This window comes from Dioscorea cayenensis, chromosome 9 (genome assembly GCF_009730915.1).
Source record: "Dioscorea cayenensis subsp. rotundata cultivar TDr96_F1 chromosome 9, TDr96_F1_v2_PseudoChromosome.rev07_lg8_w22 25.fasta, whole genome shotgun sequence".
Taxonomy (NCBI): domain Eukaryota; kingdom Viridiplantae; phylum Streptophyta; class Magnoliopsida; order Dioscoreales; family Dioscoreaceae; genus Dioscorea; species Dioscorea cayenensis.
The window spans coordinates 23,067,773-23,131,032 of NC_052479.1; the positions used below are offsets into that span (position 1 = coordinate 23,067,773).

The 63,260-nt window shown below is 41.4% G+C and overlaps 1 protein-coding gene and 1 non-coding gene across 2 annotated transcripts; one reads left to right on the plus strand and one right to left on the minus strand.

Annotated features, from left to right (window-relative positions):
* Positions 1–39,575: 39,575 nt before the first annotated feature.
* Positions 39,576–40,748, minus strand: LOC120268590. The gene has a single exon (XM_039275919.1). It carries the CDS (start codon positions 40,746–40,748, stop codon positions 39,576–39,578), a length of 1,173 nt encoding a protein of 390 aa, XP_039131853.1.
* LOC120269660 lies at positions 40,546–40,652 on the plus strand. The gene has a single exon (XR_005539303.1). It is a non-coding gene; the product is annotated as a small nucleolar RNA R71 (small nucleolar RNA).
* Positions 40,749–63,260: the final 22,512 nt, after the last annotated feature.

A 63,260-nucleotide genomic window follows, 5' to 3' on the forward strand; every position in this document is an offset into this window, starting at 1 on the left:
AGCTATAATCAGGGATTGCAATATGCTAGATTGTGTCTCCAATACTGACGGTCTGGCGTAATTAGAAAGTGTTGTCTGTTGTTCACTCTTTTCAGCCATGTTGTCAGACCCTTCGACTTCTACTTCAGCTAGATTCGATGGTTTTGCAGAGGTTCTTTTCCCCTTCTTCTAAGTGTACGTTCACGTTCGGGATCAACTTCAATTAATATCAAAGGGTTCCATCGGATCATAACCTTGGAGCAGCACTAAAATAAAGAAAACAAAACTAGAATGATGATAGAATAAGAAGATATGAAATAGAATGAATGAAAAGCTAAGATAGCAAAGTGCAAAGTATCTCTAAATGCTTACTCCTCGATAACGGCACCAAAAACTTGACAACACCTGACACATCCGAATATGCGTGTGAACCGCAAGTGCACGGTTGTCGAAGTAATAAAATACCCAGTGAGTCAGGTAGTCGAATCCTCAGGGAACAGGGCTACTAGTACTATCTTCTTCTATACTATTGACAAGGTCTCCTTGCGTATATCCCGCAAGTGCACGGGTTTGTCGAGGTAATAATCCCGGATGAGCGGGTATCGAATCCACACAGAGTAGGGAATAAAAATACTTAATCCGCTTCTTAGCTATGTGAAAGATCAGCAATGATAAGTGTGAAAATGATTCAATTCTCAAAAGTAAAAACAACAAGTAAGAGAGCACGAGTAAAGGAGGAGGTAAGGCAATCGATAAAGATGGGGTACTCGGATAATGCTCCGCCTAGGACAATCATTTCAATTACAAGAACCCTCTATTATGCTTCCTAATCAATGCAATGGTGAGTCGTGGAAATCCTTAAATACATAGTCCCAAATTTAAGGTCAAATATGCCTAACTCTATACATGTCCCGGAGGAGAGATTAGATAACCTCTCAACCTCGCACTCGAATAGAGTTGCAATGAGCTCTAGGGATTCCAAGTGATAAATCTCTTCCTAATTATAGAACTAACCCTTTGGTCCAGGTGGAAGGTCCCTAACCATGATTAAGCCCTAGATACTAAGATCACCTCAACAGTTCATTCCGTTGCACGTGCAACTAAGCCCCAGCGTAGGGTCATCCCTTAGACCATTCACTCTATTATGGCCGCAAAGAACTCGACTCACCCTCTCAACCCTCTCCAACCAAGCTTTGTCTAACGCTCGTGGTGTGTCACTCACTCACAAGGTTACCAACAAGAACTCTCAACCCTAGTGTCACTCTAGGGGAAATGTTCAAACAATCAAGCATTCAAGGTTGGAACTCACAACAAACATCAATTAATTGAAAGCATAATAAACAGATTCAATGAAACAAATACATCCTAGGGTTCACAAATACCCAAGTACCCACTAGGGGTTTAGCTCTCCATGGAGCTAAGTACAATCAAAGAAATAGAATGTAAAAGCAATGAATCCATAGAGAAACCCACTCGATAGTTGTGTCGATGGTCTTGTGGAAAGTCCTCTACTCGTCGTCCAAGGATTCCCTTGTCTGGTATAGGATACGCCTCGACGGAAGCTCCCTTACCAACCTTCTTCCTAAGGAATGATGATGTAGGAGCCGTAGAACCTCTCCAAAACCTTAGTGAATACCTCTCAAAACCCTAGCCAAAACCTTCTCTCAAGTTGTGGAAAAAATGGAAAAAAGAATGCTGAAATCGGGGCTAAATCGACTTTAAATAGGGCTGGAATCGGGCGACCACACGGGCCTGTGGATTTTACACACGCCCATGAGGAATTTCCACACGGGCGTTTATAATTTCCACACACCTATGTGGATTCTCTGAATTCCTGTTTTCTCGGCCGACTGTGAATAGTAACATAATTGGATCGCTTTGCATCGAGGTAACATAAACGGGCACACATTTATGCCGTGGATCGCTTTGCTTCTTCAATGACGGATAGGTTGATGGAGATCTTGTTCTAGGTGCATAAGTTGGAATGCTTGAGTGTGACTGCCCTTGTGCCCCTCCAAATGGTTGTGCTAACTCAAATACGGGGAGGTTGGCACACACTCTAGCATCTCGCACCCGACTCATATCTTCGCATTTTAACTTTAGCAAGATTTCCTCCAAAATTGGTGCATTGTGATCCACATTGGCTTCTTTTCTTCATAATTGGTTTCACAACCCAACCTGCATAAAAGTAACATAAAAACACACATATTAGTGTAAAAACCCCAGAAAAGTAATACTCAACATAAGGAAAGAACGCTTCACATTCATATCGCAAAAGCACTTATCAGCTATCTAGCCTAATAATAATGGGATAGAGTGGTGATCTTATGTGCGAAGAGATAAATACCGGAGACGAATATGCAAAGGTAAAATAGATGAAGATCTCAATCAATAAAGGTGAGGTACCCGGGTAATGCTCCTCCTAGGATCTAACATGAAGTTCAAGATTCGCTAAATGCTTCTAAGCCGAGTCTAATAAGTCGAGGTAATCCAAGAACAACCGGCCCATGCCTCTAAGCCACCGGTACTAGTCCCCTACAAGGCCCCGGTGGAGAAATCACTCAATCTCAACACCTCACACCCCATATGACCGTAATACGCTCTAGGGACACCTAAGAGTGAAACTGATTCCTAAAGATAGATCCAACCCTAATTCCCGACGAAGGATCCCTAACCCCCTGCAAGGTCCCGGCAGAGAAATCTCTCAATCTCACGCCTCACACTAAATATGGTTGCATAGAGTCTAGGGAATATAGAGATAGGAAACACTCAATCGGAAGGGAAAGGGGATGCTCCACTATCTCATGACTCACCCTCTCAACCCTCTTTAACCTTGAAGTTCTAATTCTAATGGAGACCTCTTTCTCTCATCAAAGTAAGAAATCATGCATGTACAATCAACCACAAGGATCAATAAAACATCCAAGAAATGGGAACACAAGATTAAAACTCAAATCAACTCAGATTAACTAGAAACGTAAAGCAAATCAATACAAAAATATAGATCCTAGGGTTCACATGCCCAAGTACCTACTAGGGTTTAGCCCTCCATGTGGCAAGTTACAAGACAATGATTAATACAATGAAAAGCAACAAAAACCATAGAGAAAACCCCTTGAATTCGTGATGATTGGCCTTGGTGGGTAGTTCAACGTCTTGAAGGATTCCTCTTCGAAGCTAGGTCACCGGTGCCTTCCCAAGTGCTATGATGATAAAGAAAACTATCAAAGTTGGTGAAGAACATCCTCCAAATCAGCAAAACCACCTCTCCAAACCCTAGCCATCTCACCCGTCAAGAGCCACACAAAAGATGTCAAAGAATAAGGCAAACGGCCTATTTATAACGCAAAACAGCACCTGTCACGTGCCTCACGCGCCCATATGGATTTTCCATGCGCTGCAGGAATTTCAATGACTGTGCGTGAACAATAATTTTGCTACAGCACTACTACATTGGTTTGATACAGTGTTTGCTACAGTACTTTTCACAAAACGTGGTCCAAACACTCATCTCTTGATGCCACATGTCCGGGCACACGTCCATGTGGTAGGCTATAAGACTTTTCTTCATCTACACATCTTTGAAAGATCTTGCAATCTTCACAAAGAGAGGAAACATGAAGATGTGGCTACCTTTGTGCCCTTACAACTAGTGAATTGACTTGAATCCTCTTGGAAGTTGGCACACATCTTCACGTTAATGAACTCCTCTCATGTCTTGGTCCTTGAATTGAATAAGAACTCCCAACATTGTGTCTTTATAGCTTATCTTTGCTTCCTTTTTACTATTCAAGGCATTCACAACCTATATGCATTAAAGAACACCAAATACACAATATGAGACATAAACCATGGTAAAAATGATGCTGAATGCATGTAAAACATATATAAAAATATGCCTACTCAAGCACTTATCAAACTCCCCCACACTTAATCCTTTGCTTGTCCTCAAGCAAAATTAAACATTAAACTCATGGAAAGAAAAGAGAAGTGCTTGGCCTTAGGTTCACCAAAAGAGTACAAGAATAAAATTCTAAAGTCATGGAGAGAGTCAAACATTAGACAAAACAATCAATCCTCTAACAAACAATCCAATAAAAAATGAAAGTGATAAAATCCGAATGCGTGTGTGTGTGTGTGAAAAACTCAACTCATGTCAACACTATGTCCACTACTAAGTTCTTATTAACATGGGACTTATTTATAAACACAAAGAATAGGTAGTAGCTTCACACAACCTCTAAGGTAGCCCTTTCCCAAGATGCCTCCTGAGTGGCTTTCACACATTCCATGAGATAGCTCTTTCTCTCATTAGGGCATAAAAAGTATTTGACTTATGAGAGTAGCTACATACATCATGGGTGGTAGGTTTTTCCACCCCCTATGTGCAAACAACAAACAATTTCCAATTCTTTTTTTTTTTCAAATTTTTCTGATTTTTTTTGATTTTCCTATGATTTGTTTTTAAAATAAAAACTAGCACACTAAAGTCCCAAACACAATGAACTAGAGTCTTCATAGGTCTAATGAGTAAGAAAAGTGCACAGAGCAATCGGATAAAAATATTCAATAAAATTGGATGTAAACTAGAGCATGATAAAATCCAATGTTTACAACCTCCAAAAACTAAGAATTAAACTCTCAACACTAAGGTGAACTTTCATTGGCAACAAGAGCATGCTCATGAAAACACAAGTAAAAGTCATATAAAAGGTGAACCCTCCCCCACACTTAAGATGTACATTGCCCTCAATGTACACATGTAAACACAATAAAAATAGCATCAATAGAAGCATAATATGTGCCGGAATGCAATTAAAAATAATACAACCCTGAACTCCTCATTAACATGTCGTGAAAGTCTATCTCAAGGGCGGGTTGTAACGGTTGAGAAGCTCATACGACCATGGAATAACGCACATGATCGTGTCTATGACTAAAACACCATCAACATAACTCTCAAGGCCATCTGCACATAGACAAGGGGTTCAGTGAAGCTCAACAAAATAGAAAAGATATACAAGTTCTTATAAGTAAACACATGAAGTACAAACTCGCACAAACAAAACAAAACACAAAGTTAACTATAGTCTAAAAGATAAAATTAAGAAAAACTAAAAATGAAAATAAAAGTAAAGAAAACTAAGGAATCATGAGTGGGACGCCTCAAGCATCGACGTTGTCTTCTGGTGTTGCCGGTGTGCCAAAAGAATGTTCTCATCCAAGGTTAACCGTATGAAATTAAAGCATTTCAAAATAAGTTTTTTTCAGTCCTTTAGTGCCACACCTGCAAATAAAGCTTCAAAAGAAGTCAGTTAAGCATGAATTTGATGAGTACAAGGTTCCACGCGGGCATGGAGGGCAAGCCAAGCGCTTTTTTATCCTTATTGGGTATTCTTCCAGCCCACGCGGGCATGTGGACAAGCCACGAGCCCATGTGGCCGCATTCTAGGCTCAGCCAGGGCGCCACCCGGGCGCGTGGCTCTTAGCCGCGCGGTTGGCCAGCCCACGTGGGCACGTGGGCCCACCACTTGGCTGCATGGGTGCGGGGCCTCGCGGGTCGGCTAGCCCATGCGGGCGCGCGGGTTGACCACGCTGCCCACATAGGCGTATTTGCCGCGCTGCTGGCCAGCCCACGCGGCCACGTGGTCAAGCCATGCGACCGCGTAGGTGCCCAACCATGGCAAAAAAGCCATGGTTGGGCTCCAACGCTTCCAAAAATTTGCCATCCATGCATTCTAGACTGTTTCTACAAGATTTGCCATGAAAAACAACACTTATAAACCAATATAATTCCATGGATTGCAAAATAAGGGCATGGAAAAGATAGGAGAAGATGAAGTTTACCGGAGCAAATCGGTGAAGGAAACTTAACGCATATGCCGGCAGAACACGTCAAAACCTCAAAGAGTTGAAGAAAATTAGTTTTTGTGCTCAAAAGTTCAGATTCTTGAACATGGAGAAGTGGAAGATGAAGGGTTTTAGTGATGATGATAATGAATAGTGGCCCTCACTTTCTTATAAGCCACATAGGGGGTGTGGAAATTCCAAACCCCCGCGTGGGTATTGTACACGGTGACGTGGAAATTCCACGCGACCGCGTGACTACAAAATTTCTGCAGACAGTCCACGCAAGGCTCCAAACTTCAAATTAACACTAATTCTTTAACTATAAACATGAATTACACCCTAAACCATGCCACATACATGAAAATCAATTTAAATCACCAAAAACTTTTCCATAAAAGCTCCAACACCAACAAAAATTCATCAAAGCACCCACTCATGAATTTATTACTGATAGAAATGAAAATCTAAACTAGAAAACATTTAAAAAAGCTTGGGTTGCCTCCCAAGAAGCGCTTGTTTTACGTCACTAAGCTTGATGTACCTCTTCCTTACCTTATGGAGGCTGATAAGTGCTTGTGCGATATGAATGCGAAGAGTTCTTTCCTTATGTTGAGTATTACTTTTCTCAGGTTTTTACACTAATATGTGTGTTTTTATGTTACTTTCATGCAGGTTGGGTTGTGAAACCAATTATGAAGGAAAGAAGCCAATGTGGATCACAATGCACCGATTTTGGAGGAAATCTTGCTAAAGTTCAAAAGCAAAGATATGAGTCGGGTGCGAGATGCTAGAGTGTGTGCCAACCTCTTTGTATTTGAGTTAGCACAACCATTTGGAGGGGCACAAGGGCAGTCATAATCAAGCATTCCGACTTATGCATATAGAACAAGATCTCCACCAACTTTTCCATCATTGAAGAAGCAAAGCGATCCATGACATGAACGTGTGCCCGTTTGCATTGCCTCAATGAAAGTATGGATTTGGGAAGTATTTAAGGTCGAATGCTGTAGCAGAGCACTGTAGAAGCACTGTTCACAGCTGGCACAGAAAACTGCAGAACATAGAATCCACACGGGCGTGTGGAAATTGCACACGCCCGTGTGAAAAATCGAAAGGGGCGTGTGGATCCCCGATTCCAGCCCTATTTTAAAGCCAATTCAGACCCGATTTCAGAATTCTTTTCTCCATCTTTTTGCCAACTTGAGAGAGGGTTTCGGCTAGGGTTTTGAGAGGTATTGGCTAGGGTTTTGGAGAGGTTCTACGGCGCCGACATCATCATCTCTTTGGACGAAGGTTTGTAGGGGAGCTTCCGTCGAGGCGTATCCTATACCGGACAAGGGGATCTTTGGACGACGAGTAGAGGAATTTCCACAAGACCATCGACACGACTATCGAGGGATTTTCTATGGATTCATTGCTTTTACATTCTATTTCTTTGATTGTACTTAGCTCCATGGAGAGCTAAACCCCTAGTGGGTACTTTGGTATTTGTGAACCCTAGGATGTATTCATTTCTTTGAATCCCTTTATTATGCTTTCAATTAATTGATGTTTATTGTGAGTTCCAAGCTTGAATCATTAATTGTGTGAATACTCCCCTAGAGTGACATTAGGGTTGAGAGTTCTTGTTGGTAACCTTGTGAGTGAGTGACACACCACGAGTGTTAGACAAAGCTAGGTTGGAGAGGGTTGAGAGGGTGAGTCGAGAGGTATAGGAGCATCCCCTTTCCCCTCAGATGTGTTAGATTCTACCTCCGTTCCTCGAGTTCTTTGCGGCCACAATAGAGTGAATGGTCTAAGGGATGACCTTCCACTGGGGCTTAGTTGCGGGTGCAACGGAGTGAAGTGCAGAAGTGATCTTAGTATTTAGGGCTTAATTGTGGTTACAGACCTTCCACCTGGACCAAAGGGTTAGGTCTACAATTAGGAAGAGATTTATCACTTGGAATCACTAGAACTTATTGAAATTCTATGCGAGTGCGAGGTTGAGAGGTTATTCAATCTCTCCTCCGGGACATGTATAGAGTTAGGCATAGTTGACCTTAGATTTGGGACTATGTAATTAAAGATTTCCACGACTCACTTGCATTGATTAGGAAGCATAATAGAGGGTTCTTGCACTTGAAATGATTGTCCTAGGCGGGGCAATATCCGGGTACCCATCTTTATCGATTGCCTTACCTCATCCTTTACTTGTGCTCTCTTACTTGTTGTTTTTACTTTTGAGAATTGAATCATTGTCACACATATCACTATTCACCTTTCACATAGCTAAGAAGCGAATTAAGTGTTTTTATTCCCTACTCCCTGTAGATACGATACCCGCTCATCCGGGATTATTACTTCGATAAACCCGTGCACTTGCGGGATATACGCAAGGGACCTTGTCAGAGGCTTGAAAAGAGTGTGTTCCTTCCGACTATGCATTGCATAGCTACTTCCTTTAAACCAAAAATCAACTTGTCGGGATGAAGTATTTGTTGGAGAGTCCAACCATCTTACTTTTGGACTCCAAGGAAACAATTTGGGTTGGGAATTATCCAAGCTTGGCACAGGTGGGTCATTGGATGGCTTCAATCTCCTACCCACATCTTCTTCCCTTCCGAAAGTCTCTTTCTTGCATTGTAAGAGTTGATCAATCCCAAAGAGAAATGCTTGTTCCATTACCTTGGGGTTTGCTTTTTCAACTTGGAAGGAACATGACACTAGCAAATACCCTTGAAAATTTTCTTGCCCACAAGCACAATCTTCATTCATGCAATCCAAATTCTCAAAATGGTATTCATCTTCTATCTTCTCATTTTTCTGCACCAATGTACTCAATTTGCCCAATTTATTCAATGTTGCTCATGGCCTCATTATGTCCCAGAGACACTTGCCTTGCTTGTTCAAATTCTTCTTTTTCCTTAGCAAGCACGTCCCAGATCTCTCCTAATTGATACTCAATATTTTTTATGGAGACCTCGTGACAACTTAATGTGGGCTCAATATTTTGGAAATAGGCATCGGTTGCTTCAATAAATCTCAGTAACACTCTTTCCAACCGAAGTAAATCTTCTTCAAGCTTCTCATCCACTTGAAATTCTTCTTGAGGTGCTTCCCTTTGTTGTCCATCAATATCCCACAATAGATTTGGGTAGTTCCTTTGATTTGGAAGATAGTTGATGCGATATGGATTGTGTTGTTGATGAACATTGACAAATTGATCAAGTTTTCTGGTGAGAGTTTCAACCTGAAAATATAAATCTATAACTGGGTTAATCATCATTCAAGTTCCATGCAAGAAAAAGTAAGTAAGGCGAAATAAAACAAAATCAAATGGTGGAAGAAGATAGAGTGAAATAGATGAAAACAAAATAAAAATCGTTGAGAATGATGGAAGAAATAGAAAGTGTGGAATAGAAAAACAAAATGAAAAATGGATAAATGGCTAGAGCAACAAAGTCCTAGCATTCCTAGTATCCTATTCCCAGGCAACGGCGCCAAAAACTTTACACGTCTGAATATGCGTGTGAACCGCAAGTGCATGGGTGTCGAAGTAATAAAATACCCGGTGAGTCAGGTAGTCGAATCCACACGGAACAGGGCTACTAGTACTATCTTCTTCTCTGCTATCTAGCCTAATAATAATGGGATAATGTGGTGATCTAATGTGTGAAGAGATAAATACCAGAGACGAATATGCAAAGGTAAAATAGAGGAAGATCTCAATCAATAAAGGTGAGGTACCCAGGCAATGCTCCCACTAGGATCTAACATGAAGTTCAAGATTCACTAAATGCTTCTAAGCCATGTCTAATAAGTCGAGATAATCCAAGAACAACCGGCCCTTGCCTCCAAACCACCGGTACTAGTCCCCTACAAGGTCCCGGTGGAGAAATCACTCAATCTTAACACCTCACACCCCATATGACCGCAATACGCTCTAGGGACACCTAAGAGTGAAACCGATTCCTAAAGATAGATCCAACCCTAATTCGCAGCAAAGGTTCCCTAACCACCTACAAGGTCCTGGCGAAGAAATCTCTCAATCTCACGCCTCACACCAAATATGGTTGCATAGAGTCTAGGCAATATGGAGACAGGAAACACTCAATCGGAAGGGAAAAGGGAGGCTCCACTATCTCATGACTCACCCTCTCAACCCTCTTTAACCTTGAAGTTCTAATTCTAATGGAGACCTCTCTCTCATCAAAGTAAGAAATCATGCATATACAATCAACCACAAGGATCAATAAAACATGCAAGCAATGGGAACACAAGATTAAAACTCAAATCAACTCGGATTAACTAGAAACATAAAGCAAATCAATACAAAAGAATAGATACTAGGGTTCACATCCCAAGTACCTACTATGGTTTAGCCCTCCATGGGTCAAGTTACAAGATATTGATTAATAGAATGAAAAGCAACAAAAACCATAGAGAAAACCGCCTTGAATTCGTGATGATTGGCCTTAGTGGGTAGTTCAACGTCTTGAAGTATTCCTCTCCAAAGTTAGGTCACTGGTGGCTTCCCAAGTGCTATGATGACGAAGGAAACTATCAAAGTTGGTGAAGAACACCCTCCAAATCAGCAAAGACCTCTTCTACAAACTCTAGCCGTTTCACCCCTCAAGAGTCGCACAAAAGATGTCAAAGAATAGGGCAAATGGCCTATTTATTGCCTAAAACCGCGCTTGTCATGTGCCCCCATGCGCCCATGTGGATTTTTCACGCGCCCGCGTGGGCTGCAGGAATTTCCACACGGGCGCGTGGACAGTAATTTTGATACATTAGTACTACAGTGAAATTACTACATTGTTTTGCTATAGTAGTTTGCTACAATACTTGTCACAAAAACGTTGACCAAACACTCTTCTCTTGAGGTCACATGTTCGGGCACACATCCATGTGGTAGGCTATAAGACTTTTTTTCATCGACGCATCTTTGAAAAGTCTTGCAATCTTCACAAAGAGAATGAACATGAAGATGTGGCTGCCTTTGTGCCCTTCCAACTAGTGAATTGACTTGAATCCTCTTGGAAGTCGGCACACATCTCCACGTTAATGAACTCCTCTCATGCCTTGGTCCTTGAATTGAACAAGAACTCCCAACATTATGTCTTTATAGCTTATCTTTGCTTCCTTTTTACTCTTCAAGGCATTCACAACCTATATGCATAAAGGAACACCAAATACACAATATGAGACATAAACCATGGTAAAAATGATGCTGAATGCATGTAAAACATATATAAAAATATGCCTACTCAAGCACTTATCAACACCCCTTGCGTCTGACATGCAAGTGCACCGGTTTGTCGAGTAATAAATTGCCAAGTGAGTGGGGTATCGTATCCACAGGGAGTAGGGAATAAAAATACTTAAGTTGCTACTTAACCAAGTGAAGATGAATAATGATTGTGTTGATAAAGTGTGATGTAAACAAGAATAAAAGAACAAGAAAGAAAAGCACAAATAAGTGAGAGGAAAGGCAATCAATATAAAGAGGGGTACTAGGATACTATTCTGCCTAGGATAATCGTTTCAAGTGCAAAACCAACTATTATGCTTCCTAACTAATGCATTAATGAGTCGTGGAGATCCTATAATACACGGTCCCAAATCTAAGGTCAACCGTGACTAACTCTATATGATACCCCGACGTAGAAATCGAACAGTCTCAACACCTCACACTATATAAAGTTGCATGGCGTTCTAGGGATTCCAAGTGATAAACTCTATTCCTATGTGTAGACCTAACCCTTTGGTCCAGGTGAAAGGCCCCTCTTCATAATTATGCCCCAGATACTAGAGTTCACTTCAATGCTTCACTCTGTCGTTCGTGCAAGTAAGCCTAAGTGGAGTTCATCCTCTAACACTTCACTCTATTGTGACAGCAAAGAACTCGAGGAAATGAAGGTAGGATAAATCATACCAGAGGGGAAGGGGACGTTCCACTAACTCACGACTCACCCTCTCAACCCTTTCCAATCTAGCTTTGTCTAACCTTCATGGTGTGTCACTCACTCACAAGGATTACCAAGGTGAACTGTCAACCCTAGTGTTACTCTAAGGGATTATTCAAATAATCAAGCATTCAAGATTGGAACTCAATTAAAACATCAATTAAGGAAAGCATAATAAAAGGTTTAATGAAACAAATACATCCAAGGTTTCACCAATCCAAGTACCCACTAGGGGTTTAGCTCTAGATGGAGCAAGATACAATCAATCGTAAAATCAGAAGTAAAAATAAATAGTCCATAGGAAAAGCCCCTCGATAGTCATGTCGATGGTCTTGTGGAGTGGCTGCGTCTTCTTCAAAGGTTTCTTGTCTAGCCTAGGGCACACTTTGCCGGATCAGTGCCAACGAAAGCTCCCCCAATTGCTATCTTCTATGAGAATTTTGATGTCAAAGGCATAGAACCCCTCCAAAAGCCTTACCAATATCTCTCTAAACCCTAGTCACAAGTGTCTCCAAAGTTGGAAAAAAGATGAAAAGAAGTACCAAATTACTATAGCTTTAAGTTCATGACCGGGTGAAAGTGTTATTTCCAGATAATCCACATGGCCGTGTGGAAATTCCCCACACCCATGTGGATGCCCGATTCCAGCCCTTTCAAAGCCTCCCGAAATCCATGTTTTTCATCGATATAACATAAACGGGCACACGTTTACGCCGTAGATCGCATCGCTTCTTCAATAAATGGCCTCATTGGGGAAGATCTTGCTATCAATGCATAAATCGGGATACTCGAATGTGACTGCCTCTGTGCCCCTCCACATCATTGTACTCACTTGAAATACCTAGAGGTTGGCATACATTCTCGTATCTTGAGTCCCGACTTGTGTCTTCGCGTTTGTTCCTTCCCAAGATTTCATCAAATAGTGCATTCACGTTCTACATTGGCTTCTTTTCTCAATATTTAGCTTCGCAACCCTACTTGTGCAAAAGAACACAAATACGCATGTATTAGCGCTTAAACATAATAAAAGTAATGCTCATCAAAAGGAAAGAACACTTCGTATTCTTATCACTTAAGCACTTATCAACGACCCCTGATTATAGATCCAAACTTTGAGCTGAAGCCAGCATTCATCCAAATGAAACAGAAGTCAGCGTAATTCAATGGTTTAGCCGATGAGGATCCAAATGACCATATTGAAAACTTTTAGAAGTTTGTGACATGCTAAAGATTAATGGTGTTACGGATGATGCTATAAGATTGAGGGCTTTTATATTCTCTCTAAAAGGAAGAGCAAAGTAGTGGTTGCATTCTTTACCAGAAGCATCCATCATGACATGGAATGAAATGGTCAAAGCTTTTCTTGCAATGTGCTTACCTTTGGGGAAATCGGTGAAGCTTCATAATGAAATATCATCATTTGTTTCAGATGGAGCTTGAATACTTGTTTGAGACATGGAAGTGTGATAAACGCCTAAATGAACGTATTTTATATGTATTGATCTTGTATTATTTGTGTATATCTTAAGGATTTGATGTCCCGTATAAGTATAAATTTGTTATTTTGGTGCTGCAGATCTTAAATGAGCCGAATGAACCTTGAAAATGCAAATTGGATGAATTCGACACCAAAAACGGCATTTTTGGGCTTTCAGGCTGTAGCAAGCACTGTAGCGATACTGTAGCAGGGGTCACTATTCATGCTGCGGGCATTCGACTGTGAGCTGCACGGGCTCCATGCGCTCGCATGGGTGCCGGTGAGGTTTGCTGGAATTTCACAATCCTCGCTACTGTAGCATAAACACTACAGCATAAGGACTATAGAAAAATCGTTGTAGCTAAGTACTGTAGCACCGACATATTTTCTGGGCGAAATGGCAGTGAGCTTCACGGGCTCCATGCAGCCTCATGGAGCCCGTATGGACCTGATGGGATATATGATTGATCGCCCGCAAGTGTACGGGATCGCCAAGTAATACCCTGTGAGTGACACAGGGGTCGTAGTATTCCACTGGGCCAAGGAAGTATTATTACTCACCCTTCATCTATTATCTAGCCTACAATTCTTGGTATGAAGAACAAATAAAATAAAATAAAATAAACTAACTAATCTATGGCCGGGTAACTAGCACAGATGTAAATAAACAAGGGAGTATCAAGCATGAGAAGGTCGTGTTTGGATAAGGAATCCACCTAGGGTTGTCATTAAGTCCTGAACTAAGATGAGTTAAAGATGCATTGATGATAATTGAGACGAAGAGACCTCGTGAGTAGATTAGCCCCAATCTCTCGGTGACTAACCCCTGATCCCATACGAATGTCAATCGGAATCTCTTCCGGATTAACACACCTATGATCGCATTATGTTCTTGGAGTTCTCTAATAGGAGTAAACCTACTATCCTTCGGCTTAAACCTAGCAATGGAGGGCTACCAACACCCGATCTCTCGGCGTGTAGGCACAAGCATCCCCTTTCAATCTCTCCTAGATCTAGTACACGTGAGTAGGTCACATCTATGCATATAACTCATAGTAGAATTACGGATCTCTCCATACATGTAATTCTAGACATGAAAGCATGAAAGATTGAATCTCAAACAACCATCAAACTCAATTAAGAATAACATTCCAAGTTTATACACAAGATTAGCCCTAGGGTTCATCCAAATCCAAACACAACAATAAGTTAATCCCTCATGACAAGGGATACTTATACAACATACAAGGAAAAGAAAGACAATAAAGAAGCAAGAAAACTCCCTCTACGATCTTGATCTCCTTGAATCGATGAAGCTTCGAATGATGATGCAATGGTGGTCTAGATCTTCAATCCAACTCCTTCTCCTATGCTCCTCTCCCTCTTGGTGATGATGTGTGCTCGTTTCCCACAAGGATCGTCACCGGAAGATGGCCGGAAGGCCTCAAGAGTATGTGGTGGCGGCGGCCCAAGAGGCCAAGAAGAAGTCTAGCCAAAAGTCCCCCATCTTTCTCCAAAAATCCCTCTATATACCACTCATCATACCCCCTTGATGGCCTCCATCCCGAGTGCTATACCACTCCCTTTGGCCCCCATCATGAGTGCTATACCAAGTGCTATACCACTCCCTATGGCCTCCATCCTGAGTGCTATACCACTCGCTATGGAGCTCAACATTGACACTATTTGGGGTAGGCAAACTCCATCAAGTAAATATCTTCCATTATAGCTACAGTGATCATCCCGGGCTCTATACCGGGCAGCATTGAGGCCGTATGCCATGATCCAAATCCTGACTTGGAACTCTCCAGGTGCTACAGTAACATCTACAGTAATTGCGATACAGTGTTGGTGCTACAGTATTTTGCTACAGTGAATACCCCCTACAGTACCGCACCCTAGTTTTCTTCTCTTTTTCACCCGAATCATATCCTCGTGTCATCCATGGTGTTCCCGTGCCCTGCAAAGCAAATAATACACGATTAACCACAAAACGGGCATCAATTCTAATGGAAATACATGCTAGAGGTAACAAATACATACACTCAAATACGTACATTTAGACACTTATCAATATATTTTGGACTGATCTCTTAGGGCAAAAGGTGAGAGGTTTTTAAAGAAGGCTTTTGAGGGAGTTCTTGGAGCTGACTTCTACCAGTTCAGAGGAGGAAAGATCACACATTTTGGAGAAGGGGAATCAAAGGGAGAAGCTTGATTTGGCTAGATCTTCATCGATCTCTTCTTTGGGAGCTTGTAGACGACAAGGGAAGCCGCCCCGATCACGGCGTCCTTGGAAGCTTTCAACCTCACTTGGCTTGTCATCTCACTTCTATTGTTTGAGGAAGTTTTCTCATGCCATTTGTAGTTGTTTTCATGGACCTATTATTTGTATTTGTTTGCATGGACGAGTAGACCCCAAGGTCACCGGATGCCGGTGAACCTTGGGGTGAACTTGTGTATTTGGATGATCTAGTTTTGTTTATTGCAATTGTTGTGTGTTTGTGATTCATTCTTGGTGCATTTGATGTGTTGCTTACATAAGAACTCTGTAAACCAACTCCTAGGTTGTACTTGGTAGCGTGACCATCGCCCTTGTACTAGACACACCAAGTTTGGAAGGGATTCATGTATGAATATGCCGTGACCATCGGGTATTATGTACCCCTCCAACATTAGGGCTAGACCAAGTAGTGTTCCTTCTCTAATTAGGGATTTACCCCTTTATTAATGCAATCGTATGAGGATTTGATCGGAAGAAATTCTGTATCAATACTTATACCGGATTAGGGGTCAATTGCCGTGACCATCGGGTTGATCTAATTTAGGTAATCTCTAGGTCCAAACCCTCAATTGCATGACACTCTTAGCATCCTTTACACCTTTAGTAGCCCCTAGGGAATCCGCATCCGTGACCATTTCTTTCCCCTGATTTTATACCCTTGCATTATTTTAGACTCCACTTGTAGTTCTTTCATTTTAATTAATAGATTAGAGAAACCCTTCGAATCTTTCGGCTAGACAATACGCAAAGAGGAAGTAAGGGTAGATCCTTGGGCCCAGGGAATATGACCCTCTTGTGCTCGCACGAGAGGTATTACTTGACGACTCCGTGCACTTGCGGATCTCGCATCAGAGCGATTTAAGGACCTCTTGCAGAAGTGCGCACAACATGCTTTCCTTGAATGGATGATCATTAAGACTTTTACAACGGGTTGGATCTAAGTATGAGAGAACTTCTAGATGGTACCGTAGGAGGTACAATAGGGAACAAGAACCCTGAAGAAGCCCGACAGTTGGTAGAGGAAATGGCCATGAACAGCTACCAATGGAATGCAAGGGAAAAGAAAAAAATGGCCGGACTCCATGAAATTGATGCTGTTACATCCTTAGCATCCCAAGTAGAGGCATTGAGCAAGAAATTAGATACATTGACTTCTCCGAAGGTGGCCGTGATCATGAGTTGTGATGGTTGTGGGGTTCACATATGCCGTCTGATTATCTTATTTCAATTGCTACTTCAGTCCCGACTAAACAAGTAGACTTTGTGGGCAATTTGGGAAGGGTACAAGGTAATCTTTATAGCAAACACCTACAGCCAAGGGTGGAGGAACCACCCTCAATTTCTCATCAAATAACCAAGGGCAGCAAAAGGCAATAGCACCACTCGGGTTTTCAACAACAATAAGCCCCGAACATGGAGAATAGATTTTCAGGCTTGGAAACCCGGATGGCCAACTTAAAGATAGCCTTGACTAGATTTGTGCAATCATCGAATACATAGTTCCAATCTATCGAGGCTACACTTCGCAACCACACAGCTTCATTGCACAATTTAAAAAATCAAGTGGGGCAAATTATGAAGTCTCTATCGGGGAGACCACAAGGAAGGCTACCAAGTAATTTGAGAGAACATGTGAAGGCGATCACTTTGAGATGTGGTCATCAGATTGAGGGTAGGTTTCCAAGTGAGAAGACCAATGTTGAAGCAGCCGAGGTCGTGGAGGTTCAGGAGAGGCTAACAAAGAGAAGGAGGTGGCACACCCACCTTACAGCCAAGAATCCTGTATCTTTCAAAATTGAAGAACGACCAAAATGATGAACAATACAAAAAGTTATTGGGTCTATTCAAGCAATTGCGCATCAACATTCCTTTTATGGAGGTGTTGTTTTAAATGCCTCGATATGCTAAGTTCTTGAAAGATCTTTTGACTAACAAGAGGAAGTTGGATGAGAGTGCATCGGTAATTTTAGATGCCTTTCATTCAGCAGTGTCGAAAAGAATATGCCGAACAAGAAAAAAGACCCTGGAAGCTTTGTGATTCCATACAACATTGGCAATTTGGGTGAAGAGATGGCATTCGTGGATTCAAAGGCTAGTATTAACGTCATGCCATACTCGTTCTTTTAGAAGCTAGGCTTGGGAGAGCCTAGGCCCACTCGGATGACATTGCAATTGACGGGCCGAATAGGGAGACATCCGAGGGGCATCATTGAAGACATAGGTGGACAAGTACATATTTCCTATAGACTTTGTAGTGTTGAATGTTGATGAGGATACAGATGTGCTTTTTTGATACTTGGGAGGTCATTCTTGCACATTTCTAAGGCACTTATCAACATGGACGGTGGGGAGTTGACACTGAGGGTTGGAGATGACAAGCTCACATACCGCCTTACCGAAGCCATGGGACATTCTATCGAATTTCATGATACTCTTTATTTTCTTGACACTACCGATGAACTAATCGATGAATATGTGTAGGAAAATGTTGAATCCGGACCCGTACGACCGGTTGCTAGACTAAGAAATAGAGAACAAAGAAGTGATGATGCTTGGTCTAGAGGAGAAGATACCATCTACTCTGGGGATCATGAAGAAGATGCTATGGAAGATGAAGCTAGCGAGGAGACGCCACAAGAAATGGCCCAAGGCTATTGGGGAAGCACAAGAATGGAACAAGGGTGATGAACCCTTAAGTGGTAACAAGCTCGTCAACTATCCCTCTACCTTAAAAAGGTTATGTTCATCATGCTTCCAAGTCATGGGTAAGAGGGGAGCCTTCATCTATGAATCCCCATGAAGTAAGACAAGGTACATCAAGCTAAGTAATGTTAAACAAGCGCTTCTTGGGTAGAAAACCCATGTTTTTACTATTTTTCTAGTTTTTAGTTTAGTGTTTGCATGAATAAGGCTTTAAGTGTTGGTGTCTTGATTTTTAGATGCTATTGCTGTGATTTTCTCACACACATTTTGGTGTTATCATGTGCTTAAATGTTTTATGGCGAAGTCATTGGTCATTTGATTGAGTTTTTGGTGTTTTTCCATCGTATATTTTGTATGATAAGGCAGGCTCTGAGTGTGTCTATAAGTTTAGGAATTTTTTGTAGAGCCTGCAAAGTTTTCTAAAGCATCTAGAGGAAAAGCACAGCTGTGAGGATGACTCTGTGCAGAGACTTAGAGAATTTTCCCGAGAAGACACAGGGGCATGGACTCACCCCTGTGGATGACTCTGTGCCAAACACACGACCGTAGGTAATTTCCACACGCCCGTGTGGATCTCTGCAGAAGAGCTCTCTTCCATCCCGAGAATACACAGGGGCGTGTGAGTGCCCTTGTGAGCTGGTCTAGTGAAGGTCCATGCCCGTGTGGAATTTCCGTAGGCGTGCGTCTGTCCCTGTGGGTCGGGCACACGGGTGTGGGTAATTTCCACACGCTTGTGTGGTTGTGCAGAATTCCTAGAGATGCGGGTTTTTCTTAAAATCTCCTCACGTTTCTTTTTCATTATACTCCAAATCTCTCGAGAACACTTTTTATCATTCTCCCGACCTCTCACCGCTGATTTATATTGATTTTTACTTGATTTTTCGGACGATTTTGAAGTTTGTATCTTTATCTCATCGGTAAGCCTTTAATCCCTCTTTTATTCTCCATTTCTTATTCTAAATGTATTAAAACTGGTGGTTATGCTTTGGATTTCCTCTAGAAGGGTAATTACATGCTTAGAAATAGTTTAGGAACATCTTGGAGCTGTATACTTAAACTCTTGGTGTGCAGCCATGCGAGTTTTCACCCCCCATGAATCCACACGGCCATGGGGAATTTTCACACGACCATGTGGATTTTTGCAATATTAATTTGTGAGTTTCTTTGATCATTTCTTCTTTAATTCTTGCAGTTATGACACCCTGATTTAAGAAGCAAGCTAACAAGCGACCACGTGAGCCATCCCCTGAGCTGGAGGATATGGGATTCGCTATTCCTGAGCACTAGGTCCGATTTGAGAGGTTATCAAAAATTAGGTTTGGACAGTCTCAGTTTTGGATTTGGATGCACTAAGAGAGATATAGTGAGGCAGTGAACTAGCCGCTGAGATGGAGGAGGTGTTGGCCGTAGGAAGCTGGAGGAGACTATTATCAATTTCGAGAGCCAGCTATCCACATATTGACACTCGAGGTTCTAGCATCCTTTTAGTTTAACCAGTCATATTCTAGATTTGATAGTGTTGACACCGTATAGTTTCGAGCATTTGGATATTATTACTGTATGAGGGTTACACAGTTTTCGATCATGATAGGATTGTATAACAAGGCTTTCACTGACACAAAGGAGTACGGGCTTCTACCTGACTGATTATCCTGGTAGCATAAGTCCTCATAGCACATATAGGATGTTGTGTCGACAGGGTCAATATGAGCCATGAGTGTCTAAGGCTGCGTGCCTGACCCAGCCGAGCTATAGATATATACACGCAGTACTCAGTAGATCAGTGAGTGGTTGAGGTGAGAGCACTGGTGTGTTGATTCGGCAGGATCTACTTTACTTATTCTCGATGGTCCGGAGAGTGCCAATTCATCTAGGACATATCGTGGCCGATTATATTCGTCATTAGGGCCAGTATGCTAGAGTTGGTGTTCTTTTTTCAGGCCCCTACATCACCAGACTTATCATGGGGATGGGATTATTAGATGTTATCAGGAAGGCCGAGAAGGCCATTATACTGACTCCACTTGCCATAGATACTATGAGATTGATGGGGATGGTCTGGAGATGCAGTCAAGGACCGTATATTATAATCATGCCTCCTTCTGAAACAACCGAGGTTAAGGACGACACCGGAGAGGATTCACAGCCAGTGCTGGAGCCACAGACAGAGCAAGCACGGGAAGAGGCCCCTCCTATACCGCAGGAGCCCCCACTAGTTCAGGTATTTTCTCCGCCTCGAGCCCATAATCGATTTGAGAGGCTTGAGAGCGCTGTAGGGGTGTTACAGACAGCCTTAGCTTAGGTTCGCGCTACACATGGCGTGAACCACATGGAGGTGATGGTGCGTTTTAATATTTTATAGCAGTTACTCAAGTGCGACGCGTCTTTACCCTTCATCATAACGAGGACATTGACGCTTTATGCATCTTTGCTTTACTTTGTTTTTATATTTTTCATCTTTCAGTTTTAGTACTATCTTTTGGACTTGTATACTCAGAAAAGATCTTCCTTCTGAGTTTATCTTTTATTTTTATCTTGAGTTTTTTTATTGCTCAATCTTTTATATACTCGAGTTACTTTTGTTTATTGAGCTTCACTGAACGCCCCTTGTGTATGTTTGCAGATGATCTTATCAGTATGAGAATTGAGAACAAGTCATGGACACGGCTAATATGGGCAGTGTGTGTGCTTCACAACCCGTTTGGAACTTCATTCCTAAGGATTTAGCTCCATCAAACGCAACACTAGGAGTTAGAGGCGTATTGTTTCAATTGCCCACTCCCACATATTTGCTTGATTGCTATACTTTCTCTTGTGCTTGCTTGTGTACATTGAGGGCAATGTACATCTTAAGTGTGGGGGGGAGTTCACTTTGCACATGTCTTTTACAAAAGTTTTGATTGACATACATGCTCACGTAGCCAATGGTGGTTCACTTTAGTTCCAATGTTTGAATTCTTGAGTTTAATAGAAATTTTAACATTGAATATTCTCAGGCTCTAGTTTTTACTTGAATTTCTATGAATTTTTGCCCGATTAATATTTGTGCACCACTTACTTATGAAACTCTTTTGGAAACTCAAGTTCGATGTTTAAGGGACTAATTAGTTTTGTTTCTTGTTCTATTTTGCTATGAAAAAAATGGAAAACAAAAAGAAAGAAAAAGAATAAATTGTTTAGTTGTGCATTGGGGGTGGAAAGAGCTACCACCTATGAAGTATGAAGCTACTCTCATAAGTCGGATGCTAGTTATGACCTAATCAGAGAAAGAGCTATCTCATGGGATGAGTGAATGCGACCGTAGCACCCTCTTTGGAAAGGGCTACCTTAGAGGATGTGTGAAGCTATTGTCCTCCGTTTGTTTTGCTCTGCTTGTAGATAAATGAGTCCCTTGTACTGAGAACTTTGAGGAGTATACTTTTGTGTTTACTTGAATGAGTTTACACACACTTGTAGGATGTCGGGTTTGTTGTCCCTTTTGATTCAAGTTTTTAGCTAGAGCATTGATTTTTTGTATTTAGTGTTGAAAGTTCCCTTTCTTGTAGAATGCTCTCCTTGTATGCTTTGGTGAATCTAAGTCCAAGTACTTTCAATTTTTCCTTCTTCTACGCTTTAATACTTTTTTTTTTGCCTGAGGACAAGCAAAAGCTTAAGTGTGGGGGAGTTTGATGAGTGCTTGTGTATTAAGAATATGAAGTATTCTTTCCTTATGATGAGCATTACTTTTATCAGCTTTAAGCGCTAATACATGTGTATTTGTGTTCTTTTGTGCATGTAGGGTTATGAAGCTAAGTATTAAGAAAAGAAGCCAAAAGTAGATCGTGAACATACTATTTGGTGGAATCTTGGAAGGAACAAACGCGAAGACACAAGTATGGCTCTAAGATACGTGAATGTGTGCCAACCTCCATGTATTCAAGGCATTACAATGAGTTGGAGTGGCATGAAGGCAGTCACATTTGTGTATCCTGACTTGTGCATTGATAGCAAGATTGATAAATGCTTGAGTAGACATATTTTTATATATGTTTTGCATGCATTGAGCATCATTTTTACTATGGTTTATGTTTCATATTGTGTATTTGGTGTTCTTTTATGCATATAGGTTGTGAATGCCTTGAAGAGTAAAAAGGAAGCAAAGATGGGCTATAAAGACATAATGTTGGGAGTTCTTGTTCAATTCAAGGACCAAGACACGAGAGGAGTTTATAAACGTGGAGATGTGTGCCAACTTCCAAGAAGATTCAAGTCAATTCACTAGTTGGAAGGGCACAAAGGCAGCCACATCTTCATGTTTATTCTCTTTGTGAAGATTGCAAGACCTCTCAAAGATACATCGATGAAGAAAAGTTTTATAGCCTACCACATGGACGTGTGCCCGGACATGTGGCCTCAAGAGAAGAGTGATTGGACCGCGTTTTGTGAAAAGTATTGTAGCAAAATTATTGCAGTAGTACTGTATCAAAATTACTGTTCACGCGCCCGCGTGGAAATTCCACGCGCCCGCATGAAAATTTCTGCAGCCCACGCGGCCGCGTGGAAAATCCACACGGGCGCATGAGGGCACGTGGCAGGCGCGATCTAAGGCCTATAAATAGCCATTTTGCCCTATTCTTTCTCATCTTTTGTGTGGTTCTTGAGAGGTGCGACGGCTAGGGTTTGAAGAGGAGGTCTTTGCGGCTTTGGAGGTGCTTCGTCACCAATTTTGATCAATATCTCCTCCGTCATAGCATCAAGGAAGCCACCGGTGAACCTAGCTTCGGAGTGGGTCTTTCAAGACGTCGAAGCTCTCCATCAAGGCCATCGGTTCATATATAAGGGGTTTATTTCTATGGTTTTAATGTACTTTCATTAATTGATGGTGTTTTTGTATGTTGCTCCATGGAGAGCTAAAACTCTAGAGGGTATTTGGGCTTGTGAACTCTAGGATTCTCATCTTTTGTGGATTTGCTTAGTGTTTCTATTTAATCCGAGTTTGATTAAGTTTTAATCTTGTATTCTCATTGCTTGCTTGTTTAATTAATCCTTGTGGTTGATTGGATTTGCATGATTTGTTACTTTGATGTGAGAGAGGTCTCCATTAGAGTTAGAACTTCAAGATTAAAGAGGGTTGAAAGGGTGAGTCATGAGATAGTGGACTGTCCCCTCTCCCTTCCGATTGAGTGTATTCTATCTCCGTTGCTTAAGCTCTATGCAACCATATTTGGTGTGAGGCGTGAGATTGAGAGATTTCTCCGCCGGGTCCTTGTAGGGGGTTAGGATCCTTCACCGGGAATTAGGGTTGGATCAATCTTTAGGAATCGGATACAACTCTTGGAATCCCTAGAGTGCTTTGCAGTCATGTGTGGTGTAAGGTGTTGAGATTGAGCTATTTCTCCACCGGGACCTCGTAGGGGACTAGTATCGGTGATTGAGAGGTCGGATCCGATTATTTTTGGATTTCCACGACTTAACTTACTCATCATAGAAACACTTTTCTTATTCGGTACCTAATACCTGAATCCTAGGGGGAGCATTGCACGAATACCCCACTTTTACTGATTGAGATCTCCATCCATTTTACCTTTGCATATTTGTCTCCGGTATTCATTTCTTCGCAGATTAGATCACCACACCTTTCCATTTATCATTAGGTTAGAAAGCAGAGAAGAAGTTAGTACTAGTAGCCTTGTTCCCTTGTGGATTCGACTACCCACTCACCGGGGTAATTATTACTTCGACACCCGTGCACTTGCGGTTTACACGCATATTCGAACACATGTCAAAGATCTTCACCAATGAGGCCTTTGATTGAAGAAAAGTTATGATCTATAACACGAACGTGTGCCCATTTGGTGGAGTACTGTAGTAGGTTACCGTAGCAATACGTTGTAGCAGTTATTATTCACAACCGACCAAAAAACTGGTTTCTAGAGCATCCACACGAGCATGTGGAAATCACCACGCCCATGTGGGAATCCCACAAGCCCATGAGGAGAATCCAAAGGGGCATGTGGATGCCCGATTCCCACCCTATTTAAGCCGTGATTCAGCCTGATTTTTGGAGGATCTTTTCACCCTCTGTCCAACTTTTCTCCATCTTGTAAGAGGCCGTCGGCTAGGGTTTTGAGAGACTTTAGGCAAGTCTTTAGAGTGGTCATATGGATTCAACACCACGCTTCTCTTGGAAGAAAGTTGTTGGGGGTAGCTTTTATCAGCACCGATTCGGTGAGATGTGCCCTAGGCCGTATGCCCCAGTGCATTCTCACTAGATGGGGCAGACGACCTCAATGAGGAGCTCGTTGAGGCCGTATACCCTAGGTTTTTTTCTCTGTGTGGGACAGACGACTTCAATGAGCTCCTCATTGAGGCCGTATGCCCTTGAAATCATGTTTTAAAACTTCAATTACTTCTCCAAACACATGGCCATGGCTACAAAGTGTTCCAAAAACATCTCCAACATGAAATAATTGTTTAAAATTTTGATCTAATGCATGAAATGATAGCTAGAACAGGTGTTTCTCATTGATGAACACAAGTAAACAACCACATAGACGATGATAATATTATAAAAATCTATTAGAGCATGGACTTATTCAAATTCAAAACTTTCATGAAAAGACGAAAAGAACACTAACATGCTAATCATGAACACAAAGAACATAAAAACATGAATTAAAACCCCGAATGCTTGGGTTGCCTCCCAAGAAGTGCTTGTTTAACATCATGAGCTTGACGTACCTTGTTACTTACCTCACGGGGGTTCAAATAATTTCAGATTACCCCTGGTCATCTTCGAATTGTTGTTGTTAAAATATAGCTTCGACCTCTATCCATTCACCTTAAAAGTGCCCCACGAAGTCAATCCCCACACGTAAAAAACTTCACAAGCTTGATTCCAATTCTGGGGCATCTCATCTCGGCGAGACATGTTACCTATCCTCTAAATCTATTACATGATTGTATGAAACTTCTGGGTGTCTAGAAATAATGACGGCCAATAGAAATTTGAATCAAGAATCATCTTTGTTGTTTCGATTTACATTGTAATGGCCGCCAGTCGATCCTAAATGCCATTGTTTCAAAGATACTTAGACCCTCCATCTGCGATACACATCTCCGAATAACCTGGTCTAAACAAATTCTAAAAAGGTAGGGGTCTTCCCATAGGTTGTGCTTAAGGTCCGGAAAAAATTTCTTCCATTGTTGATGAGTGAACCATTTGGGGATGACACCCCAATTAAGTAGTTTGCAAAGTTAGCAAACCAAGGTGGCTCGATCTCTTTCACTACCTGAATATTATACAAGTGCTCTTCAGGAAACGAATCATTGATATCTTTCTCTCTCAAAGTTTCGAGATTAGGATTCTCAAAACAGGATAAATGATCTGCTACAAGATTCTCCGCCCCTCTCTTGTCCTTGATTTCAAGATCAAACTCCTGAAGTACGAGTTCCCATCTAATCAAACATTGTTTGGTATCCAACTTACTAAGTAGGTAATGAAAAGCTGAATGATTAGTGTAAACCACCACCTTGGGAAGAACTAGATAAGATCGGAATTTATCAAATGCAAAGACCATTGCAAGCAACTTCTTTTCTGTTGTGGTGTAATTCTCCTGAGCTTCCGTCAATTTTTTACTTACAAAATATATGGGATGAAAGTGTTTGTCTCCTCGCTGCCCAAGGACTACACCTATTGCAAAATCACTTGCATCACACATCAGTTCAAATGGGGAATCCCAATATGGAGCTATCATTATGGGTGCTTGAGTAAGCTTTTCCTTGAGTGTAATAAAAGTTTTCATACAATCATCATCAAACTTGAATGAGACATCTTTTCCAACAGTTTCATTAAAGGTTTAGCAATTTTGGTGAAGTCCATCACGAATCTTCGGTAAAAACCGGCACGCCTAAGAAAACTCCTGATGGCTTTCACTAAAGTTGGGGGAGGTAATTTCTCTATAATCAAAATTTTTGCTTTGTTTCCTCGATTTCCTCTTTGGAAATTTGGTGACCCAGGACTATCCCTTCTTGAACCATGAAATGGCATTTCTCCCAACTTAGTACGAGATTTGTTTCGTTACACCAAGTAAGAACACATTGTAGATTTTTGAAGCATAGCTCAAATGAGTCACCAAACACAAAAAAATCATCCATGAACACTTCCATAAAGTCTTCCACCATATCTTCAAAAATTGCCATCATGCATCTCTGAAGAGTGGCAAGAGCATTACATAGGCCGAAAGGCATTCGGCGATATGCAAATGTTTTCATAAGGACATGTGACTATGGTTTTCTCTGGGTCTTCTAGTGCAATAGGAATGTGGAAATAACTAGAAAATCCATCCATAAAGTAGTAGTATGAATGCCCTGTGAGCTTCTCAAGCATTTGATTAATAAATGGTAGCGAGAAGTGATCCTTTTGAGTAGCATCATTTAATTTTCTGAAGTCCATGCATACACGCTATCCCATAATTGTTCGAGTAGGAATTAACTCATTCTTCTCATAGGTGATTACAGTCATCCACCACTTTTTAGGTACTACTTGCACTGGGCTTACACATTCACTATCAGAAATTGGATAGATAATCCTGCATCAAGAAGTTTGATGTCTTCAGCTTTTATTACTTCCTTCATGTTTGGATTTAGTCTTGTTTGTGGTAAACTTGATGGTTTATGATTCTCTTCCATCAAAATTTTGTGAGTGCACAATGAAGGATTTATCCCCATGATATTAGCTATCTTCCAGGCAATTGCTTTCTTGTGCTTTTTCAAGACATTCACCAAATCTCTCTTTTGTTCGACTATAATGTTTGAGGCATTGATGGCAGGAAGCTAAGTTCCTTCCCAAATAAATGCATATTCGAGATGTTCAGGTAACTTTTCAATTCTAATTCAGGTACTTCCTCCGATGAAGGTCTCAGATTTTTATTCAGTAGCAAATCACTTTGTTTAGGTTGCTCTTCTTCTACAGATACTGAGCTTTCATAAGAACTATCATAGATCCCATACACAGATTGCATAATAACCTCAGTTTCTTTCCCTGATCTCTTCTAGGTTCACCTACCGGAATCGACTGAGATGCTGGCTGATAAGTGCTTGTGTGTTAAGAATGCGAAGTGTTCTTTTCCTTACAATGAGCATTACTTTTATCAGTTTTAAGTGCTAATACATGTTTAAGCGCTAATACAATAGCTTCCAAGGTTGTGAAGTTATGTTTTAAGAAAAGAAGCCAAAGTAGATCGCGAATGCACTATTTGATGAAATCTTGGAACGAACAAACGTGAAGACACAAGTTGAGCTCAAAGATACGTGAATCTGTGCCAACCTCCATATATTAAAGCAATTACAATAATTTGGAGGGGCACAAGGGCAGTCACATTTGCATATCCCGACTTCTACATTGATAGCAAGATCTTCATAAATAAACTCGTTTATTGCAGAAGCGACACTATCTACGGCATAAACGTGTGCCCGTTTATGCTGCCTTGATGAAAAGTGGATTCGAGAGTGTTTTTGGAGGAGCACTGTACCAGGTAATGTAGCAAATCAATGTACCAAATCACTATAGCTATTACTGTTCACAGCCCGCTGAAAATCAGAAATTCAGAGAATCCACATGGGCGTATGGAACATCCAAAGGGCAGTGTGGATGCCCGATTCCAGCCCTTTAAAAGCTGTGATTCAACCCCGATTTCTGGATCTTTTCCCCTATCTTTTCTTCCACCTTTCCCCATCTTTGGAGGTGCCTGCTGCTAGGGTTTGGAGAGGCTTTAACAAGGCTTTTGGAGAAGTTTGATGGCCTTCGACATTGCGTTTCCTTTGGAAGAGAGCTATTGGGGGAGCTTTCGTCAGCACTGATCCGGTGAGGTGTGCCCTAGGTTTGATGAGGGGTCCTTTGAAGAAGATGCGGCCGATTCACAAGAGCTTCGACACGAACACAAGGGGGTTTTCATTCATAGATTTCATCTCTATGCTTTTGATTTCATTATCTATTTTATTTTGCTCCATGGAGAGCTAAACCCCTAGTGAGTACTTGGATATTTCTGAACCCTAAGATGTATTCGTTTCATTGAACCTTTTTATTATGCTTTCAATTAATTGATGTTTTAATTGAGTTTCAATCTTGTATGCTTGATTGAGTGAATACTCCCTTAGAGTGATAATAGGGTTGAGAGTTCTTGTTGGTAACCCTTGTGAGTGAGTGACACACCACGAGAGTTAGACAAAGCTAGATTGGAGAGGATTGAGAGGGTGAGTCGAGAGGTAGCGGAGCGTCCCCTTTACCCTCTATTGTGATTTATTCTACCTTCATTTCCTCGAGCTCTTTGTTGTCATAGTAGAGTGAATGGGCTAAGGGATGACCTTCCACTGGGGCTTAGTTGTAGAGGCAACGGAGTGAAGCGTTGATGTGATTTTAGCACCTAGGACTTAATTGTGGCTAGGGACCTTTTACCTGGACCAAAGTGTCAGGTCTACTTCTAGGAAGAGAATTTATCACCTGGAATCCCTAGGACTCATTACGTTTCTATACGAGTGCGAGGTTGAGAGGTTATTCAATTTCTCCTCTGGGACATGTATAGAGTTAGGCATGGTTGACCTTAGATTTGGGACCATGTATTAAAGAATCTCCATGACTCATTAATGCATTAGTGAGAAAGCATAATAGAGTATTTTGCACTTGAAACGATTGTCCTAGGCTTAACAATATCCGGGTACCCCATTTATCGTAGATTGCCTCCCCTATCTTTTACTTGCTCCTCCTTTATCTTTTCTTATTTTCATTTGCATTGAGTTTGTTTTCACATCACTATCAACATACTTTTATTCTAGTTAAATAGTAATCTTGGTGGTTCTAAGAACTATTCCCTGTGGATTTGACTATCCTCTCACCTGGGTATTATTACTTCGACACCCGTGCACTTCCGGTTTACACGCATATTTGGTCGTGTCACTTGCGGTTTTTCTATGTCCAGTGCAGTAAAATCAGTCAGGATACCAACCTCTTCTTTTGATAGAACTTTACTAGAATTCATGAAGCCTATGAGCATTGCCTTCGAGATATTATTTTCATCTATTGTAACTGAGCCTTCCCATTGTCTAAATATGGAAGCAGAATTGTCATATATGTGGAATAAGTGTTGTCTGTGTGGTAACTAATCATTCTAGATATCAGCCATAATTTGTTCACCCCCTTGTGTAGAGTCCAAACTTGCCATGATGAATCCTCTCCAACCTCCTTTTATCCTCGATGTATGGTTATTTCAATTTCACTGTCAGGTTAGACTAGGTTTGATGGATTTGCTCGTGTCATGCACAGTACCTTGTAAAGTCAATAAAGATATAAAAAGTTAAGCTAAAAAAGAAATAAAAGAAATGAAAAATGGTTATAGCAACAAGTTAGAAGTTTCCTAGAATTCCTTAATGTCCCCGGCAATGGCGCCAAAAACTTGATTGCTCATCCACAAGTGTATGGGATTGCCATGTAATACCCTGTGATTGACACAGGGGTTGTATTCCACAGGGCTAAAGAGCTTCTATTACTCCTCCATCACCTATTATCTAACCATACAATTTAAGCATCTTTTACTACTCTAACAAGTGCAATAGTATAAACAACTTGCAAGAATAAATAGTACAGTCAACACAGGAAATCACAAGAGCAACAATGAGATATAGAGGCCTAGGGAATGAGGATCCCCTTGAGGGGTCATCATGATATATGGATGCACAGTAAAAGTAAGGTAGGAGTGATTTATACCAAAGGATCTCAAGATTAGTCCAATCCTAGTTTCTCAGTGATTGAATCCAAATCCCATACGAATGTCAATAGAGTTCTCTCTCAAATCACATTCCTACGATCACATTAGGTGTAGGGAAATCCGGCTATAAGGACACACTTACCCTAAGTCTATCCTTAAGATTCGGAGGGGCTACTAACATCTAATTTCTTAGCATGTCAATCCAAGAATACCCCTTTAAGCTCATTAATGATCTAGTACATGCGAGTAGGTCACATCTACATGTACAACTCAACAAACAACCAAGGATCTCTATGTTTTATAGTTCTAGACATGAAGAACAATGAGCAAGAAATAAATCAACCCAATGCATTTCAAATTAAAGTATAGCATCCAAAATACAAGATGAATCCCCCAAGGTTCACCTACATCCGAGTGGCCTTGGGGTCTAGTGTGGCATCATACAAACAAGTATAACAAACTCAATAAAAACCAATAAACAAATGCATACATGGCACTCCTTGGTCTGAATTATGATAAAGAATAGCAATGCCGGCCGAATAATGCTTCCTCTAGCCCAATGAATGCCGAATGGTCCTCCTCCCTTGATGATAAAGCTCTCCCCTTAAATTTCAAGCCCTTGATCACCTCCAAGCCTCAAGCAAAGCTCATTAAAGATGTCTTCGTTCTCCTCTTTCTTCCTCCCAATTGTTGGCTGCCCAAAAAGTCTCAAGAGAACACTCCAAATGCTTCCTTATACCTTAAGCATACCCCCCAGTGGAGGTCGTATGAGGCTAAAAAAATGAGACTCCAAACTCCCAAAAGCGATCTGTACTGAGTCAATGAGGGGATGAGGGGGTCTATACCGGGTCAATGACGGGGTCTATGATGGCCTCATTTAGGCAGTATGAATCAAGCAAAACCACATCTTCCCTTCCTATAGTGTTCATCCCGGGGTTAATCCTGGGCAACATTGAGGCCGTATAGCTAGGATCAATTCCTGCCTCGAAAATCATCCAGGTGCTACAATAGTTTCTACAGTGATCTTGCTACAACACTCCATGTACAGTAATATGCTACATTAAATACACTATAGTACCGTGACCTGGTTTTCTTCTTTTTTTATGCCCAAATCATATCTCTGTATCTTCCATGGCACTTTCATGCCCTATTAACCAAATAATAAGCCATTAAGCATAAAACGGGCATCAATCCTTATAAAAGTACATGCCAGCAATAACAAATACATATAATAAAATAAATACATTTAGACACTTATCAGTAAACCCTAGGATGTTAATGTTTCTTTGACCTATTAGTATGCCTTCCTTAATTGATGTTTTTAATTGAGTTTCAATCTTGAATGCTTGTTGAATGATTTCTCCCTTAGAGTGACACTAGGGTTGGGAGTTCATCTTGGTAACCTTTGTGGATGGGTGACAAGCCACGAGGGTTAGACAAAGGTAGATTGGAGAGGGTTGAGAGGGTGAGTTAAGAGGTAGCAGTGCGTCCCCTTTCCCCTCCAGTGTCATTTATCCTACCTCCATGTTCATAGAGTTTTTTTGCTTTCACAATAGAGTGAAGTGCTAAGAAAGGAACTCCGCTGGGGCTTAGTTGCGAGAGCAACAGAGTGGAGCATTGAAGTAATCCTTAGTATTTGGGGCTTAATTGTGAGTAGGGGTCTTTCGCCTTTACCAAAGGGTTAGATCTATATATAGGAATAGGGTCTATTGCTTGGAATCCCTAGAGCTTCTTGCAATTTTACACAATGTGAGGTGTTGAGACTAAGCGATTTCTCCACGGGGCATAGTGTAGAGTTAGTCACGGTTGACCTTATGTTTCGGACCATGTATTTTAGGATCTCCATGACTCATTAAGCATCAGTGAGGAGATATAATAGTTATTCTTGCACTTGAAACAATAGTCCTAGGGGGAGCATTATCCGAGTTCCCCATTTTTTATAGATTGCCTTTCCTCTCATTTTATCATGCCTCTCTTTCTTATTTCTTTTAATTCTTTTCACATTAATTTTATTCACACTATTATTGATTCATCTTCATCATAGTTGATAAGTGCTTGTGCGATATGAATGCGAAGCGTTCTTTCCTTATGTTGAGCATTGCTTTTCTCGTGTTTTTACACTAATATGTGTGTTTTTATGTTACTTTTATGCAGGTAGGGTTGTGAAACCAATTATGAAGGAAAAAAGCCAATGTGGATGACAATGTACCGATTTTGGAGGAAATCTTGCTAAAGTTCAAACGCGAAGATATAAGTCGGGTGCGAGATGCTAGAGTGTGTGCCAACCTCCCCGTATTTGAGTTTGCACAACCATTTGGAGGGGCACAAGGGCAGTTACACTCAAGCACTCCGACTTATGCACATAGAACAAGATTTCCATCAACTTATCCATCATTCCATCAACCATTTGGAGGGGCACAAGATTTCCCCGTAGGCTACTGTAGACAATCATTGTAGCAGTTACTGTTCACAGAAGGCTGAAAATGACAGTTTCAGAGAATCCGCACGGGCGTGTGGAAATTACCCACGCCCGTGTGGAAATTCCATAGGGGCGCCCACAGGGGCGTGTGGATTCCTGATTCCAGCCTTATTTAAAGCCGATTCAGCCCCGATTTCAGATTCTTTTTCCATCTTTTCCCCAACTCGAGAGAGGGTTTTGGCTAGGGTTTTAAGAGGTATTGGCTAGGGTTTTGGATAGGTTCTACGGCTCTGACATCGCCATTCCTTTGGAAGAAGGTTGGTAGGGGAGCTTCCGTCGAGGCATATCCTATACCGGACAAGGGAATCCTTGGACGACGAGTAGAGGACTTTCCACAAGACCATCGACATGACTATTGAGGGGGTTTCTCTATGGATTCATTGTTTTTACATTCTATATCTGTATTTAGCTCCATGGAGAGCTAAACCCCTAGTGGGTACTTGGGTATTTGCGAACCCTAGGATCTATTTGTTTCATTGAATCTCTTTATTATGCTTTCAATTAATTGATGTTTGTTGTGAGTTCCAACCTTGAATACTTGATTGTATGAACATTTCCTCTAGAGTGATACTAGGGTTGAGAGTTCTTGTTGGTAACCTTGTGAGTGAGTGACACACCACGAGCGTTAGACAAAGCTAGATTGGAGAGGGTTGAGAGGGCGAGTCGAGAGGTACAGGAGCGTCCCCTTTCCCCTCCGACGTGATAGATTCTACCTCCGTTCCTCGAGTCCTTTGTGTCCATAATAGAGTGAATGGTCTAAGGGATGACCCTTTGCTGGGGCTTAGTTGCGCGTGCAACGGAGTGAAGCGTTGAGGTGATCTTAGTATCTAGGGCTTAATCATTGTTAGTGACCTTTCACCTCGACCAAAGGGTTAGGTCTATAATTAGGAAGAGATTTATCACTTGGAATCCCTAGAGCTCATTGCAACTCTATTCGTGTGCGAGGTTGAGAGGTTATCTAATCTCTCATCCGGGACATTATAGAGTTAGGCATAGTTGCCCTTAGATTTGGGACTATGTATTTAAGGATTTCCATGACTCACCATTGCATTGATTAGGAAGCATAATAGAGGGTTCTTGCACTTGAACGATTGTCCTAGGCGGAGCATTATCCGAGTACCCCATATTTATCGATTTCCTTACCTCCTCCTTTACTCGTGCTCTCTTACTTGTTGTTTTTACTTTTGAGAATTGAATCATTGTCACACTTATCACTACTGATCTTTCACATAGCTAAGAAGTGGATCAAGTGTTTTTATTCCCTATTCCCTGTGGATTCGATACCCGCTCATCCAGGATTATTACTTCGACAAACCTGTGCACTTGGGGGATATACGCAAGGGGATCTTGTCAATAGTTAAATAGCAATCTTTATATTTTTTATAACAATTCCCTATAGATACGATACCCGACTCACCTGGAATTTATTACTTTGACAAACCCGTGCACTTGCGGGTCACACACAAGGGTCATTGTCATGAATAATATCAATGCAAATAGAAATAAAGTAAAGAAGAAAGAGACAAAATAGAATAATAGGATAGGCAATCGATGGCAAATAGGGTACCCAGACCTTGCTCACACTAGGACTATTGTTTCAAGTGCATGACCAATCATTATGTCTCCTAACTGATGTTTAATGAGTCATGGAAATCTTAAGACACATGATTCCAAACTTAAGGTGAACCATGACTAACCCTCATATTATGTCCCGGTGGAAAAGGATACTCTTGACGCCTCACATTGTGTGGGGTTGCATGAGTATGTGTGGACTCCAAGTGATAAACCCTATTCCCAAATATAGATCTAACCCTTTGGTCCAGTGACATGGTCCCCTTGTGTATATCCTACAAGTGCACGGGTTTGTCGAAGTAATAATCCCGGGTGAGCGGGTATCGAATCCACAGAGAATAGGGCATAAAAATACTTAATTCAATTCTTAGCTATGTGAAATATCAATGATAATGAGTGTGACAATGATTCAATTCTCAACAGTAAAAGCAAACAAGTAAGAGAGCAAAAGTAAAGAAGGGGTAAGGCAATCGATAAAGATGGGGTACCCGGATAATGCTCCGCCTAGGATAATTGTTTCAAGTACAAGAACCCTCTATTATGCTTCCTAAACAATACAATGGTGAGTCGTGGAAATCCTTAATTACATAGTCCCAAATCTAAGGTCAACTATGCCTAACTCTATAATGTCCCTAAGGAGAAATCGAACAATCTCAACACCTCGCACTCGTATAGAGTTGCAATGAGCTCTAGGGATTCCAAGTGATAAATCTCTTCCTTATTATAGACCTAACCCTTTGGTCTAGGTGGAAAGTCATCCCTTAGACCATTCACTCTATTATGACCGCAAAGAACTTAAGGAACGGAGGTAGAATCTATCACGCCAGAGGGGAAAGGGGACGCTCCTGTACCTCTCGACTCACCCTCTCAACCCTCTCCAACCTAGCTTTGTCTAACGCTCATGGTGTGTCACTCACTCACAAGGTTACCAACAAGAACTCTCAACCCTAGTGTCACTCTAGGGGAAATTGATGAGCGACCCGCAAGTGAACAGAGTCGTCAAGTAATACCCCTCGTGCGAGCACGAGAGGGTCGTATTCCCTGGGCCCAAGAATCTACTCTTACTTCCTCTTTGCGTATTGTCTAGCCGAATGATTCGAAGGGTTTCTCTAATCTATTACTTGAAATAAAAGAACTAAAAATGGAGTCTATGATAAGGTAGGGGTATAAAATTAGGGGAAAGAAATGGTCACGGATACGGATTCCCTAGGGGCTACTAAAGTGCAAAGGATGCTAAGAATGTCATGCAATTGAAGGTTTGGACATAGAGATTTCCTAAATTAGATCAACCCGATGGTCACGGCAATTAACCCCTAATCTGGTATAAGTATTGACACAGAATTCCTTCTGATCAAATCCTCATATGATTGCATTAACAAGTGGGAAATCCCTAATTAGGGCCGAACACAACTTGGTCTAGCCCCTAATGGTGGAGGGGTACTGAGAATACCCGATGGTCACGGCGTATTCGTACATGAATCCCTTCCAAACTTGGTGTGTCTAGTACAAGGGCGATGGTCACGCTACCAAGTACAACCCTAGCAGTTGGTTTCTGAGTTCTCATGTAAGCAACACATCAAATGCACCAAGAATGAATCACAAATACACAACAATTGCAATAGACAAAAATTAAATCATCCAAATACACAAGTTCACCCCTAAGGTTCACCGGCATCCGGTGACCTTGGGGTCTACTACATCCATGCAAACAAATACAAGCAACAAGTCCATGAAAAAGCGACTACAAATGGCATAAGAAAACTCCCTCAAACAATAGAAGTAGGAAGACAAGCCAAGCTAGGTGGAAATGCTTCCACGGACGCCGCGATGGGGGCGGCTTCCCTCGTCGTCTACAAACTCCCAAAGAAGAGATCGATGAAGATCTAGGCAAAACCGAGATTCTCCCTTTGATTTCCCTTCTCCAAAACGTGTGATCTTGCCTCCTAAAGACTGGTGAAAATCGGCTCCAAGAACTCTCCCAAAAACTCCTCCCTTTGCCCTAGAAAAATCGGTTTTATTTATATCCCGGGCATCCATGCGGGCATCCATGCGGGCGCATGGAGCCCGTGAAGCTCACAGCCAAATGCCCGCAGCATAAATAGTGATCAGCTACAGTAACGCTACAGTGCTGGGGCCCCAAAAATGCCGTTTTCGGTGTCGAATTCATCCAATTTGCATTTTTGAGCTACATTCGGTACATTTATGCTCTGCAACACCAAAAGAACAAATTTATACTCAAACGGGCATCAATTCATCAAGATATACACAAATAATACAAGATCAATACGTATAAAATATGTACATTTAGGCGTTTATCAAACATCCCACACCTAATCGTTTGCTTGTCCCCAAGCAAACACACATAAAAGAATAGGGGCAAGAAGATAAACGGCTAAATATACAACCTCAAGCTCAAGTAGTGAAAAACCCCACGGGGACAGATGAAACGAAATCAAGAAAATGAGTTGCACAATAACCAACTCAGTAGAGATAGTCATGAGTCCTCTAGAGTGCTTTCCTCGTGAGTGTGTGTAAATACTTCATCCCTCGCTCTCCCTCTTCACGCCACATTCAATGACTACCGGTGTTAGAAATGTTAAAAGGCACCCTCAATAACGAGTTAAGAGTCCTTCGGTCCCACGAGTCAACACTTCAATTTCTAAGTGAATGCATGAAAAGAGTTCAAGAGAACACAGACTCTTTTTCTTTTTTTTTTTCCGAGTCCGGCTAACGTAGACTGCACAAAATAACTTATAATCTTTCAGAAGGATGCACATGCTGATTAGGCACAAGAGCCACCCAACCTACTTGATTACGGTCTACATAGGCGCATTCATGCTAAATTAGCAGAGGAATACTTGACATAGACTCATTTTTACATGTCTCCGGAGCACTTTCATGCAAAACTTCACTTAGGGATAAAGTAAAATGAACAAAAAGAACCAAAAAGCTCTTAAAAAGACCATTGAGGGATGAATTTACCACTCTAACACTTTAAATCAAAGTAGTGGGTTAGCTGGGGCAAACAACGATGAAATCTTGTGTCAAAAGCTGTGAAGAAAACACTAGAAAGAAGACATGACTTCCTTATAGCACAAATAACACTACAACTCATTACTATCATTCATTCAAGCCAGGAGGTTCTTAACAATAAATCATTGCTATCACCGGTGAAGTAAGCATGCAAATAGCCCATCCCCACACCTAGAATTGTACATTGCCCTCAATGTACACTAATCAGCAGAACATGGTGTAGAATTCATAATAATTAAATCAAGCATGAAAGGGAAGGGTAAAGAGACTGCCCCATTTTGTTGATGAAGATTGTGCAATGCATGCATGAACAAGGGGTAGGTTCAATTCAATTCTTAAGGGGTGGTGAGAATAAAGCTCATGTCCTGATAATCCTGCAAATGTCAAAAAAAATATAGTTCATCTCACCAATGAATATGTAGGGAGAACACACAAACAAAAACTCTAAAAACTATGAAAACAAAGTCCATGCAAGTCATTTGTTCAATCAATGTCATGATGCTTAAATCTCTCTAGTGCAAGTGTTTCTGGGGGTTTCAAGGATGCTACAAGTGTCAAACAAATTCAAGATAAGCAACATTCAAAAGTTACTGTAGCACAGACTGAAATTTGGCAAGAATTTCCCCAGATTTTGAAGCCCAAAAATTTACAAACCATGGATAAAAATTTAAATAAATTAAGCATCAAACAACCATACAACATTCCTCATGGTTTAAAGTAAGATATGCATGCACAATCAAGAAGAAGAGGCAAGGTTGCTCCACAACAAAAACTAGGGCTTCAAAGCTTGAATCAATGAAGATCAGTGAAATAGATGGTAAAACTTCAATTAATCCACAAGATCTAAGTTGGAAGAGGTAGGAGAGGAGTGAAGAGGAAGAAAAATGAAGAAAAATGGTGAAAGAATGAAAGAAAATGGATGAAAAACGAGTGAGAACAAGGGAGAGAAAGGTGGCTACTTAAAGCTGGAAATTTCAGCCCACAAGCCATACTGGGCTCCATGCGGGCGCATGGAGCCCGTGAGGATTTACGTAGCTTCTCTAGCCCATGAGGCTGTAAGCCTCACGGGCTGCCTCACGGGCGCATGGCACCCGTGAGGCCCTTGGGGAGCAGAAAAATGGTCCATACGGGCCGTATACAGCCCGTATGGACCTGGAAAAATAAAATTTTGGCATGGCTCCCATGTAACTTAGAACAAAACTAGTTTACAACATCTATAACATGAAAACATGCATTGAAACACAACCAAACAATGCCAAAGCACTAGATAAGATTCACAAATATAAGACAAGCACGGATCATTCAACAAACAATAATACAAACACAACACAAACACAAGCTTCATGAATAAACTCAACAAACATGTAAAATACGAAAAATGAAACATGAATACATTAAAACTTGGGTTGCCTCCCAAGAAGCGCTTGTTTTACGTCATTAGCTCGACGTACCTTTTTCTTACCTCAAGGTGGATCAAATGGTGGGGACTTACCTCCAAGTCCAAGAGAAGTGCTCCAAGATGGGAAACTCATCGAGAGGCATGAAAAGACACGGAATTTACCCTTCCCCTCGAAGAATAGTCGATCGATCTCCCATGGTGGTGATAGTGTGCAATTCATCCCCAATTTCTGTTTCTTGTCCCTCTTGCACCAAATTTTTCTAGTGGTTGATTTCTTCTTATTATTCGGCCACGGAAATGCCCCCACATAGGCCACCTGCTTTACTTGTGTGGGAGATGGATTGTTCCCCTTGCACTCATCGCCATCCATTCCTTCCAAGATTTCATCCAAGGGGTTAATCGCCAAGACCTCCTGCACACAATCAGTAATAATCATATCAGTTTCGTCAGTAAAATAGAGGGGATCATCATGGTCCAAGATGTGTTTCATAGCAGCGGGGAGTGTAAGGATGACTTCCTCATCCCCCACTCTCAATGTCATTCTTCCCCCGTTTACATCAATGAGGGCACCGGCGGTGTTAAGAAATGGTTGCCCGAGGATCAATGGGACTTCAACATCATCATCCACATCAAGAATAACAAAATCCATCGGGATAATAAGCTTGTCAACTCTAACTAGCACATCCTCAACGACACCAAGGGGCTTCTTTATGGACCGGTCTGCAAGCTGTATTGTCATCCTTGTCGGCCTCATGTCTTCCAATCCTAGTTTCAAAAATAGCTTGTAGGGCATTACATTGATGCTGGCCCCAGAATCTGCCAAGCCTTTTCTTGTATGCCTTCCCCAATCACACATGGAATAATGAAACTCCCGGGATCAGTTAATTTCTTAGGGAGCTTCCTCTGAATCACGGCAGAGCAGTTCCGTGGTAATGCAACTATTTCTAATTCCTCCAATTTTCTCTTGTTAGTCAGCAGGTCTTTCATAAACTTTGCATACTTGGGCGTTTGAGTTAACACTTCAACAAGAGGGATGTTTATGTGCAGCCCGCTTGAATACATTAAGGAATTTCTTGAATTGAGCCTCTTCTTTATCTTGCTTTCAACCTAGCCGCATAGGGGAATGACCGGCTTGTACTCGGCACCCTTTGGTGTTGGTAGTTGAAGGGTTTCCTCATCTTGCTTTTCCTTTCTTCCTTCAACTTCACTCTCAGATGGCTTAGGGTCTTCCTGTATGGCTACCCCATTCTTTTTAGTGCTTGAGCCCTCCTCGGCTCGTGCTTCCACCTGTTTCCCTCTCTTGAGAGTGACGGCTTTCAAATGCTCCCTCGGATTATTTTCAGTGTTACTAGGTAAGCTACCCGGTGGGCGCTCCGAATTTACCCTAGCAAGTTGCCCAACTTGGTTATCCAATGATTGAATGGAGGCCTGAACATTCCTCAAAACAGTGTTCACTTCAGCGAATTGATTGTTGATGTTCACAAATTTTGCCTCGGTACTGATCATAAATCTCGCTAACACATCTTTAGTAGTGAACTTCTTCTCGGGCTGCTGAAGAGATTGAGGTGGAAGTCCCTGTGGTTGCGGGGGCCGATGTTGCTGTTGTTGACCCCAAGAAAAATTTGTGTGATTCCTCCACCCCGGATTATATGTGTTTCCATAAGGATTCCCCGGGCCTCTGGGAGCTCCCCCAACATAATCAACTGTCTCAACTGGGGTATCTAAGGCTATTGAAATTGGGGACTGAACAGTAGCATGCCCGGTCCCACAAGTCTCGCAAGACAAAACTGCACCAGAATTTGAGCTCGTACCCAACACAAACTGATCAAATCTCTTTGTTAGGGCCTCAACCTTGGCGGCTAGCTCAGTGTTGTCATTTATCTCATAAATTCTAGCTGCCTTAGGGGGTTTTTGCCTAGTAGACCAATGACACTCATTACTTGCCATGTTTTTAATCAAGATTTCAGCATTCTCAGGGGTTTTACTACTCAATGACCCCCCCGCTGCAGCATCGATGAGCTGTCTGGTTGCATAATTCAGGCCATTGCAAAGCGTCTGGATCCTCATCCACGAGGAAAAGCCATGATGGGGACACTTGCGTAGGAGATCCTTGAATCTCTCATGTGCCTCAAAGAGTGTCTCGGAGTCCCCTTGTCGGAATGCAGAAATCTCTTGCCTCAATCTAGCGGCTTTGCTTGGTGGGAAATACCTACATAAGAAATTTGTCCACCATTTCCTTCCAAGTGGTGATCGACCACTGGTGCTAATGACGTGAGCCATCTATATCTTTGCTCCCTTAGACTGAAAGGGAATAATCTCAATCTTATCGCATCATCGGACACTGAGTTAATCTTGAAGGTGGAACAAATTTGGAGGAAGCGAGACAAATGCGCATGCGGGTCTTCATCAGCTAGCCCGTCAAATTGTACAGAATTTTGGACCATCCCAATTGTGCTTGCTTTGATTTCAATGTTATTAGCCGGCACGGTGGGAGCATGCACACTAAATTCCTCACCGATGAGCCGAGGGCCTTTCATAATCAGACAAGGTACGCCTTGGTTCTGCCATGACTAAAGGTTCACTAATCTCAACCCGTGTTCCTTGATGTTCTGAACTCTGAGCCACCTCTCTCAATCTTTGATGCAAGGTTCTCTCAATTTCGTCGATAGGTTCTACTAGATTTGTTTGATTTGCACGTGTCATAAGATGGTACCTTGCACAATATTGAAAGCCAATAATCAGGATATAAGTACGAGATAATAAAATAAAATAAGAACAAGTGAAATGGAAATATATGTACAAAAAGAAGCAGATGAACAAAATAAAAGAAACAATGGCTAAATCAATAAACTCTAAGTTTTCCGAGTATTCCTTGTGGTTCCCCGGCAACGGCGCCAAAAACTTGATGAGCGATCCGCAAGTGCACGGAGTCGTCAAGTAATACCCCTCGTGCGAGCACGAGAGGGTCGTATTCCTTGGGCCCAAGAATCTACTCTTACTTCCTCTTTGCGTATTGTCTAGCCGAATGATTTGAAGGGTTTCTCTAATCTATTACTTGAAATAAAAGAACTACAAATGGAGTCTATGATAAGGTAGGGGTATAAAATCAGGGGAAAGAAATGGTCACGGATGCGGATTCCCTAGGGGCTACTAAAGTGCAAAGGATGCTAAGAATGTCATGCAACTGAAGGTTTGGACCTAGAGATTTCCTAAATTAGATCAACCCGATGGTCACGGCCATTAACCCCTAATCCGGTATGTGAAATATCAATGATAATGAGTGTGACAATGATTCAATTCTCAACAGTAAAAGAAACAAGTAAGAGAGCAAAAGTAAAGAAGGGGTAAGGCAATCGATAAAGATGGGGTACCTGGATAATGCTCCGCCTAGGATAATTGTTTCAAGTACAAGAACCCTCTATTATGCTTTCTAATCAATGCAATGGTGAGTCGTGGAAATCCTTAATTACATAGTCCCAAATCTAAGGTCAACTATGCCTAACTCTATAATGTCCCGGAGGAGAAATCGAACAATCTCAACACCTCGCACTCGCATAGAGTTGCAATGAGCTCTAGGGATTCCAAGTGATAAATCTCTTCCTTATTATAGACCTAACCCTTTGGTCTAGGTGGAAAGTCATCCCTTAGACCATTCACTCTATTATGACCGCAAAGAACTTGAGGAACGGAGGTAGAATTTATCACGCCGGAGAGGAAAGGGGACGCTCCTGTACCTCTCGACTCACCCTCTCAACCCTCTCCAACCTAGCTTTGTCTAATGCTCATGGTGTGTCACTCACTCACAAGGTTACCAACAAGAACTCTCAACCCTAGTGTCACTCTAGGGGAAATTGATGAGCGACCCGCAAGTGAGCAGAGTCGTCAAGTAATACCCCTCGATGCGAGCACGAGAGGGTCGTATTCCCCAGGCCCCAAGAATCTACTCTTACTTTCTCTTTGCGTATTGTCTAGCCGAATGATTGAAGGGTTTCTCTAATCTATTACTTGAAATAAAAGAACTAAAAAAATGGAGTCTATGATAAGGTAGGGGTATAAAATCGGGGAAAAAGAAAGCGGTCACGGATACTGATTCCCTAGGGGCTACTAAAGTGCAAAGGATGCTAAGAATGTCATGCAATTGAAGGTTTTGGACCTAGAGATTTCCTAAATTAGATCAACCCGATGGTCACGCAATTAACCCCTAATGCGGTATAAGTATTGACACGAGAATTCCTTACGATCAAATCCTACATACGATTGCATTAACAAGTGGGAAATCCCTAATTAGGGCCGGAACACAACTTGGTCTAGCCCCTAATGGTGGAGGGAGTGCTGAGAATACCCGATGGTCACGGCGTATTCGTACATGAATCCCTTCAAACTTGGTGTGTCTAGTACAAGAGGCGATGGTCACGCTACCAAGTACAACCCTAGCGAGTTGGTTTTACTGAGTTCTCATGTAAGCAACACATCAAATGCACCAAGAATGAATCACAAATACACAACAATTGCAATAGACAAAATTAAATCATCCAAATACATAGTTCACCCCAAGGTTCACGGCATCCGGTGACCTTGAGAGTCTACTCATCCATGCAAACAAATACAAGCAACAAGTCCATGAAAACAACTACAAATGGCATAAGAAAACTCCCTCAAACAATAGAAGTAGGAAGACAAGCCAAGCTAGGTGGAAATGCTTCCATGGACGCCGTGATGAGGGCGACTTCCTAAAGTCAAATCTACAAACTCCCAAAGAAGAGATCGATGAAGATCTAGGCAAAACCGAGATTCTCCCTTTGATTTCCCTTCTCCAAAAGCGTGTGATCTTGCCTCCTAAAAGACTGGTGAAAATCGGCTCCAAGAACTCTCCCAAAAAAACTCCTCCCTTTGCCCTAGAAAAATCGGTTTTATTTATATCCCGGGCATCCATGCGGGCATCCATGCGGGCGCATGGAGCCCGTGAAGCTCACAGCCAAATGCCCGCAGCATAAATAGTGATCGACTACATTGCGCTACGGTCTTTGGGACCCCAAAAATGCCGTTTTCGGTGTCGAATTCATCCAATTTGCATTTTTGAGATACATTTGGCACATTTATGCTCTGCAACACCAAAAGCACAAATTTATACTCAAACGGGCATCAATTCATCAAGATATACACAAATAATACAAGATCAATATGTATAAAATACGTACATTTAGGTGTTTATCAGAAATGTTTATACAATCAAGCATTCAAGGTTGGAACTCACAATAAACATCAATTTATTAAAAGTATAATAAAGAAGTTCAAAGAAACAAATACATCCTAGGGTTCACAATACCCGAGTTCCCACTAGGGGTTTAGCTCTCCATGGAGCTAAGTACAATGAAAGAAATAGAATGTAAAAGCAATGAATCCATAAAGAAACCACCTCGATAGTCGTGTCGATGGTCTTGTGGAAAGTCATCTACTCGTCGTCAAAGGATTCCTTCATCCGGTATAGGATACGCCTCGACGGAAGCTCCCCTACCAACCTTCTTCCTAAGGAATCACAATGTTGGAGCCGTAGAACCTCTCCAAAACCTTGGCCAATACCTCTCGAAACCCTAGCCGAAGCCCTCTCTCAAGTTGGGGAAAAGATGGGGAAAAAATCCTAAAATCGGGGCTGATTCGGCTTTAAATAGGGCTGGAATCGGGCGACTACACGGGCGTGGATAATTTCCACACGCCCGTGTGGATCCTCGAACTCTATTCTCTCGGCCGGTGTGAGCAGTCTTTGCTGAGTTCTTTTACTGCCGTGTTCTTTGCAATGCTACTGCTATAGTATCCACACGAATATCTTCCCGAATCCATACTTTCGCTCGAGATAGCATAAGCGGGCACACGTTCACGTCGTGGATCACTTGCATCTTCAATGATAGGCATGTTGGTGAAGCTCTTGTTCTATGTGCATAAGTCGGAATGCTCGAGTGTGATCTGCCTTTGCGCCTCAAATGGATGTGCCAACTCGAATACTGAGGGAGGTTGGCACACACTCTAGCATCTCACATCGACCTATGTCTTCGCGTTTGAACCTTAGCAAGATTTCCTCCAAAATCGGTGCATTGTAATCCACATTGGCTTCTTTCCTTCATACTTGGCCTCACAACCCTACCTGCGCGAAAGTACCATAAAAACACACATATTAGTGTAAAACCTTGAGAAAAGTAATGCTCAACATAAGAAATGAACGCTTCACATTCATATCGCACAAGCACTTATCACCAGGCGAAAGACCCCTAGTCTCAATTAAGACCCAACACTAAGGATTACTTCAACACTTATTTCTGTTGCTCATGCAACTAAGCCGCAATGGAGTTTGTCTTTTAGCATTTCACTCTATTGTGACTACAAAGAACTCTTTGAACATGGAGGTAGAATAAATCACATCGGAAGGGAAAGGGGATGTTCTGCTACATCTCAACTCACCCTCTCGACCCTCTCTAGCCAAGCTTTGTCTAACCCTCATGGTGTGTCACTCATCCACAAGGATTACCAAGATAGTTTCTCAACCTTTAAACCAAGAATCTAATTGTCGGGGTGGAATATTAATTGGAGAGTCCAACCATCTTACTTTTGGCCACCAAGGAAACAATTTGGGTTGGGAATTGTCCAAGCTTAGCATAGGGTGGGTCATTGGATGAGCTTCAATCTCCTACCCACATCTTCTTCCCTTCCCAAAGTCTCTTTCTTGCATTGTAAGAGTTGATCAATCCCAAAGAGAAATGCTTGTTCCATTACCTTGGGGTTTTGCTTCTTCTTGTGTATTTTTCAACTTGAAAGGAACATGAGACTAGCAAATCCCTTGAAAAATTTCCTCAGCTCACAAGCATAATCTTCATTCACACAATCCAAAATCTCAAAAATAATATTCAACTTCTATCTTTTTCATTTTTCTACACCAATGTACTCAATTTGCCCAACTTCTTCAATTGTGCTCATGGCCTCATCATGTCCCGGAGACACTTGCCTTGCTTGTTCAAATTCTTCATTTTTCCTTAGCAAGCATATCCAAGATCTCTCTAATTGATGCTCAATGTTTTTGATGGAACCTCGTGACAACTAATGTGGCCTCAATATTTTTGGAAGCAGAGCATCGGTTGCTTTAATAAATCTTGGTAACACTCTTTTCCAACGAAGTACATCTTCTTCAACTTTCTCATCCTATTGAAGTTCTTGTTGAGGTGCTTCCCATTGTTGTCCATCAATATCCCATAATAGGTTTGGGTAGCTCCTTTGATTTGGATGATAGTTGATGCGATATGGATTGTGTTGTTGATGAACATTGATAAATTGATCAATTTTTCTAGTGAGAGCATCAACCTGAAATATAAATCTACAACTGGATTAATAATCATTCAAGTTCCATGCAAGAGAAAGTAAATAAGACAAAATAAAACAAAATAGAATGGTGGAAGAAGATAGAGTGAAAATGATGAAAACAAAATAAAAACTGATGAGAAAGATGTAAGAAAAAGAAAGTGTGGAATAGAAAAATAAAATGAAAAAGATAAATGGCTAGAGCAACAAAAGTCCTAGCGTTCCTAGTATCCTGTTCCCCGGCAATGGCGCCAAAAACTTGAGACGATACGAATATGCGTGTAAACCGCAGAGTGCATGGGTGTCGAGAAGTAATAAAATACCGGTGAGTCGGGTGAGTCGAATCCACGAGGAGCAGGGGCTACTAGTACTAACTTCTTCTCGCTTTCTATCCTAATGATAAATGGAAAGATGTGGTGATCTAATGTCTGAAGAAATGAATCTTTGGAGATGAATATGCAAGGGTGAAATGGATGAAGATCTCAATCAGTAAAAGTGGGGTATTCGGGCAATGCTCCCCCTAGGATTCAGGTATTAGGTACCGAATGAGCAAAGTGTTTCTATAAAGAGTAAGTTAAGTCGTGAAAATCCAAATATAATCGGATCTGGCCTCCCGATCACTGATACTAGTCCCCTATGAGGTCCGGTGGAGAAATCACTCCAATCTCAACACCTCACACCACATATGACCGCAAAATACTCTAGGGATTCCAAGAGGTGTATCCGATTCTAAAGATTGATCCAACCCTAATTCCCGACGAAGGATCCTAACCCCTACAAGGTCCCCGTGAGAAATCTCTCAATCTCACGCCTCACACCAAATATGGTTGCATAGAGCTTAGGGAGCGGAGATAGAATACACCAATCGGAGGAAAGGGGATGCTCACTATCTCATGACTCACCATCTCAACTCTCTTCAATCTTGAGATTCTAACCCTAATGGAGACCTCTCTATCACTAAGGTAACAAATCATGCAAACCAAACAACCAAAAGATCAATAAGGCAAGTAAGCATTAGACAATCAAGATTAAAACTTAATCAAACTCGGATTAAATAGAAACACTAAGCAAATCCACAAAAGATGAGAATCCTAGGGTTCACAAGCCCAAATACACTCTAGGGTTTTAGCTCTCCATAGAGCAACATACAAAACACACCATCAATGAATGAAAGTACATTAAAACCATAGAAATAAACCCCCTTATATATGAACTAATGGCCTTGATGGAGAGCTTCGACGTCTTGAAGGACCCACTCCGAAGCTAGGTTCACCGGTGGCTTCCTTGATGCTATGACCGAGGAGGAATCGACCAAAGTTGGTGACGAAGCACCTCCAAAGCTGCAAAGACCTCCTTTCCAAACCCCAGCCATCTCACCCCTCAAGAGCCGCACAAAAGATGAAAAAGAATAGGGCTAAACGGCTATTTATAGGCCTTAGATCGCGCCTGTCACGTGCCCTCACGCGCCCGTGTCGATTTTCCACGCGGCAGTGTGGGCTGCATGAATTTTGCTACAGTATTGCTACAATAATTTTAGCAAAACGCGGTCCAAACATTTTTCTTTTGAGTCCACATATCCGGGCACACGTCCATGTGGTAGGCTATAAAACTTTTCTTCATCGACGTATCTTTGAGAGGTCTTGCAATCTTCACAAAGAGAAGGAACATGAAGATGTGGCTGCCTTTGTGCCCTTCCAACTAGTGAATTGACTTGAATCTTCTTGGAAGTTGACACACATCTCCACGTTTATGAACTCCTCTCGTGTCTTGGTCCTTGAATTGAACAAGAACTCCCAACATTGTGTCTTTATAGCCTATCTTTGCTTCTTTTTTACTCTTCAAGGCATTCACAACCTATATGCATAAAAGAACACCAAATACACAATATGAGACATAAACCATGGTAAAAATGATGCTCAATGCATGTAAAACATATATAAAAATATGTCTACTCAAGCACTTATCAGTGACCCGCAAATGCATGGGTTTGTCAAAATAATAATACCCCAGTGAGTGGGTAGTCGAACCCACATGGAATAGTGATAAAAAACACAAAGATTGCTATTTACCTAAAGAGAAGATGAATCAATAGTGGTCTGAACAAAATCAATATGAAAAGAATTAAATAAAATAAGAAAGAGAGACACTATAAAATGATAGGAAAGGCAATCGATAAAAAGTAGGGCACTCAGACATTGCTCCGCTAAGACTATTGCTTCAATTGCAAGACCAACTATTATGTCTCCTAATAGATACTTAATGAGTCATGGAGATCCTAAAATATACGGTCCCAAACCAAAGGTCAACCATGACTAACTCTACACTATGCCCCGGCGGAGATATCGCTCAGTCTCAACACCTCACACTGTGTATAGTTGCAAGAAGCTCTAGAGATTCCAAGTGATAGACCCTATTTCTATATATAGATCAAATCCTTTGATCCAGGCGAAAGACCCCAAGTCATAATTAAGCAACAACACTAAGGATTACTTCAACACTTCACTCTGTTGTTCAGGCAACTAAGCCCTGATGGAGTTCCTCTCATAGCATTTCACTCTATTGCGATCGCAAAGAATCCTTGGAACATGGAGATAGGATAAATCACTCCGAAGGAGAAAGGGAATGTTCTGCTACCTCTCGACCCTCTCCAATCTTGCTTTGTCTAACCCTCATGGTATGTCACTCACTCACAAGATTTACCAATGTAGACTCTCAACCCTAGTGTCACTCTAAGGGAGAAATCATTTAACAAACATTCAATATTGTAACTCAATCAAATACATCCATTAAAGAAACATAATAAAAGGTCAATGAAACAATAACATCCCAGGGTTTACATGTGCAAATACGCTCTAGGGGTTTAGCTATCCATGCTATCCATGGAGCAAGATACAATCAATAATGAAATTGAAATTAAAACATGCAATCCATAAGTAAAACCGCCTCGGTATTCATGTCGACGATCTTGTGGAGTCACCTCGTCCTCTTCAAAGGTTCCCTTATCAAGCCTAGGGCAAAGGAACATAGTGTTCATGGTTGTAAAACCACTCCAAAAACCTTACCAAAGCCCTTCTAAACCCTAGCTATAGGCCTCTCCAAAGTTGGTTAAAAGATGGAGAAAAGATGGAAAGAAGGATTCCCAAATCGATAAAAGTCATGGCTTTATGTAGGGCTAGAATCAGGAATCCACAAGGGCTTGTGGAATTTCCACATGCCCGAGTGAATCTACAGGAATATGATTTTCTCCAGCCTGTGAACAGTAACTGCTACAATACTCCACCAAAAACACTCTCGAATCCATACTTTTCATCGAGGCAACATAAATGGACACACATCTATGCCATAGATCGCATTGCTTCTTCGACAAGGAATAACATTGACGAAGATCTTGTTATCATTGCACAAGCCAGAATATTCAAATGTGACTGTCTTTGTGTCCCTCCAAACCATGTAATTTCTTGAGCACATGGAGGTTGGCACACATTCACATATCTTTGAGTACAACTTATGTCTTCACATTTGTTCACTCCAAGATTCCATCAACAAAGTGAAATCACAATATACTTTGGTTTCCTTCCTCTATATTTGGCTCCACAACACTACATGTACACAAGTAACACAAATACACATATATTACTATTAAAATCTAATAAAAGTAATGCTCATCATAAAAAAAGAATATTTGGCTTCACAACCATTCGTGCATGAAGGGTTGTGAAGCCAAATATGAAATAAAGAAGCCAAAGTGGATTGCGATTGTACTTTATTGATGAAGTCTTGCAGTGAACAAATGTGAACACACAAGTTGTGATTGAAGATACGTGAATGTGTGCCAACCTCCATGTGCTTAAGCAATTACAATGGTTTAGAGGGGCACAAAGGCAGTAATATTTGCATATCCTGACTTGTGCAATGATAGCAAAATCTTCACCAATAAGACCTTTTATTGAAGAAAAGACTCGATCTATGGCATAGACTTGTGCCTGTTTATGTTACCTAGATGAAAAGTGTGGATTCGGGAGTATTTTTTGGCGGAGTACTATAGCAGGCTACTTGACAACGCCCCTTCTATATATCCCGCAAGTGCAAGGGTTTGTTGAAATAATAAAATCCCAGGTGAGTGGGTATCATATCAAAAGGGAGTAGGGAGTAAAAATACTTAAATTGTTTCTTAACTAACCAAAATATGAATAGTGATTTGTGTGAGAAGATGTAATGCAAACAAAGGTAAAAGAGACAAGAGAGAGAGAGCACAAGTAATAGAGAGGTAAGGCAATCGATATAAATGGGGTACTCAGATATTGATCTGCCTAGGACAATCGTTTCCAATGCAAAACCCTCTAATATGCTTCCTAACTAATCCATTAACGAGTTATGGAGCTCCTTTAGTACATGGTCCTAAATCTAAGGTTAACCATGCCTAACCTTATACATGTCCCGCTGGAGAAATTGAACAATCTCTCCATCTTGCACTCGTAAAGAATTGCAATGAGCTCTAGGGATTCCAAGTGATAAATCCTCTTCCTATATGTAGACCTAACCCGTTGGTCTAGGCGGAAGGTCCCTAGCAACAATTAAGCCCTATATGCTAAAATTACTTTAACGCTTCACTCCATTGGACTCGCAACTAAGCCCTAGCAGAACGTCATCCCTTGGCCCATTCACTCTACTATGACGTCAAAGAACTCGAGAAATTGGATGTAGAATAAATCATGTCGGAGGGGAAAGGGGACGCTCCGCTACCTCTCGACTCACCTTCTCAACGCTCTCAAATCTAGCTTTGTATAGCTCTCCTGGTATGTCACTCACTCACAAGGGTTACCAACAAGAACTCTCAACCCTAGTATCACTCTAAGGGAGTATTCATACAATCAATGCATTCAAGATTGGAACTCATTAAACACATTGATTAATGAAAGCAAAATAACAAAGTTCAATGAAACGAATATATCCTAGGGTTCACAGTCCAAGTACCCACTAGGGGGTTTAGCTTTCATAGAGATAACTACAATCAATGAAATTTAATGTAAAAGCAATAAATCCATAGAAAACCCACTCGACAGTCCTGACGATGGTCTTGTTGAGAGTCTTCTACTCGTCCAAAGTTCCCTTTGTCAGGGCTAGGGTATGCCTCGCCAGATCGGTGCTGGCAAAAGCTCTCCCACTAACCTTCTTCCACACGGAGCGCGATGTCAGAGCTGTAGAACCTCACCCAATCCCTAGCCAATACCTCTTAAAACGCTAGCCGTAACCTTCTCTCAAGTTGTGGAAAAGATGGAGAAAAGAATCCTGAATCGGGGCTGAAATCGGGAATCCAGATGCCCATGTGGGTGCCAGTGTTGATTTTTCACACGGGCGTGTGGAATTTTCACAAGCCCGTGTGGGTTCTCTGTTTTAATCATTCTTCGCCCGGCTGTGAAAAGTACATGTTGCAATGTTTTGCTACATTATTTGCTACAGTATTTGCTACAGCGTCGGCCCGAAACACCCCCGAATCCATGCTTTCATCGAGGTAACATAAACGGGTACACATTTACGTCGTAGATCTCTTTGCTTCTTCATTAACGGACATGTTAGTGGAGATCTTGCTATACATGCACAAGCCAGAATGCTTGAATGTGACTGCCCTTATGCCCCTCCAAATCGTTGTGCTAACTTGAATACGAGGTTGGCACACATTCCCGCATTTCAAACCCAACTTATATCTTCACGTTTGAACCTTCTCAAGTTTTCCTTCAAATGGTGCATTTATGATCGACATTGGCTTCTTTCTCTAATACTCAGCCTCACAACCGTATCTTCATGAAAGTAACATAAATACACCCATATTAGCGTTAAAACCCGATAAAAGTAATGCTCATCATAAGGAAAGAACACTTCCTATTCTTATCACACAAGCACTAATCACTACTGTAGGAATTTACTATAGCAATTACTGCTCACAGCACACAGAAAAAGTAGATTTCCAGGAATCTATACGCTCTTGTGGAGGCCCGATTCCAGCCCTTTATAAAGCCATGACTTGTACCGATTTAGGGATCCATCATTCATCCTTTTCTCCATATTTTCCTCATCTTTAGAGAGGCTTATGGCTAAGGTTTAGAGGGGTTTCGGCAAGGCTTTTGGCGTGCTTCTCCAGCTTCAACACTATGTTTCTCTTGGAATTTCATTGGGGGAGCTTTGGTCGGCACCGATCCGGCCAGGTGTGCCCTAGGCCAAACAAGAGGAACTTTGGCGTGGATGAGGCCACTCCTCAAGACCATCGATGCGAATACCGAGGGGGCTTTTCTATAGATTGCATGTTTTTACTTTCGATTTTACTATTGATTGTATCTTGCTCCTTGGAGGGCTAAACCCCTAGTGGGTACTTGGATTTGTGAACCCTAGGATGTTATTGTTTTATTGATATTTTTTTATGCTTTCCTTAATTGTTGTCTTTAATTGAGTTCCGATCTTGAATGCTTGTTGAATGATTTCTCACTTAGAGCGACACTAGGGTTGAGAGTCTACATTGGTAATCCTTGTGAGTGAGTAACACACCATGAGGGTTAGACAAAGCAAGATTGTAGAGGGTCAAGATGGTGAGTCGAGAGGTAGCGGAGCATCCACTTTCCCCTCTGATGTGATTTATCCTACCTCTATTACCTATAGTTCTTTGTGGTCACAATAGAGTGAAGTGCTAAAGGATGAACTCTGCTGGTGCTTAGCTGCGTGAGCAGCAAAGTGAAACGTTGAAGTGAACTTTAGTATCTTGGGCTTAATTGTGACTAGGGGTCTTTCGCCTGGACCAAAGGGTAAGACCTACACATAGGAATAGGGTTTATCACTTGTAATCCCTAGAACTTCATGCATCTTTGTATAGTGTGAGGTGTTGAGACTGAGCGATTTCTCCGCCGGGACATAGTGTAGAGTTAGTCACGGTTAACCTTGGGTTTGGGACCGTATATTTTAGGATCTCCATGACTTATTAAGCATCAGTTAGGAGACATAATAGTTGGTCTTACACTTGAAGCAATAGTCTTAGGGGAGCAATGTCCGAGTACCCTACTTTCTATCCATTGTCTTTCCTCTCATTTTATCGTGCCTCTCTTTCTTATTTTCTTTGTTCTTATTTACATTGATTTTATCTACACCATCATTGATTCATTCTCATCATAGTTAAATAGCAATCGTAGTGTTTTTATTCACTATTCCCTATGTATACGATACCCACTCACGTGGGATTTATTACTTCTATAAACCCATGCACTTGGGGGTCACACGGAAGGGGCATTGTCAATGCCCATTCATGTGACCTTGTGAAAAGGGTGTATTTTGGCAGAGAACTATAGTAGCTTAATGTAGAAAATCATTGCAGTAAAGTTACTGTCACAGTCACTGTTTACAGGCCCCAAAAAATTAATTTCTGCTGATTCACAGGGGTGTGTGGAATTTTCACGCTCCCGTGTGGATGCCAGATTCTGGTCCTATTTAAGTCGCGATTTCAAACCGTTTTGAGAATATTTTTCCCATCGTTTCCCCATATGTTCACCATCTTTGGGGACACTAGCGGCTAGGGTTTAGAGAGGCATTGGCTTGGTTTTTGGAGTGGTTCTACGGCCTTCAACACTACGTTTCTTCAGAAGATAGTTATTGGGGGAGCTTTCGTCGACAAAGATTCGGTGAGGTGTGCCCTAGGCTTGACGATGGAACCTTTTGAGAAGACGTGGCTACACCACAAGACCATCGATACAGACACCAAGGAGGTTTTTTTCATGGATTGTATATCTTTACTTTCGATTCCATTATTGATTGTATATTGCTCCATGGAGAGCTAAACCCCTAGTGGGTATTTGGACTTGTAAATCCTAGGATGATATTGTTTCTTTGACCTTTCTATTGTGTTTCTTTAACTGAGTTCTAATCTTGAATTCTTATTGAGTTAATTTTCCCTTAAAGTGACACTAGGGTTGAGAATCCATCTTGGAAACCTTTGTGGATTAGTGACACACCATGAGTGTTAGACAATGCTAAATTGGAAAGGGTTGAGATGTTGAATCGAGAGGTAGCAGAATGTCTCCTTCCCCCTCTGGTGTGATTTATCTTACCTCCACATTCTAAGAGTTCTTTGCGGTTACAATAGAGTGAAGTGCTAAGAGTCGAACTTAGCTTGGGCTTAGTTGCGCAAGCAACAGAGTGAAGCGTTGAAGTAATCCTTATTATTTGGAGCTTAATTGTGATTAGGGGTCTTTCGCCTGGACCCAAGAGTTAGATTTATATTAGGAAATAGGGTTTATCACTTGGAGTCCCTAGAGCTTTAAGCAACCTTACACAGTGTGAGGTGTCGAGACTGAGCGATTTCTCCACCAGGGCATAGTATAGGGTTAGTCATGGTTGACCTTAGGTTTGGGACAGTGTGTTTTAGAATTTCCACGACTCATTAAGCATCAGTTGAGAAACATAATGGTTGGTCTTGCACTTGAAACATTAGTCCTATGGTGAGCAATGTCCGGGTGGCTGAATTTCTATCAATTACCTCTCCTATCATTTATTTGTGCCTTCTTCTTCTTTCCTTATTTCTATTTTCATTGATTTTGTTCACACCACTATTGAATCATTTTCATTTTTGTTAAATAGCAATCTTTGTATTTCTGATCACTATTTCCTATGGATACAACTACCCACTCACCAGGGTATTATTACTTCGGCAAACCTGTGCACTTGTTGTACACACTCAAAAAGGCTTGTCAATTTTTTGGCACCGTTGCTGGGAAATAGGCATTTTAGAAACACTTTGCACTTTTTTATTTTATCTATTAACCATTTATTCTATTTCACATTTTCTTGTTCCATCATCATTCCAATTTGTTTTTTATCTTTGATTTCTTGAAAAAAGATCAACATACTTGAATTATTTGACATAATCACGGGAATGGTTGAAGATATAGAACATAAAGTTCACTTTTTTGCAGTAAAGTCTGCGCTATGTTGTTCCCCGCAAGAGCAATTCACCATTAACTACCACGTGAAAGGATTAGTTGTTGATTATATTGATAAAATTCAGGAGCAGAATTGTGAGTTAGATAGTGTGCTGGATCAGTATGAGAAGTCTGCACTGGCATATATGAGTGATCATTTGGAAGAAAGCTTAGAGAGGGCCCTTGCTGAGTTCGAATATTCCTATCAGGAACAAAGATATGAACTTTTCTCATTGGGCGTATGAACTTCAGTGTAGGAAATTTACAAGATAGAGGATGTGGTTGTTCTTGAAGGCCATTCAAATGCATATGCACAAGTGAAGGAGGTGGATAATGGTCTTCAATAAGGGACATAAAATTTTGAGGAAATTGATAGATTGAAGGAAAGAAGATTGTGACCATCGATTGAGGAACCGCCCGAGTTAGAGCTCAAAACTATCGGCGCATTTAGAATACGCCTTTCTGATAAGTGCTTGTGTATTAGAAATACGAAGTATTCTTTTCTCACGATAAGCATTACTTTTCACAGATTTTATCGCTAATACATGTGTATTTGTATTCTTTTGTGTATGTAGGGTTGTGGAGACAAGTATAAAAGAAAGAAGCCAAAGTAGATTGCGTTTGCACTTTGGTTGATGGAATCGTGAAGTGAACAAACATGAAGACACAAGTTTTGCTCAAATACATGTGAGTGTGTGCCAACCTCCATTGTGTTCATGGAAATATGAAAATTGGAGGGGCACAAAGGTAGTCACACTCATGTGTTCTGACTTGCGCAAAGCTAGCAAGATTATCGACAAATGTGCTTTTATTTGAAGATGCAACGCAATCTACAGCATAGACTTGTGCCCGTTTATGTTGCCTCGATGAAAAGTGTGGATTCGAGAGTATTTTTGGACGAGTTCTGTTGTAGATTAATGTTGTGAATCACTTTAGCAATTTACTGTAGCATTTAATGTTCACAGGCAGCTGAAATTGAATGTCTGTAGATTCACACGGGCATGTTGAAATTCCACATGCCTGTGTGGATGCCCGATTCTAGCCTTATTGAAGTCACAATTTCAGCCTCATTTGAGAATATCTTTTTCTATATTTTGGCTCTCTTTTCTCCACTTTTGGAAGCGCTCATGGCTAGGGTTTGGAGAGGCTTTGGCTAGACTTTTTGAGAGGTTTATTTCCTTCAACTTCGCGTTTCCTTTGGAAGATAGTTATTGAGGGAGCTTTCGTCAGCACCGATCCGGCGAGGTGTGCTCTAGGCTTGACGAGGGGATCTTTGGAGAAGACGCGGCCACTCCACGAGGCCATTGACAACGCCCCTTGCATATGTCCCGCAACTGCACGGGTTTATCGAAATAATAAAATCCTAGGTGAGTGGGTATCGTATCCACAGGGAGTAGGGAGTAAAAATACTTAAATTGTTTCTTAACTAAGTGAAATATGAATAGTGATTGTGTGACAAGATGTAATGCAAACCAAGGTAAAGTAGAGGTAAGGCAATCAATATAAATGGGGTACTCAGATATTGATCCGCCTAGGACAATCATTTCAAGTGCAAAAATCATCTATTATGCTTCCTAACTAATGCATTAATGAGTCGTGGAGATCCTTTAATACATGGTCCCAAATCTAAGGTCAACCATGCCTAACCCTATACATGTAAGGGAGGAGAAATTGAACAATCTCTCAACCTTACACTCGTATAGAATTGCAATAAGTTCTAGATATTCCAAGTGATAAATCTTCTTCCTATATATAGACCTAACCCTTTGCCCAGACGGAAGGTCCCTAGCCACAATTAATCCCTAGATGCTAAAATCACTTCAACGCTTCACTCCATTGCACTTGCAACTAAGCCCCAGCGGAAGGTCATCCCTTAGCTCATTCACTCTACTATAACTGCAAAGAACACAAAGAATTGGAGTTAGAATAAATCACACCGGAGGGGAAAGGGGACGCTCCGTTACCTCTTGACTCACCCTCTCAACCATCTCCAATCTAGCTTTGTCTAACTCTCGTGGTGCGTCACTCACTTAGAATGGTTACCAACAAGAACTCTCAACCCTAGTGTCACTCTAAGGGAGTATTCATACAATTAATGCATTCAAGATTGGAACTCAATTAAAACATTAATTAATAAACGCATAATAACAAGGTTCAATGAAATGAATATATCCTAGGGTTTTCAATCCAAGTACCCACTAGGGGGTTTAGCTCTCCATGGAGCTAATTACAATTAATGAAATCGAATGTAATAGCAATAAATCCATTGAAAACCCCCTCGATAGTTGTGATGATGGTTGATAAGTACTTGAGTAGACATATTTTTATATATGTTTTACATGCATTGAGCATCATTTTTACCATGGTTTATGTCTCATATTGTGTATTTGTTGTTCTTTTATGCATATAGGTTGTGAATGCCTTGAAGAGTAAAAAGGAAGCAAAAGATAGGGCTATAAAGACACAATGTTGGGAGTTCTTGTTCAATTCAAGGACCAAGACACGAGAGGAGTTCATAAACGGGCAGATGGGTGCAAACTTCCAAGAAGATTCAAGTCAATTCATTAGTGGGAAGGGCACAAAGGCAACCACATCTTCATGTTCCTTCTCTTTGTGAAGATTGCAAGACCTCTCAAAAGATACGTCGATGAAGAAAAAGTTTTATAGCCTACCACATGGGACGTGTGCCCGGACATGTGGCCTCAGAGAAGAGTGTTTCGGATCGCGTTTTGTGAAAAAGTACTATAGCAAAATTACTGTTCACTCGGCCCGGTTGAAATTCACGCTCCCGCGTGAAATTCTTGCGACCGCAGGGCGTGTGGAAAAATCCACAGGCGCGTGAGGGCACGTGACGGGAGCGATCTAAGGCCTATAAATAGCCCGTTTTGCCCTATTCTTTCTCATCTTTTGTGCGGCTCTTGAGGGTGAGACGGCTAGGGGTTTTGGAGAGGAGGTCTTTGCGGCTTTGGATGTGCTTTCGTCACCAACTTTGATCGATTCCTCCTCCGTCATAGCATCAAAGGAAGCCACCGGTGAACCTAGCTCGGAGTGGGTCCTTCAAGACGTCGAAGCTCTCCATCAAGGCCATCAGTTCATATATAAGGGTGTTTATTTCTATGGTTTTAATGTACTTTCATTCATTGATGGTGTGTTTTTGTATGTTGCTCCATGGAGAGCTATAAACCCTAGAGGGTATTTGGGCTTTTGAACCCTAGGATTCTCATCTTTTTGTGGATTTGCTTAGTGTTTCTATTTAATCCAAGTTTTGATTAAGTTTTTAATCATGTATTCTTATTGCTTGCTTGTTTAATTAATCCTTGTGGTTGATTGGATTTGCATGATTTGTTACTTTGATGTGAGAGAGGTCTCCATTAGAGTTAGAACTTCAAGGTTAAAGAGGGTTGAGAGGGTGAGTCATGAGATAGTGGAGTGTCCCTCTCCCTTCCGATTGAGTGTATTCTATCTCCATTCCCTAAGCTCTATGCAACCATATTTGGTGTGAGGCGTGAGATTGAGAGATTTCTCCGCGGGACCTTGTAGGGGGTTAGGATCCTTAGCCGGGAATTAGGGTTGGATCAATCTTTAGGAATCGGATACATCTCTTGGAATCCCTAGAGTGCTTTGCGAGTCATATGTGGTGTGAGGTGTTGAGATTGAGAGATTTCTCCACTGGGACCTCGTGAGGGGACTAGTATCGGTGATCGGGAGGCGGATCCGATTATATTTGGATTTCCACGACTTAACTTACTCATCATAGAAACACTTTGCTTATTCGGTACCTAATACCTGAATCCTAGGGGAAGCATTGCCCGAATACCCCACTTTTACTGATTAAGATCTCCATCCATTTTAACCCTTGCATATTCGTCTCCGGTATTCATTTCTTCGCACATTAGATCACCACACCTTTCCATTTATCATTAGGTTAGAAAGCGAGAGAAGAGTTAGTACTAGTAGCTACATTTCCCGTGGATTCGACTACCCACTCACCGTGGTAATTATTACTTGACACCCGTACACTTGCGGTTTACATGCATATTCGGACGCGTGTCAAGTTTTTTAGCGCCCGTTGCGAGGGAGCAGGATACTAGGAATACTTGGACTTTGTTGCTCTAGCCACTTTATCTTTTTCATTTTATTTTGTCTATTCCACACTTTCTTTTTTTCTTCCATCATTCTCATCGATTTTTTTATTTTTGTTTTTTTCATCTATTTTCACTCTATCTTCTTTCCACCATTCTATTTTTGTTTTATTTTTGTCTTATTTACTTTTTCTTGCATGGAACTTGAATGATGATTAATCCAGTTGTAGATTTATATTTTTCAGGTTGATGCTCTCACTAGAAAAAAATTGATCAATTTATCAATGTTCATCAACAACACAATCCATATCGCATCAACTATCATCCAAATCAAAGGAGCTATCCAAACCTCTTGTGGGATATTGATGGACAAACAATGGGAAGCACCTCAACAAGAACTTCAATGGGATGAGAAAGTTGAAGAAGATGTAGTTCGAGTTGGAAAAGAGTGTTACCGAGATTTATTGAAGCAACCGATGCCCGTTTCCAAAATATTGAGGCCACATTAAGTTGTCATGATGTCTCCATCAAAAAAACATTGAGCATCAATTAGGAGAGATCTTGGACATGCTTGCTAAGGAAAAAGAAGAATTTGAACAAGCAAGGCAAGTGTCTCCGGGACATGATGAGGCCATGAGCACAATTGAAAGAAGTTGGGCAAATTGAGTACATTGGTGTAGAAAATGAAAAAAAGAAAGAAGTTGAATATCATTTTGAGATTTTTTGGATTTATGTGAATGAAGATTATGCTTGTGAGCGAGGAAAATTTTTCAAGGGGATTTGCTAGTCTCATGTTCCTCTCAAGTTGAAAATACACAAGAAAAAGCAAACCCCAAGGTAATGGAACAAGCATTTCTCTTTGGGATTGATCAACTCTTACAATGCAAGAAAGAGATTTTGGGAAGGGAAGAAGATGTGGGTAGGAGATTGAAGCCATCCAATGACCCACCTATGCTAAGCTTGGACAATTCCCAGCCCAAATTGTTTCCTTGGAGGCCAAAAAGTTAGATGGTTGGACTCTCCAATTAATATTCCACCCCGACAACTAGATTCTTGGTTTTAAAGGAAGTAGCTATACAATGTCTAGTCGGGAGGAACACACTCTTTTCAAGCCTCCATAAGGTAAGGAAGAGAGTACGTCAAGCTTAGTGACGTAAAACAAAGCGCTTCTTGGGAGGCAACCCAAGTTTTTAAATGTTTTTCTAGTTTAGATTTTTCATTTTACTGCAGTAATAAATTCATGAGTGGGTGCTTTTGATGAATTTTTTTGTTGGTGTTGAAGTTTTTCATGGAAAAATTTTTGGTGATTTAAATTGATTTTTCGTGTATGTGGCATGGTTTAGGGTGTAATTCATGTTTTATAGTTGAAGAATTAGTGTTAATTTGAAGTTTGGAGCCTTGCGTGGGATGTCTGCAGAAATTTTTGCAGCTCACGCGATCGCGTCGTGTGCGAATTTCCACGTGATCCGGTGTCTGATACTCCCACCGCGGGGTGTGGAATTTCCCACACCCCCCATGTGGCTTATAAGAATATGAGGGGTCACTTTTTCATTATCTTCATCACTTACACTCTTCATGTCCCACTTCTCCATCTTCAAGAATCCAAACTTTTGAGCACAAAAACTAAGTTTCTTCAACTCCTTTGAGATTTAAAAAGTGTTTTTGCCGGCATTTACATTAAGTTTCCTTCACCAATTTGCACCGATAAGCTTCATCTTCTCCCATCTTTCTCCATGCTCTTATTTTTGCCAATCCATGAAGTTTTTATTGGTTTATAAGTGTTGTTTTTTTCATGGAAAAATTTTGTAGAAACACTTTAGAATATATGGATCAAAAATTTTTAGAAGCGTTGGAGCCCAATCATGGCTTCTTGGCCATGGTTGGGTGCCCATGGCGTGCCGCCCAGCGCCCGCGTGGGCACCCGACCCGACGCGCTCGGCGGCGTGCGGCCAGCCCTGCGCCCAGCGTGGACTAACCAGCCCGCGTGGGCTGGCACACGCGCTCGCGTGGTGTCTGGCCGAGACGAGCGCCGCGGGCGGTGGCTTCCCGCCACCGGCGTGGGACTGGCAGCACGAGGCCCGAAACAAATGCGTGGCTTGCCCCCACGCCCGCGTGGGGTGGAAAAGCACCCAATAAGGCCAGAAAAGTCGTTGGCTTGGCCTCCATGCCCGAGTGGAGCCACTGTACTCATCAAATTCATGCTTAGCGACTTCTTTTTGAAGCTTTATTTTGCAGGGTATGACACCAAGGACCGAAAAAAACTTGTTCGAAATGCTTTGATTTCATACGGTTAACCTTGGATGAGAACATTCTTTTTGGCACACCGGCAACACGAGAGAGGGACGTCGATGCTTGAGGCGTCCCACTCATGATTCTTTTAGTTTTCTTTACTTTTGTTTTCAGTTTTTTTAGTTTTTCTTTATTTTATCTTTTAGACTTTTATTAACTTTGTGTTTTGTTTTGTTTATAGGAGTTTATGCTTCATGTGTTTAGTTATAAGAACTCGTACATCTTTTCTATTTTGATTGAGCTTCACTGAACCCCTTATCTACATGCAAGATGGCCTTGAGAGTGATGTTGATGGTGTTTTTGTCATAGACACGATCATGTGCTGTTGTCACATGGTCGTGTGAGCTTCACAACCCGATGAACACATACACCCATGAGTTAGGCTTCACCAAACGAAGAATGAGGAGTTCAGGGGAGTATTATTTTAATTGCATTCCCACACACATTATGCTTCCATTGTTATTATTTTTATTGTGCTTGCATGCGTACATTGAGCACAATGTACATCTTAAGTGTGGGGGAGGGTTCACCTTATACATGACTTTTACTTGTGTTTTCATGAGCATGCTCTTGTTGCCAATGAAGGTTCACCTTAGGGTTAAGAGTTTAATTCTTAGTTTTTGGAGATTATAAACATGGATTTTTATCATGCTCTAGTTTTTCATCCAATTTTTATTGAATATTTTTTTGTCCGATTGCTCTTTGTGCACTTTTTCTCGCTCATTAGACCTATGAAGACTCTAGTTCATTATGTTTTTGGGACTTTTAGTGTGCTAGTTTTTTATTTAAAAAAAATAGAAAAAAATCAAAAGGAAAAATCAGAAAAAAATCAGAAAAAAATTTGAGAAGAATTGGAAATTGTTTGTACATAGGGGGTGGAAAGAGCTACCACCCATGATGTATGTAGCTACTCTCATAAGTCGGATACTTGTTATGCCCTAATGAGAGAAAGAGCTATCTCATGGGATGTGTGAAAGCTACCATCCTTGGTAGAAAGAGCTACCACCTCGAAATGTGAAAGCCACTCGGGAGGCATCTTGGGAAAAGGAGCTACCTTAGAGGGTTGTGTGAAGCTACTACCTATTCTTTTCTGTTTATAAATAAGTCCCATGTTAATAAGAACTTTGGTAGTGGACATAGTGTTGACATGAGTTGAGTTTTTCACACACACACGCATTCGGATTTTTATCACATTCATTTTTTTGATTGGATTGTTTGCTAGAGCATTGATTGTTTTGTCTAGTGTTTGATTTCTCTCCATGACTGTAGAATTTTTATTCTTGTACTCTTTTTGGTGAACCTAAGGCCAAGCACTTCTCTTTTTCTTTCCATGAGTTTAATGTTTAATTTTTGCTTGAGGACAAGCAAAGACTTAAGTGTGGGGAGTTTGATAAGTGCTTGAGTAGACATATTTTTATATATGTTTTACATGCATTGAGCATCATTTTTTACCATGGTTTATGTCTCATATTGTGTATTTGGTGTTCTTTTATGCATATAGGTTGTGAATGCCTTGAAGAGTAAAAAGGAAGCAAAGATAGGCTATAAAAGACACAATGTTGGGAGTTCTTGTTCAATTCAAGGACCAAGACACGAGAGGAGTTCATAAGCGTGGAGATGTGTGCCAACTTCAAGAAGATTCAAGTCAATTCACTAGTTGGAAGGGCACAAAAGGCGAGCCCACATCTTCATGTTCCCTTCTCTTTGTAAAGATTGCAAGACCTCTCAAAGATACGTCGATGAAGAAAAGTTTTTATAGCCTACCACATGGGACGTGTGCCCGGACATGTGGCCTCAAGAAAGAGTGTTTGGGATCGCGTTTTGTGAAAAATGCACTGTGGATATTTTCTGTATCATTCTGTAGCGACCGCGTGAAATTCCTGCGACTGCACGCGGGCGTGGAAAATCCACTGCAGGCGCGTGAGGGGCACGTGACAGGGCGTGATCTAAGACCTATAAATAGCCGTTTTGCCCTATTCTTTCTCATCTTTTTGTGCGGCTCTTGAGGGGTGAGACGGCTAGGGTTTGGAGAGGAGGTCTTTATGGCTTTTGAGGCGCTTTGTCACCAGCTTTGATCGATTCCTCCTCCGTCATAGCATCAAAGCAATACGTAACTTCCG

What these genes read in the sequence shown, in the direction of transcription:
- LOC120268590 (XM_039275919.1), bottom strand. Translation starts at nt 40,748, where the DNA reads ATGGCTCACGTCATTAGCACCAGTGGTCGATCACCACTTGGAAGGAAA.